Raw genomic sequence first — 72,089 nt, forward strand, 5'->3', positions numbered from 1 at the left:
TTCTAGCTATGAAATAGAATCAAATGAAAGTTCCAAAGGATTTCACAGATTGAAATGTAAGGAAACATGTACGAGGCAAAGAAAAGGATGCAAAGAAATAAATATAGGCAGAAATCTTCCCTTACTGGATGAAAGAGAAAACCATAGTGTCATCATCTAGCACCAACAGGTCACTGAGTTCAACTTCTTTATTTTATAGATGAGGAAAATGAGGTCCAGAGAATTTGAGTCACTTACCCAAAGTCACACAGGCAGTAAAATGAGGGATTTGAACACAGGTTCATGATTTGAAGATTTTGTTGTGTTTTCAGTTGTGTCTGACTCTTCATGATTTCATTTGGTGTTATGTTATCAGAGATTCTGGTGTGGTTTCCTATTTCCTTCTCCAGATCATTTTACAAATGAGGAAACTGGGACAAACAGGGTGAAGTAACTTTCCCAGGGTCAAACAGCTAGTAAGTGTTTGAGGTCAGATTTGAACTTAGGGACTTCTGACCTTAACTAAGGCTGACACTCTATCCATTGCACCACCTAGCTGTCCAAGATAATTCAAGCTCAAAATCTTTCTGCTGGGTGAAATAAGTGAATGCTATGTGCTGGAAAAATGGACAATTCAGAGGAAAATTTTTTCACTGCAGTTCCTCTACCTAAAACCACTGCCTGAACATCCTACTGAGCTACAGGAATTGCTCTTGGATTGATAATAATTAGATAATTGGGAGAAAATTCTGAGATTGCTATTTTAAATGGTTCAGTCATGTCATTTTTACTATGGTGTTTTCTTTTATTCCTTTGGTATAACTACACATCCATGGAAGTCAAAATCACCAGTAACAGGCCAGGAATTCTTTTCATTCTTTATTTGATACCTCTATGTAGAATCATAGAAACCACACATCTGAAGGTTCCCTGTGGTATGTAAGTCAGGGGCTAGGCTCCATTAGAGGCTACAGGTTCTGTTGAGAAGTTAATAAGTGCTATTACTCCAAAGATAATAACAGTTTGAGTAGAGTCACATTCTGATTCATTGTTTCTTCTTCTTAAGCAACATCAAAATATCCTAAAAAAAATAGTGGAAAGCTAGTAAGCTCACTAATAATGGAAGAAAACTAAAGCTGGGTTTCATTCTTTCATATTCCAGCTATTTAATAAGCAAAAAAAGACACCTTGGTAAGACAATGACTGAATAGACAAATGGTTCATGAAAGCTAAGATGTTCTATGAAATAAGTCATACTTGGAACCAAAGCAGAAATTGTGATTACTGACAAAAAAGATTACATCTTATCAAACTGAGGCCATTAAAGTAATTTCAAAGAATTCATTATATTTATGTTTTCTTCAAAATAAAAAATATTACCCCTCCAAAGAATACATGCTGTTCCCTCAATCAATATGTATTTAGCTTGAGAAGGACCGTGATATCATGGGAAGAATGTTAGAGAAAGAGTATCTTCCTTTCTTGGAATCCTGGGTCTGCTACCTTCTACCTAAGTAGCCATGGGTAAAACACTTAAACTCTGCAAGAGGCTTAGTTTCTCCATTTGTAGGATGAGAGGCTTGGACTAGATGATTTCTAAAACCCCTTCTATTTGTAAAACCCTTATGATTCTATGGTCCTACAAAGTTTAAGGGCCTGTAGTGGATGTTATGGAAATGAAAAAAGCTATAACCACAGATTTAGCTGCTAAGGTACTTAAAAGTTGGGGGAGAAAGATATTCTGGATCTTTGACAAGCTCATTTTATGATCTTGACCAAATTTCTTCCCTTCCCTGGGAATCAGGTTCTTCATCTGTAAAATGAGGAGGTTAAGATCATGATGACTACTAAGTTCCCTTCCAGGTCTAACTCTCAAGATTCTATTCTGTTCTCATGATACAAGCATAAATATTTGTGGTGAATATTAGGGAAATAATGATTCACAGAACGTGTTGTGAAGAAGCTTAAAATAAAATTTAAAAAAAAGACCATATGGCTCTGTTACTAACTCACTGAGTAACCTTGAGCAAGTCCTTTCCTTTTTCTTGGTTTCTGTTTACTCACTTGGCAGCTTGGTCACCCAATAGACACTGGGCTTAGAATTAAGAGGACTGGAGTCCAAATAAGACCATCACACTTACTAATATGCAATACCGGGGAAATCATTTAAACTCTTCTGCCTCAGTTCATTCATGTATAAAAATGGGAATAATAATGCTACCTATCTCAGTGTCAGGAGAAGAAAATGAGATAACATTTGCAAAACACTTTGCAAACCTTGAAATGCTATATAAATTCTTACTACATTCACCATCAACAACATAATAATTGTGATGTAAAATGAAGGGGCTAGACTAGATGGCTTCTAAGGATCCTTCCAACTGTAGATCATATGACCCACAAAATGAAGAAAATTAACTGTGATTCAATGTCTCTTGAGAATTACTCTACCCAGTGCGTGTGTGTGTGTGTGTTTATGATTTCTGAAGATTGACCAGAATCTAATATATCATAAGTTTTAGCTATGCTACTCACTTCTCTCTCAGCACATTCTCTGGTTTGCTCCATGCCTATTGCCTCAAACTGATATAAACACATCTTTCTCCTTTTCCACCTCCCTTTTATGTGTTATCTTCTCCAATCACAACACAAGCTTCTTCAGAGGAGGGACTGTCTCCTTTTCTTATTTCTGTATCACTAGTGCTCATATAAACAATCCCTCTTTCATTTTGCCTTCTCACCCCTCCTTTCTTCTTTTCTTCCTATATCTTTACTTTCTTCCTTTCTCCTTTCTTCTCTTGTATTCCTCTCTCTTCCTCCCTCTCTTCCTTCTCATTTCTTTTCTTTTTTCTTCCTTTTATCCTGCTTTCCTTTCTTCCTTTGCACCTACCTTCCTGCCTCTCTCCCTTAAAAATTGAAGCACAGGTCCACTACAGAGACAGGTTACCCTAAAGTATTGTTGGATAGCTCTCAGAACTCTGATCACCCCAAATGGGCCAGAAACTTACTAGTTTGACCAATTCACTTGTTAGTGCTATAGTGGAAGCAAGTCAGGCAATATCCCCAAATGAATATTGAAATGGAATTTGAATGGAATCAACAGTGATGGTGCAAAATTAGAAATGCTGGAAATGCAGGAAAAAAGGACATTTACTGAAGGTTACTCCAAAAAAACAGTGAAATGAAGAAGAGCCCATCAACTTGAAGCAGGAATCTTTGGGAGGACAAACAGTAAAGGCAGAATTATTTAATCATTTCCATCTTCGTTATTGCATGTAATTACAGAAATCATAAAAGTTTCACTAACCTGTTTGTGCATATCTTGATTAAACATGCATTATGGTGGGAAAATACTTAGAGGGAGTGGGAGTTTGGTATTGGTATAAGAAAATTTATTCAACATACATGCCATATACAAACAGACATGCCCATCAATTGGCTGAAATATGGGACCTGTGAAAATACTTTGAAATAAACTGATTCAGGACTTAAAAGCTCCAAATGATTCTAATAATATTTAAAATATTTTATAACATATTTATAAAAAATACTTTATAACAAAGTAAAATTAACATCCATTTTTATCTTAACATATGTCATTGAAATTGATTTCCTTTTTTATTAATCCTTAGTTTCTAGATTATTAATTTGAACATAAATTTTTAACTCAGTAAAAGATTTATTTTACTCTTAGTCAACATTTAGTTTTTAAACTTCTGCTTGGATTAACATTAATGACAGTCTTCTTCTGATTCCATCATGATATGGAGATGATCCTCAATCTCTCAATATTAATTTGATGATGTGTTACTTGAGCAAAAGTTATAGAAAAGCTATAAGGAAGAATCTGACATATCTGATCATGTGATAAGTTCAAAGCAGCTCTTCATAAGAGGTGTTTGTGATTGTTAGGCTTACATAAGCATTAGAACAAACCAAATTACTCAAACTCAGAATATGGTGTTATATTCATTTTTAAGAAAATTATGTAATTTGAAAGCAAAAAGTTTGTTTAATTTTAGGCTCCAGTAAAAAGGATCCAGTGTCCAGGCTTAGAGAGGTGACTGTCTCTTAACACTCTGCCTTAGGACTTGACAAATTCCCTGGCACGTAGTAAGCACTTAAAGCTTTTTGGTTGGTGATTGAATGGGTGTTAGACCATACCTGTAGTACTTTGGTCATTTTGAGGTTACACATTTTAAGGGAAAATTTATAAACTGAAGAAAACTAGATAGCAAAATAAATAAAATTCTTAGTTATTATCTTATATAATGTTAGTCTATATCTGTAAGGAAATGAAGATGTCATGCCCAGAAGAGTAGATTTAAATAGGAACATGACATCAATTATTTCAGGGATACTCACTTGGAAAAATTAAACTTGTTCTACTTGGGTTTGTGTACACAGAACCTAGGACTGACACATGATAGGCTTTTAATAAATGATTGTTGGCTAACTGATTGTAGCCAGAGGATAAATTAGTAGCCACAGGTAGGTTAATGTAAAATAAAACATTCTAACAAGTATTTTTATTCAAAAGTGGAATAGAATACATTGAGTTAATTGATTTCTCTTTTTTGGAACTGCTTAAGTGCAGCCTGGGTGACCAGTTAGGTATTCTGCAACAGGAATGCTTGGACAGGAAGAATTTGACTAGATAGCCTCTGAAGTCCCTGATAATTCTAAGATTCTGTGATTCTGATTCCACATATCTAATGAGTCATTTTTGTATAATAGCATTACTGTATGATAGTCATGGAGGTTATAGCACACACACATGCACACACATACACATACACACAAGCACATGCACATTCACAAGTGCTTTTATTAAAGCCACTTCTGTAAAAATGAATTTCATTTGAATTTTTTTTGAAATGGTTAGAATCCCATAAGTACATTAGAAAGAAACATTTTTTTCCCTTCATTTCATTTAATCTTACTTCATTAAGGATTTCTGTTTTCACATCGCATTTCCCCATAACCTTCCCCTCATCATTACCATTGCACTTGCCTTTGTAACAAAGTATTGAAGCAAAAACAACCAGTTCAGGTATTTCATATGATAGTATATATGAAATTCCATACCCATAATCTCTATTTTTCTGGACTGAGATTGGTCTGTATAATAAATTAAGAATTCATGTGTTTTTTTTTAAATTTACATTATTGCAGTGTTCTCCTATATCTGTTTGCTTTTCTCTCCATTATCCTACAAGTCTTTCCACGGACCCTAAATTCTTAATATTGATTATTTGTTCTGGCACAATAATATTTCAAGACATTCTGTTTACTATTTCCTAATTCCTTAAAAAACATAGCTTTTAGATTTTTGCTATCATAAAAATAGTATTATGAATATTTTGTTAATGATGATCCTTCCTCACCCCAGCTACTTCATTTCAAAACTGAAGAAAGTGACGCCTTGGAAATCCCATGAAATTTTCCCAAAGTAATAGTTCAGTCAAAATCACTACTCACATTTTGATACTTCAGTGTTCTTTCTACTATATTGCAATACCTCTGACTGACATCTATTGATTTAATTTGTAGTGAGTTGCATATTGAAGGCACTCAATAAATTGTTCAATGAATGAATGAATAAATGAATGAATGTCATCCAATTGAAGAATAGTTATAGTTGCTTGACATCTGGACTTTGAATTCACACATAAATTTTCTTTTACTGGTGATGAATATACAGTCTTTGATTTTCAAAACAGTATTTCTAATAAGAAATTAGAGCAGAGGATTCACATTATTTTATAATCATAGGATCAGAATTGCTTTTCCTAAATTCAGTTGCTTTTCATCACTATGATGGACTAGTAAATTTTCCTTTTGATTAAATTTTAATTTTTCTTTCTCAAAACCTGTAGCCAAAGTAATAGACAAAATTATTGAATAAATGAGATATATGAAAAAAGATGACATAGAATAAATTTGAGAACTTTAACTCAAGAAGAGTTGGTTCAGTTCCTGCCTCTATCTAACACATACTAGGGTTTGAGCATGAACAAATTTATTAGATGTTAAATAATTTTCCCAAGGTTATTGCAGGTTTGTTTTTGTCCTTTGTTCTGGAAGAGGACCAAATTGACATCACCGTGATAAAGTGAAGTTTCACCGTGTAGGACTGTGGCTGATCAGCTCAATACAAGCTCGGAATGCTCTACCACAGATTGGGTACAGATAGTTCGTGTGAACATTTGGGGTGGTTAGTCCTACTTTACATTCTACTTTTCCTTTGTGTTGTCTCAATTCTGCTTTGCTGATAGAGCATAGCACCTTTTCTGATGTGGGCATGCCATGCTGAGTGATCCTGTGCCAGGGTCTCCTATGTCTCACAATCAAATCCAAAGTTCTTGAGAGAGAACTTGAGAGTGTCCTTGTATTGCTTCTTCTGAATGTGATCACGTGCCCCATATGAGTTCTCTATAACATAGTCTTTTTGGAAAGCGAACATTTTGCATTTGAACAATGTGGCCAACCCATCAAAATTGCATTCTCTGAAGCATAGTTTGAATGCTTGGTAGTTCAGTTCAAGCAAGGTACCTCAGTGTCTGGTACCTTATCCTGACAGATGATCTTCAGAAACTTCCTAAGACAGTTCAAATGGAATCAATTCAGTTTCTGGGCATGGAACTGTTAGGCTATCCAAGTTCATAGGCATATGACAATGAGGTCAGCACAACAGCCCTGTAGGCCTTCAGTTTGGTATTGGGTCTAATACCTCTTCTCTGCCAAGCTTTTCTTCAAGGATGCCTCCATTGCTATCTCCATAAAGTTAAAGGGAATAGATTATTTGGCAACAATAACAGAGGTTTCTCTCTCTTAATCATTGCTAACAAGATTCTTGTTAGGGTCTGCCTTAATAGGCTGATCCTTCACCTGGAAGATGGTCATATAGCTGAGAGTCAGTGTGGCTTCAGAAAGGGGAGAGGAACAGTTGATATGGTGTTTGCTGCCCAGCAACTCCAGGAGAAATGCCAGGAGCTGAACAGAGGTCTGTACACAACGTTTGTAGATCTGACCAAGGTCTTTGACACTGTTAGTCATGAGGGCTTAAGGAAAATTATATCGAAATTTGGTTGTCCAGAAAAGTTAATCAGCACTGTAAGTCAATTTCATGATGGCATGTTTGCCTAGATTCTGGATAATGGACAAAGCTCTTGTGCCTTCCCAGTCACCAATGGAGTGAAACAGGGCTATATGCCTGCTCCCATGGTTTTTGGCATAGTGTTTTCAACCATGTTGTCAAATGCTTTCAATGAGTATGAAAACGGCATCAAGGTCCACTACCATACTGATGGTAAGTTCTTCAATTTGAAAAGGCTACAAGCCAAGACCAAAGTGTTGGTGCATGATTTTCTCTTTGCAGATGATTGTGCACTCAATGCAGCCTCTGAAGCTGAGAAGCAACAAAGTATGGATCAATTCTCTGCTGCCTATGCGAATTTTGTCCTAATAATTAACACCAAGAAAACACAGGTGCTCCTTCAGCCACCACCACACCATCCATACATGGAACCATCAGTTACAACAAATGGAGAAGTTTTGAATGCTGTGGATAAGTTCACTTACCTTGGTACTGTACTTTCCAGGTATGTACACACTGACAGTGAAGTTGATGCACACATTGCCAGAACTAGCTCAGTGTTTGGGAGGCTCCAAAGAAAAGTTTGGGAGAGAAGAGGTCTTAGACTGACTATTTCAGGCAATGATTATCAGAAGTGGTCCTTGAACCCAGGTAGTGTGACTCTGGAATCAACATTATTATTGTTATTATTATTATTTTAATATTTTCAGAGCCTCAGACAACACTGCAAGACTGTAAGATGAAGATGAATTAGCAATCTGCTTATGCAAAAACATTTTTATACAAGGCTTTTTCCACCTTGACGAAATCACAAATCTGAATCCCTGCAAAACATTTTGAGAAGAGAATGAATAATAATCAAATAGTCTGAATATTATAGTTCATGTGAACTAAAGTTCACTGCTATAGTCTTTGAATGGTTTTTAATCATTCAGTAGCCCTATAAGACACTTAAACATTCCAACTACATGAACCCTGAAATGAAACCTTCTAAAATCCCCCCAAAATACTTCAGGATTCTGAATTTAAACAAGTGAAACTTACATAACAAGTGTCTCAAAAGGACAGAATTATAGATTTGGGTAGCCAAAGAAATTTTCATTTGCAATGAGATTACATATCACATTAGAGAAGAGAGTTAACAGGAGGAGGTTATTACTGTATACTTTATTAGATGCAATCAACTGTACAAGTAAAGGGACAACCTGATGAGAAGTCAGAAGTCTTGAGAAATTACCATCATTGCTTCTGTAACTGGGGTCATGCTTAGCCAGAATCTTGGATTAATGATCTGTCACTTTCTGTAAACACACATTTCAAATCCCCTGAACCCACCAGTATTGCATGAAAATTACATTAAGTAAGGAATGCATTTAATGTTTGTTGATATTACATCTAAAAATATCTAAGGGATGGTTCAAAAAATTAAAACTTTTTTCACTGAAAGTATTGACCTTCTTTTAGGAACATATTCCATGTTAAATTTCTATCATTTATATAGGTATGGAACTATATAATACCAAAAAGAACATAAGGGGAGGAAAATTAAATATTCTCAGCCTTCTAAATCTGTTTAATCCCTCCTGAAAACTTGTGGCCCAAGTTGTCTTTAGTTCAAATTGGGTAGCACATCTTAAGTGGTCTTCTTTTGGGATCAAAGATCAGTTTTGAGCTACTTAATATTTTCATCCAGGCCTTGAGTGTTAAAATGCAACATTTCTCATTAAATTCTTTAATGAATCAGGTAGAATGAGGAACACCTCTGGGAAGATAAAATTTGATGCCAAACCACTGGGCAAGCAGCCATTTGGAAGCAGAGCATAATAAGGCAGGAAAGTATGTTCAGTAATTTGCTTTGGGCAGGAGAAACCAATCACACAGATACAAAATGAGGAATTTCTTAAGCCAACAAAAAAGGAAAAGAGAAAAGTTTCAAAATAGATAATTGATAAATTTTCCTCCAAGTTGGGATTCTGAAAGGACCTCAGAGGAGAGGATATATTGTTCAACCTCAAACTGAACCAGGAATATCTTCTTTAATATTTCCATCTGTGGTCATCCAGCTTCTATTTGTATACTCAGAAGCAGGGGGATCTCATGAGCCATATAATTACATTTTTAGACAATTCAGATTACAGGCTCATGGAACTGAGAGGGATCTTTGGGGATGTGTCATGTAATCCAATGCTTAGCATAGTCATTTGTGGACAGTAAGAACTTGAAAAATTCTAGTTCTCTTATTACCCATTCCCATTCTCTACCTCTCTACTTTTGTTTAAACAAATGGCAAAAAAAAAAAGAAAAAGTCCTAGAGTGGTTATTTAAGTAAGAAGAATAGGATCTGGTATTTGAAACAAACCACAAACATAAGCAACATTTTTATACCCATAAAAAATCTATTTTTTTTAAAATTAGGTGAATTAAAAGTGATTTTTCTTCCCTACTTAACTAGTTCTCTTTTCAGTGCAGGGGGTGGCATGTTTTGGAGAAGGGTCAAGTGATCTGAATTCAGAGTATTCCATCCTCCATTTGCAATGTTCGCATTGGGATCTGTGCTAGGAACACACTTCCTCTACACCTCCAACTTTAAGAATCTAATTTCCTTCAAAGCGAAGCTCAATTCCAAACTTTTAAGTGCAGGAAAAGGGCTTTCTTCTTCTTCTACCCCAAAGCCATTTGCATTCATTTTATGTATACTTATACATGTGCATATTTTCTCTCTACCTCGGCGGTAAATTCCTTGAGGGCAGAAATTTTTTTTGTCTTTGTCTCCCCAGAGTCTAGTAGAAGGGCTGGCACTTAGTAGGTGCTTAATAAATATTTATTGATTGATCCACATGGGCCCAAATCCTTTTCCAAACACATTATTCTAAGCATTCAATTTTTAAGCTCTCCCAGCTTCAGTTTCTTAATATGTAAATTAGAGATAATATTTGCACTAGTCATCTCATCTGGTTGTTATACAATAACGGCCTTACAAACTTTAAAGTTCTAAAGAAATGAGCTGTTGTTGTTTGCCATTGTATAAACAGTCTGTTGTTGACCTGGAAATTTCCAAACATTTTATGGACCAGCATTTTGTAGGTAGGTAACTAAATGAGGCAGATAAAGAATAGGATGAAATCTTCAGTGCATTCAATACAAAACAGAAAAAAAAGAGAATTAGAGGCAATAAATCTGGTTTCAGGCTCTGCTGGCAAATGTTTAACAATTAACTCTTTTCCAAAAAAAGATTTATACATACACACTTTTAAGTTTAATCTACATTATTAACATTTTCTGCATTGCTTTCTTAAGTCTAAACAATCAGCAGAACAATAAATCAAGAATTGATTTATAACATTTGCTGATTTCCAAGGTATAGTCACACTGAAAATTTAACAATAAGCTTCCAGAGACAAACTGGCTTCCAGTACATTTTCGTCTGAGTATGTTAGTGATTCTACCATTTGATAACTATGTGACTAGCTAAGTCATTTCATCATCTTAAGTTTCCTTTTGTCCTATAAAATAGACACAGTGATATTTCTACTGCCTTTTCATCAGTTGTGAGGAGTTTCACAAGATCTCGAATACTATGTGTCAACATTATTGCATATTAGTATGTGTATATTCAAGTATACCTCATTCAGAATTAATTGCATAGCTAAACATATTTCAGTCATTTTCGTAAGTTTAATAGATTTGAGAGCTGGAAGGGATATTAAAAATAATATTTTCCTAGCCTTTCGTTTTATGGAACTGGAAACCAAAACACAGTGTGTTTTTTCATTTCATCCTATCCATTCACATCCTGTGCTCATTTTCTTTATTCATCCTTCAGACATGCCATAATGGTGGACTCTTTGCTTGTCATGAAGATAATTAATGCCCAAGATGGTCAACGGTTAGAATTAGCCACCAACTAGCAGGAATAAATATTTCAGGCTAATGATGTGGCACCAGCCACTATCTCTATCCTTCAACATTCCTACGTGACAGTGTGGAATACAAAAAGTGGAAAAAGGAATCAGTGTGAGGCACATCTCATTTTTGAGAATATCAAAATCCAGTGCATACTTGTCTGAAAGCCCTCTTTCAGCTTGTCATTCTTTATTTAACATGGAAAGTTCCTTATTACCAAAAAACTACACCTGAAAAATCCCACAAAGATAAGGCTACAGGTTTGACAACAAGATCTTCCTCATAGCCCTCAGTTTTCTGAGAATCTCATACTTGAAAATATGATTTGAGGCTGACAGAACACCAATTCTTTCCTAAGAAAAATTGGTTCTTTTGGTAGGGGAGCTTGAAGCTTCTGAAAAGCACTCCTTGAACTCCAAAAGTTATTAGTCTAAGTGGAGGGATTTATATGGTATTTACTTCAGTGGATCCACGTTCTTTTCTATATGAGTTAGTATTGGTCCCATGACTGTGGACTACTACCCAATCATTCCTTATCATCCCTTACATTGTTGTTCGAGTCCTTTCATACATTCCTCTAGAAGTTCTATCCAATGTTCAATAGGCCCTCTTCATTCTTATATCGTCATCAGATGACCTTCTACATGTATGGACATATTTCTCTTACTAATTGTATCAAGGTGAATAAACTACCCATATGGATCAAGAGTTGTTGACATATTATTTATATTTTCAAGGTAATTTTGTTTGATTTTTTTCATTATTTTGGTTCATACACTAGTAATATAAAATTTAGAGCTACAAGAGATATTAGAGAGATTCTAATACCTCATTTTCTAGATGAGGAAGGAAAGATCTAGAGAAGTTATGTGACTTCCCCAATCACAAAGGTCAGAAATGTTAAGAGTAGAGTTTGATCTCAGGTCATCTGTTGACAAATTTAGCGTTTTTCCCTGCATTAGAATGCCTCCCTTTTTTAAATCACTTACCTTCTTTAAGATATCCTAAAAAGTCAATGCTAGAATACATTAAAAACTTGAAATCTTTTGCCTGGATTGTGTGTGTGTGTGTGTGTGTGTGTGTGTGTGTGTGTGTTTATTTGTTCTGTTTCCTATTGTAGTGGATATTATCTTAAATAGCATTCAAATTTTAGTAGATAACACATAGGCTACTGAATGATAGGGGCAGCTAGGTGGAACAGTGAACTGAGTGCTGAGCCTGGTATCATGAAGTCCTGAATTCAAATGTGGCCTCAGACACTTACTAGCTGAATGACCCTGGGCAAGTCACTTAACCTTTTGCCTCAGTTTCCTCATTCTTTTTTGTTGTTGCTTTGAAATTATTTTAACGACAAGGTTTATGGTCACTTTTATGAACATTTCTTTAGCTAAACTCAAAATACTGTTTTCTTTATGGTTCAAACTAAATAACTCTTCCATATGGAAGCTGCTGTGGCCAGCGCAGTCCAGCAGGTCCGGGGCAGTTACAGGGCTCACAGAGCAAGGATGAAAAGACAGGCAGGACACAGCAGTTTGAACAAGCTGAGTTTATTCTAGACATACTGAGCCAATAAATTAGGGGATTGGGGTGCTTAAATAGTAAAAAACTATAAGGGTAACAACTGAGTCATGAAACAGAACAGATTGTGATGAGTAGAAAGGGAGGCCTCAAGGCCTCTTTATCAGATTGTTATCCTTTATAGCAGGGGCCCTGATTCCTGGAACTTCAACACCCAAATTCAGGGACGTGCACCTGAGAACAATGTATCACTTAAACTTCTCAAGTCAGCTACTCTCCCTTGCAGGAGGGGAACTCTTGATAAGGGGCTCTTTCAAACCCCCAAGGTTCTCTACAGGGAGCTGCTTCAGAGCAACCATGGACCACAGCAAGGTTAACTTGTGCTCTCTTTCATATTTACCAGATACAAGAACTTGACACTGACAAAACATATATAAATACAGGGAGTTTAAGGGGAGAGCTAGAAATATACAATAAATGTTGGCTGCCCATGATAGCCAATGAGTATATTTGGGAATCCAGCTTGGGTCTTTCCAGGGAGAAAGATTAGACAAGCCTTGGCAGTATATGGAAGTTGGAAACTCAGTCTTCTAGGAAGTATATCTAGGGTATGGCAGCCCAGCCTCACAGTAAAATCAAAGAAAAAGTACCTGTGAGGGAGAAAGATGGAGAGAGCATCCATTTACTCATTTATAATCATTGCCATCTTCTTATTTAAACTTAAACTAACTCCATAATGGAGGGAAAGATAACAATTCTACTAGCACATGCTACATACCTACCACTCCGGAGAAAGCTAACTGGATATCTAGGACCAGAGGGGACTGGAATAAGAGTGAGAGCAGGGATGTTCCAGAAGTCACAGAATCAGGGATCTTAAGGCACAGGGTAAGGAAGGGATGATGGACTGAGGCTGAAGAAGGATGTGAGAGCTGGGCCTCAAGGAGAAGAGGGCTTGAAGAGTTGGAGAGGATGGTAGAACGGGTACATTATACATCATAATTAAAACTCAGGCAAAACCACCTGCAGAGCCCAGAGTTTTAATCTCTGTAACTCATGTTGTGAGTCATTTCCTTCTCCTACAGAAAGAGAGGCCTGATGATTTTTTTTTTTTTTTTGGACAGGACGGCATTGCTTGATATAATTTTCTTTCCTACTACTGTTCAATGAGAAATTCAACCATTTAAAAACAGGACAAAAGACTCTAAAGCCCAAGCAATCAATGTTATGGAAGGCAAACTCAGCAAGGTGATGGAGACTTATTTTTCACCTAGAATTGCTGGGTTTGACAAGTTGCTAACAAAGTGAACACAAGTAAGATTTTCCTTTGAATCTTTTGGTATGGTATCCCACACTCTCAAGATAATCTCTATAGCTCTTAGGCTTAATCTACATGTGTAAATTGAGAAGTCCTATTGTCAGAAATGGATGGGAAACCAAATTTACTCATCTTTAAAAATTATTTGGAGAAGGAAATTGCAAATATAACAGTAAGAACTCCAACATACACACAAGGGCCTGTTGTATAGGTTCTTTGATCTACTTTTCTAAAAGGAAAGACAACTTTTGAGGGATCAGCAATCTATTTTAATCAAGCACATGTATCATTCACTTAGTTCAGGGGGAAAAGTCATATCCTGAACTTCAGAAAAATACAAACAGGGAAGTAAAGACCAACAGATAAGGTTTCCACCTGTCTGACCATAAGCAATACATACATTACAGATCAACAGAGAGATCCAACTGTCGGACCATTACATACATCCATAGTTATCAGAGAGAGATAAGTCCCAACATCTGGGTTTTCAAAGCCAGGGTGCTCCTTAGTGGCTGCCCAGAGTCTCATCTGGCCAAACAAATACTTCCAAAGAGTAAGCCCCAAAGTAAAACCTCAGAGTATTTATACACTTGTCAAAGCTGGAGGGCATGACCCTCTGTCATGGCATGCCTCAATAGAAATTAACAAAAAGTACTGAGGCTTATTAATGGACAGAGATCTTTAACTCTTCCCCTACTCCACCAACAATGCTACAATTAAACTTACATTAACATTACAGCAAACTACTCCAGTGTCTTTGTCAAGAAAACCTCAAATGGGGTCATGGAGAGTCAGGAATAACTGAAACAAGTGAGTAACCACAAGAGTAACAACTAAATCATAGATTCTGGATATTGTTATCATTGTCATTGAATTGATTGCACTATCTTTCCTTATCAGGAAATTATGCCAATTAGTCTTCTCCAGTCTTCTGACAAATCTTCCACTCTCTCCATAATTATTTGAAGGCTAATGACTATGACTCAGAAGAATTATCTATTGTTATATTCATTATCTTTTAATATATCTTTTCTAGGACTGCTATAATGAATTAATCAAGGAATACTAGATGTTCCTATTATCTCCACCCATCTTGTATTTCAATTTTTTATTAGTCATTTTTGTTCACAAGGCATAATTATTCATCCCACACATCTAGGTGGCACAGCAGTTAGAGTGCTAGACCTTGACATAGGAAAACTTGAGATTAAATCTACCTTCAGACACTAGTTGTATATTCCTCTGCAAGTTACAAACTTTGTCTGCCTCAGTTTTTTTTTTTTCTTATTATTGTGGGGATAATAGCAGCAGTTACCTACCTGGTTTATTGTGAGGATAAAGTGAGATTTTATAAGTTATTATGCAAATCATTACTCAAACCTTAAAGAGCTACATACATATTATAATGAAGCATTATGTTTATATTACTGAAATAATAATTTATATTTATATGACATTTAAAGTATTACAAATTATTTGCCTAACAATAGTTCTTAAAGAAAAGGGCTCATTTTATCCTAAGGTCTCACATGTGACACTGAACTACTTTAACATCCATTGCCCACAGGTCAAGTTTGTTATTTCATTCCTCCCTTGCCCAGGATACTCTGGTATCCCTGAGAAGTTTGAGATGTCTAGATTATATTTATTATTTAATAAATATTTGATATTTTAACCTGTGTTGTATTCATATTTAATCTCCGCCCCACCTCTGCCAGGGTTAATCAATAACTTTAAGAAGGTTTGAGGTGTGTCTATACTCTCTGAAAATGGCTCCAATCTCCATCAAGGATATTTCCTCAATATGGGGACGGGAGCAGCCCTATGCATTCTAATTTTATTTAGCCATTAAGAAGTTAGTTTTTACCAGAAACTATTTATTTCAAAAGACAGAATCATAAATATACAAAGTTACTCCCCTCAAATGTGGGAGACATAACTCTCCCACTCACTTACATCCCCTTTCCCTAAGGAAGGGAAGGGGATTAGGTTCATAGCTTATCTCAGTTCCTGTTGAGCAGAGGTGTCAAACTCAGATAGAAATCTGGGCCACTAAACCATACATAAGGATTCCTATGATGTGCATAGTGACTTGGATGAACACATATTAATATTGTCTATGTTCTATTAAACTTTTATTTATTTTGTTAACTATTTCTCAATTACATTTTAAACTGGTTCAGACTATGCTCAGTGTTCTGTGCTTTTTTGATACCTCTGCTATAAATAAAACACAATATAAACTCCAAGTACAAGACCTTTATCCAGGCTTGAATACTAGGCATCCTGGTTTCTCCTATTTCCTTTGCTGAACTGGTTGGATACAACATCCTGCCTGGGATCCTGGTTCTCAGATCACCATGGCTCAAACTCCTGTATAGAAAGGATCCCTGATGGGCACCTAAAACTGAGGAAAAAAACAAGGAACAGAAACAAGTACCTCCAGTGTAATTTCTTGGAATAGGATTAAAAGAGCAGGCAGGAGAAGAAAGTCCTTCCTCTTTCACTGGTTTGGTTCATGGTACCTCTACAGTAGATGATATCCAGAATCACAATGCTAGTCAGTGCTTCAGACAATTCAAAATCAGATCTTACTTACTCCAAGTCCCATACTTTTACACTATACAACCTAGCTTCACTCCTTAAATTTTTGTACCTATTTTTTCTAGTGATAAGGGTAGTACAGAGCACTAGTCTCTCGTTCCCTCCCTAAATCTTACTTGGGATGAGAAATGGGAATATTTTGATGAATGATGCCTGGTTATCTAAGAACTAAAGTAGACTAGAAAGAGAAAAAAAGGAAAGGAGAGAAATTAACAAATATTTTTTAAGCACCTACTATGTGGCACTGTGTTAAGTGCTGCTAAAAAAAAAAAGATGACATCATAAAAGAATTAAACACAATGCTGTGAGATAAAGGAAAATGGGAACCTTCAGCAAAGAGAATTCATTTTAGTATGCACTTTAATAAGTTTCACAGTTAAGGAATATTTTGCTAAGGAGAATAGTTCCTGTATCACACAAATTCCTGCATCCACAAGTAATAAACATTTTGGGTGAAGGATGAAGGGAGAGTGTGGGGAGTGACTGAATTACATCATCAAACATCTTAGAAGCGAATATAAGGACCCTGTGTAGCTTCCGGGAACTTAAATAGGTTTCTTATGAGATAGTATTAATGTTCCTATGATAAAATTAAGAGAAATGGAACAGTAAATGCAGCTTTGAAAAGCTTTATCTTCTAGATTCGCCTTTGCCCCTGCCCCTGTGTAGAAGGTGATAGACTGGGGCTAGAGGGCTCTAGTTGCTCTTTTAGACTTAGGTTTTCGTACTTTCTTAAATTTCACTTTAAAAAAATATCTATAGGTTTTCTAAAGTATATAGAAACAATCTAGTTGAATGATTCCTTTGAATGACTGGAGAATAACTAGGTTCTATTCCAGACACTTCTTAACTTTGTATGTAACAGGCAATTCTCTTTCCTTCACTGTGCTGTACTTCCTAATCAGTGTAAGAAATGTAATAATATTAATAACCTTAACAAATATAATAGATATAACAATGGTAACCTCACAGGGTTGTTGTTAAGTAAGCAATATGTAAACCTTTAGGTACCACAAATATTAGTTAGAAATTAATGATAATAAATATAAAGTTTTATTATAATGGTTTTATATCATTTATACTACCTTTTATATAGGTTTCTTTTTAAGAATTGTAAAAAACTTTACAAATGTAGCATGAACTTGTCTCGCATGTCCAGATAGATTAATCTGAAGGCTTTCTGAAGAGCCTTTGGGGCAAGTACAGATTTCCTGATATGGAGACCTCAGTGTACCCTATCACGAGGGTAGGTATAGCCTGCTTTGATTCAGTACATATCTTTAAAACTGTTAAGACTGAGACAGTCTCTTTCTGGCTCATTCTATTAGAAGAGACAAGACTCTGAACATCTAGATGGTGCTGTAGATATAGTTCTGGACCTGGAGTCAGAAGGACTTGAATTTAAATCCAGTCTTAAATTCTTACTAGCTCTATGACCTTGAGCAAATCATTCGAACTTTCTTTTCTTTGGTTCCTAATCTGTAAAGTGAAGATATTATTAATAACACCAGTTGTTGTGAGGATCAAATAAGATAATATTTGTAAAGCACTTTACCAACCTTCTTGTTTTTCAGTCATTTCACTCATGTCCAACTCTTTGTCATCCCCCACTTGGAGTTTTCTTGGCAAATATAATGGAGTGGTTTGCCATTTCCTTCTCCAGGTCACTTTCAGATGAGGAAACAGAAGCAAATAAGGTTAAATGACTTGCCCAGGATCACACAGGTAGTAACTGTTTGAGAGTAAATTTGGATTCAAGTCTTTTTGACTCTAGGAAGAACACTTTATCTGTTGTACCACTTAGCTACCAATCTTAAAATCCTATATAAATGTCAGCTGTAATTAATAGTTACTAGTATTCATAGTTATTATTAATATTAATGATACAAATAATTATTATTATCTCCTCCAACACTGGCAAATCATAATTCTGTGATGATCAGTCTCCTTTTGTTCATCCAAAATAGCAACTGACATTTGTATAGTGCTAACTACGTGCTGGACGAAGTGCCAAGTACTTTACAAATACCTCATTTGATCCTCATAACTACCCTCAGAGGTAGGTCCTATTAATATTTTCACTTTACAGATGAGGAAAACAAAAGTTAATTAATTTTTCCAGCGTTACACAACTAGTAAGCATCTAGGGGAATATCTGAACTCAGGTCTCAGGTTCTAGGTGAAGTGCTCTATACAATCTACCAATTAGTTATCTCCATTTATCAGTAGTATGGATCTTGGCTAATTCCTGTCCAAGATGATTGCACTCATCATTTTAGCTCCTGGGCCACCATTAAAAAAGCACGTTATTTATGAAATGCTATATGTTATTAATCAATCACCTACCTAGCATAGTGATTTGTACAAAGCAAGTAACTTAAACTGAAGAGAATTGAATTGAATCATTACTCAATATTAATCATGGTTGTGCCCCTAGCTTTTAGCAGATCATTCACTTTTAATTCACCCTAAACCTTTCCTAGATACGTCTGGATTAATTCAGCTTTGTCCTTTGCACTTGGACCACCAGTTTTGTTTTGTTTTTATGTAAACAAAGAAAATGCTTTTGTTTTTTCAGTAGCACCACAATGGATTTTTAAAGCAAGGAACAGAGCGAAGTTTCTCCTTTCAAATGCAGAATTTACATTAAAATAGGTTTACAAATCATTGTTTCCCCACCTTGATTCTTCGGTAGCCCCATGTGAGAGCCCCCAGAAATTGAGAGGTATGTGAGTTACTAACAGGAAAGCAATCCAGCTGCCCCTTCCTAGTTGTATTCTGATGACTAATGGATTATCCAACTGGCTCAGGGCTGCCCCTAAACACGGGGGGCAGTAACTAAGCTCTCAAGAAAAAGGGAGACTGAGGGTGCCACCAGTCAAGGAGACAAACACTGTGCACGGGGTCCAAAATGACTTGTACACCTTGTTCACTTTGTAGTTTCCGACCATTCTGGACAGGAGTATCCTGGAACATCAGCCTCATCTGATGGTGCCTCATGTCAGTACTCATGTTAATGGTAAACAGGGTAAAAATCATGCCAATGGCAATGGTGATAAAGATGAAATTGAGAGTGGTGACTCGTAGGAGGCAGCAGTCCTGATCTGGGTTGATGTGAACATCTTCATACTGAACCGGAGGCTGTAGCTCTTCCACACACTTACTGTTTTTTTAACTTGAAGGTAAATTCCCACGTTGGTTCTTGTCTATTCCCAATAATCTTTCTGTACCAGAAAAGCAGACATTTGGAATTCTTTAAAGTGCTGGGAATGGTCTCTGGAATGGCAGGGTTCTTGGAGATTCAAGCAGCAAATGGCTCATACATATGGTACAGAGACAGGATCACACATGCCCAGAGACAGCGCAGCTTCTCCATAGACTCTGGCCGCAGGTGGAGGGGCAAGTAGGAGTCCAGTGTGTAGTGCTTTCCATACAATCTGGTCCAAAAGGTGGCAGTGAAAGTGACGGTCCAGGCGTCCTTACAAATCAGGGAAAATTTAAGAAAATGTTTTGAAGGCAGCTTCTGTTTATCCTTTGATCTTTTCTCTAGGTGGAATGAAACCTAAATATTATATGATCAGAGAAACAACAGTAAAATGTTTCCTTGGCAATCTTAATTAATCCTCTGGATGTTTCCCCAACTCTACTCCATCTTTTTTCACCCTAACGGAAAACTTAAGTAGACAGAATGATTATGTCATAGCCTGATACCAGTGGTCTAGATAGTTTTAATAGAAAGGTTCCTTGTCAGTACATTTTTAAATCGAGCTGGATCATAGAATCATGAATCTAGACTTCAGAAGTCTAATTTTGCCAGGTGAAACAAGCTTCAGTGTGATTCAATTTCTTGCCAAAGTCGTTCAGGTAATGTCTAAAATGACATTTGAACCAGATTCAGGGGCTCCAGATAAAATTTCCCTTCCATTTTATAATGCATATTAGTTTGCTGCTAGATATCAAGGAACAGAAACATAGACACTATTCCCTAATATGAACTTAGTAAAGGTAGTATTCACAGCATATAAAGCGATGATGACATACTTATTTACAAAGATTTAAAAAACAAAACTAAAAGGAGTACAAGTAGATGCATACTTCTACTTCTACCCAACCCTTTGATCCTATTCTGTAGCAAAGGGTCAGGTCTATCAAAATGTATCACATTCTTTTCACCTTTCAAGGACCAAGAAATTCCCTCAGATTGGTCCTCTTATCAATAAATGCTGACATGTTCTTTTTCTTGGTTTGAAAGTAGCTAGCTCTCATTTCCTAGAGCATAAACATTAAAACAACACATATGCAAAAAAAACCCCAAAACTTTGCAAAGTTAGATTCTCTTTATAAAACAGATGTATTAAGTATCCTCCTCACTAAAATTCCTTGAAAACTCCAATATTAGATCTAGACGCAATCTAGACACAAATCATATGCATTTAATTTAATATTTCTTTCACAAAACTACCTTTATAAAAAAAGTGATACTTGTTCTTCTATCTTATTAAATTTGCCAAATGATCTCCTTACACCAGAAGAAAACCAAAGAAGATGGTTCATCTTCTTTCAATGACTAAAGAAAAAAAAAATATGGAGTTTCAAAAGAATAAGAAGTGATTAGACCATACACATAGAATTTTAATAACTATTTTTAAAGATTCTCATAAAAGGAAAATGTTTCAGAACTCTACTAGGAAGTTGATATGGAGGCAGATTGAGATTCTTCAGACATTCACACCAACTGACTTAGATAAAGCAAGAAATATTTTTTTTTAAAAACTAAAAATAATCAAAATATGTAAAATTGTCAGAGAATACAACTTTTGAAAGGAATTCAATTCAAATTACCAAGCATTTATTAAGTATCTGTTAACTGTATTGTATTAAATGTGTAAAGACAAAAACAATACAGTCCTTGCCCTCAAGATGCTTACAGTCCTACTGGATAAAATATGTATAAACCTAAGTAAATACAATACACATACACACATAGACATGGAGGAGGTGCACAGTAAGTTGTTAGTGGGGAAGAAAAATGGGGAGTGTTTGACTCAAACTTTATTACACACTCCCAAATAATGATACTGGTAATTATGGATCACTTAAAAATTAAAACAGTAAAACTTGTTTTTGAAAGAGCAGAGAAAATAATGGAAGGCAAGTTATCACTAGTCAAATATGACAAGGGAAGAAAAAACTGAATCTACTAAATCACATAGCTGGTAATGATTTTAAGTTTTATAATTCATAGATTCTCTTAAATAAATTCTGTGACCACTTTCATAAGTAAATAATTCAAGAGTCATCATGAAATGAAATAGTAACAAATGTAATCAAGACAAATATAAATGGTATTTAATTATCAAGGACTTTTTACGATTAAGTAGGTTTAAGTTGATTTTTAAAGAGATCATTCTTTATGCTGAATATTTTAGCTTAACTAATTAAAAATGACAGAAAAACACTATGTAGAATAATTGTCTATATATTATGTTCTCAAAATTATAATGTTGTGAAATGGGATATTTTAAGTCCGCCAAAAAGAGTGAAGAACATTGTTACATAGTATTTTCATAAATTTGTATATAGATATATTGGTAGATAAAGAATTTTGTTTTAGGTCCTACCATGTGGTAAGCCCTGTGCTTGGTGCGAGGGTTACAGTACAAACAAGATAGGCTCTATCCTCAAGGAACTTAAATTCTAATGGAATAAGACAAGTCATAAAGAGAAGGTGGAAGGGGGATGGAAGAAAAGACACACAATAGCATGATAAGGAGGTGGCAGAAAGTGAGGTATAGGCCTGGTTGCTGGAAAAATAAGGTGAAAGCTCTTATGTTAAAGGTTAGGGTGGCTCTATGGATGGACTTATGTAGGAAATCTTCTTGTACTAAATGATGGTGACAAGTATTCCTCCATGTTTGGATGGATCTGTGAGACCATCAATGTGGGTATTTCCTATTACAGTACAGAATACAATCAATTCATGCCTTCTTATCTTCTATGATCCTTATTTGTTTCCATCAAGAAATCTTCCATAGCAACCCTAACCAGTGCAGCGGAGAACTTTTCCTTGGTCTTTCAATATTTTGTGAGCAAGTATGCAGCAATCAATCTGTTCATTTATTAATCTTCCTTTTATGACATGACTGATTTATCTCCTGTTCTTGACTTACATGTCCTTGACAAGCTGGAAAGTATTTGAGTGATGGCAATCAGTATGGTGTAGGCCTTTGAGAAAATGTCTTAAAATGATGATTTCAATGAAATTTTTCTTCTCTGAATAGACTTAGAATTGACATGATCATTCTTTCCAAGTATATGAAGCATTGTCATGTGGAAGAGCGATTAGTGCTATTTTTGCTTCATGTCAGAGGAGAGGGGTAGTAGCAATAGGTGGAAGGCAGATTTAGAGTCAGATTTCAGCTCCATGGAAGGAAAAACATGGGAAAAATTAATAATTAAGTCTGTCCAAAGTTGCAATGGATTGCAATGGGAGATAACTAATTTTTCCTGGGCTAGAGGTCTCAAAATGAAAGATAAGTTGGCAATTGTTGCAAATGTTGTAGGAAAAAAATAAATTCTTGATCTTTCAGAAATTGGGCAAGATGATCCCTTGGCTTTGAATTCTGTTTTACTGTCATTTCATGACATGTCTTTATACCACTTCATATATGCAAACAATTTCTGATCATATGCTTCAGCATACTTAGACAAATTATTGTTTGTAGCTAGTAGTCATCTAGTACCATGACAACAAGAGTTGTGTGGAAAAGATGGAACTTCATAGAATGAAGCATTTTGAAATTTTTGAGGTTACTGAGCATTTGTCCAATAAAATTCAGTTTGCTTTTTGACCCTTTCCAATTCTGGTTCAGTTCGTTGTCCATTTGTCCAACTGTCATTGTTCAAGATGCATGCAATGAAGGATATTCTCTCCATTTATCTCAGTATATTTAGTAGCTAATTCTCCCACTATATTCAATATAAAACATATAGATTGGCTATTTCAGTTCAGCTTATAAAGTAAACAATATCCTGCTCTTATAATATTAATGGATTCAGGGACTATAAGAGAAAACTTGTGATGCAATGGAAAGCTACTGGCTAATTATATGCCTTTCTGCAAAACTTCAAACAACTTATTAACAATAATTCATTCAGTGCACAGTTCAAGGCACTAAACTCATATTTTGGTATATAATACAAAAATAAAACAATCTCAACCCTCAGAAAGCTTATGGTTTAATTCATTTATTTAGCCTTCAATTTCCTCATCTGCAAAATAAGATGATTGGACGAGAAGATCTCGAGTATTTCTTCCATCTTTGATAGCACATGATTCTACAAGCCAAGTAAGGAAATAGGTTTCTAATAATCATCAAAAATATTATTTAGGTCTGGCCATCTAGTAATGAACTCATCTAAATATATGATCATACAGTCCACATATCTCCAACTTCTCCAGATGATTATTATCAGAGACTTTATCAAAGCTCTATTAAAATCTAGGTAAACTATATCCACAATATTATTCTCATCTATTAGTTTAGTAATGTTATCAAAAAGGGAAAGGATCTTTTCTTGATGAAATCATGTTTATTTTTATAATCATTATTTCTCTCTAGATCATCACCCATAACATCTTTAACTATCTCTTGAGGACCATTCCCAGGAACTGAAGTCTTCTCCTCTCCTACAGTTTGTTGATACTTCTCTTCCTGTTTTTGAAAACTTTTCCAAGGTCTGTCAGATATTACTGCTCCCAACTCAAGAATCATATCTGCCAGTTTTTTCAGGATCCAACAATATGGATCATTTGGTCTAAGGGATTTGAATTCATCAAGATTAAGTAGGTGGCCTCTTCATTTATTAATTAGCTTTACCTGCTGGTGCTCTGCCTGAATATAATTTTGATGAATATAATGAATGTAATTATCATGAATATAAATTTTGATTGTTAAAATCTCACAAGATAACCTTGAGATATATGGACTAAATTTCTTTACAGATCATTTCTTTTTTTTTTATTTCAATATAGGGTGTTTAGAAAATTATTATGAATGAAACAATTTTCAACATGAACATGTGGATATGGAAAAGCAACCAAAAATGAGGATTGTATAGAAAACTAAATTCACTAAAAATCAACTTGTTCCTTTCAATAGACACTAAATTCATTGTCCTGCTTGTCTTTGTCTTCTCGTGAACCCCTCCTTGGTCTCCTCTGCATATTCTTAAGATATTTTGTCAACACCTTTTTCTTTCCTCTCTTTTTTTTTTTTTTTTTTTTGCATCACATAATTCTTCCTTCCTTTCCCCCTCTTTCTAACTTTGCTATTCTCCAACATATATAAAAGTCCTCTATCCCAAGTTTCCCAGGTGACTTTGGGGCATTCTGTATAATAAAAGTATAGTTAAGCAAAACAGATTTGTGTTATAATGGTAATGTCTTGAAATGTAGTTTTCAGTTTGTACGTATAGTCCATCACTTCTTCACCAAGATGCAGGAGGTATATTTGTCATTATGTCTTCTGATATCGTGACTTTTCATTGCAATAACCAGAATTCTTAGGTTTTTTTAATATTTATTTTTTTAAATTGTGAAGCATTTTTTCTTCTTCCTGTCTCCCATTACAAAAATAATAAAAATGAAAACCTCATAACAATGACACATTGTTAAACAAAGAAAATTCACATGTAATAATAGCCATTCCCTAATTGGTGGGCATTCCTTTGTTTCCAGTTCTTTGGTATAACAAAAGAGCTGTTTTCAATATTTTTTTCTTTAAAATGTCCTTTTACTTTGTTTTTATCTCTTTGGAATATATGCCTAGTAATTATATAGTTGGGTCAAACTTTATGCACAAATTAACAACTTTAGCAGGTATAGTTCGAAATGGCTTTCTATAATGATTGGATGCACAAATCTACCAGTATTACCTCAGTGTAACTTTCCTCTCACAGCTCTATCAACAATTGTCATTTTCCTTATTTGTTATATTTTCCATTCTAATGAATATGACATGGTACCTTAAAGGTGCTTTGATTTGTCTAATTATCAGTAATTTTGAGTAAATTTAAATTTGGCTCTTGATCACTTGAACTTCTTCCCTTAAGAATTTCCTCTTCAAAACATTTGAACATTTATCTAATTGGGAAACAGCTCTTATTCTGCTATACACATACATGTGTGTATGTATGTACTTATATATATATTTACATATATACATACATCATATATATGTATACACACACACACACACACACACATAGACACACTCACATATAAGTAAGTATATGTGTGAATTGCCCATACATCTTGGATATTAGAACTATACTACAAGAATTCTTTTTGCCAGTTAATTTTATGGTTTCTAATTTTTTATACTATTTTAATTTTTCCCAATTTTATGACGACAATTTTTAGTATTCATTTTTAGAAGATTTTGAATTTCAAATTTTTCTCTCTTTACTTCCCCTTCTCTCTTCCTAAAATGGTAAGCAATTTAATATAGGTTATATATATATATACAATTATGTAAAACATATTTCCATATAAGTCACATTTGTGAAAGAGGAAACAGATCAATGGAAGAAATAGTCATGAAAAAAATAAAGTAAAAAGTGTATATATGTTTCAATATGCATTCAGAGTCTATCAGTTCTTTATCTGGATGTGGATGGAATTTCCAATCATGAGTCCTTTGTAATTTTCTTGAATTGTTGTATTGCTAAAAAGCACTAAATAATTCACAATTGATCATTACACAATATTGTTGATGTTGTATACAATGTTTTCCTAGTTCTGCTTATTTCACTTTGCATCAGTTCATACAAATCTTTCCAGATTTTTCTGAAATCTGCATGCCTATCATTTATTGCTACACAATACTATACCCTTACATTCATATACCATCACTTATTCAGTCATTCCCCAATTGATGGCCATCCCCTCAATTTCCAGTTATTTGCCAACATGAAAAAAGCTGCTATAAATATTTTTTCACATGGAGGTCCTTTTCCATTTTTATAATTTCTTTGAAATATAGACCTAGTAGTGATATTTTTGGATAAAAGGGTATGCACAGCTTTATGACACTTTATGGACATAGTTTCAAATTGTTCTCCAGAATGGTTGGATCACTTCATAACTTCACCAACAGTGTACCAATTTCCCTACATTTTCTCCAACATTTATCATTTTCCTTTTTTGTCACATTAGCTAATCTGATAGGTGGGATGTGGTACCTCAGAGTTGTTTAAATTTTCATTTGTTTCAAATTCCATTTTTCCCCTGAGGTATTATACTCAGTTTTACTGGGTAGGTGATTCTTGGTTTTATTCCTCTCTCCTTTGACCTCTGGAATATCATATTCTAAATCCTTTGATGCCTTAGTGAAGAAGCTGCTAGATCCTGTGTTATCCTAACTGTGCTTACACAACATTTGAATTGTTTCTTTCTGACTGCTTGCAATATTTTCTCCTTGACCTGGGTACTCTGAAATTTAGCTATAATACTTCTATGAGTTTTTATTTTGGGATCTTTTTCAGGAGGTGATCATTATTCTTTCCATTTCTATTTTACCCTCTGATTCTGGAATATCAGGACAGTTTTCCTTGACAATATCTTGAAAGATGGTGAACCATTAATTTTAAATGATCTCTCCTGGATATATTTTCCAGGTTAGTTGTTTTTCCAATGAGATATTTCACATTGTCTTTTTTTTTTAATTCTTTAGACTCTGTTTTATAATTTCTTGATTTCTTATAAAGTCGTTAGCTTACATTTGCTCCATTTTAATTTTGAAGGAGTTATTTTCTTCAATGAGCTTTTGGACTCTTTTTCCATTTGGCCAATTCTGATTTTTAAGGTATTCTTCCCTCATTGGTTTTTGGGCCTCTTTTGTCATTTGGGTTAGTCTATTTTTAAAGGCGCTATTTTCTTCAGAATTTTTTTTGGAGGGAGGGGGTGTTCTCCTTTAGCAAATTGTTAACTTGTTTTTCATGGTTTTCTTACATCATTCTAATTTCTCTTCTCAATTTGCACTCTAATTCTTTTACATGATTTTCAAAATACTTTTCGAGCCTTTCTCTTGCCTGAAACCATTTCATATTTTGCTTGGAGGCTTTGAATGCAGGAACCTTCATCTTGCTGTTCTCTTCAAGTTATATTCTTTGATCTTCCTCTAGTTGTATGCTTGATATTCCTCATCATAAGAAAATACCTTTTCAAAAGGAAAATAAACTTCTATAGTCTTATTTCCCATCTTTCAGTCATTTTTCCAGCCAATTGTTTGACCTCTGAACTCTTTGTTAAGTGCAGGGTGCACTGCCTCAAGTTTCAGGGCCTTTGTGCAGATGCTTTCAGAGACATCTCTAGGAACCTGTAAATTCTCAGGTCCTCCAAAGTGGTACGAAAAAAGGAGAGTCACTTATCCTCTCCTGGCCTGCACTCTGGTCTGTGAACAACCATAATCACTCTTTTCTGCCCTAGATCTATGAGTAGGATTCCCTCTCCTCAGCTGCTACTAATAAAGCAATTTCAGTGCTCTTCCTTGCCCTAGGACCAGAATCCAAGACTGGGACCCAAATCAGCTGTTTGATTCCCACCCCATCTGTAGATCAAGATCTCCATAAGCAGCTGGCCATGGCAGCACTGGCTGCCATGACCCTTGGGCTCAGGCTGGGGTTGGGGCAGGACCACATTCCTTTTCACCCAAGTGACACAGCTTTCCCCCTGACCTTTGAATCTGTCTTTGGTATTTGTGGGTTAAGAAATCTGGAAACCATCACACAGTGATTCAGCACACTGAGGCCTGCTCTGGTCCCATTTGTACTGGTGCAGCCCACGTAGGGTTGTGCTTCATTCTAAGCCTGGTGCAGTAGACTCCTTCTGTCAGCCTTTCAGATTGTCTTAGGCTGGAAATCTGTTTTACTCTGTCATTTCGTGGATTATGCTGCTCTAGAATTTGTTTAGAGTCATTTTTTACAGGTCTTTTGAGAGGTTTGGGTAGAGAGTTCAGGAAGGTTCCTGCTTCAATTCTGCCATTTTGGCTCTGCCCCTTTAAGGACCATTCAGTTTTTTTTTTTTGCTTTTTTTCTTTTTTTTTTAAAGTGTGAAGGAATTTTCAAAGGGTTTTTTTTTTTGATGTTCTATTTTTACTTTTACTTTTAAACATTCAGTTCCATAAAATTTTGAGTTCCAAATTTTTGCCCCATCTTTCCCCTCCCTCTATCCTAGAGCACTGTACATTCTGATTACTCTTTTCCCCAATCTGCCCTCCCTTCTATCACATCCTCCCTTCCCTTATCCCCATCTTTTCTCTTTTCTTGTAGGGCAAGATAGCTTTCTATAGCCCATTACCTGCATTTCTTATTTTTCAGTTGCGTACAAAAAAAATTCTCACCATTCATTCCTAAAACTTTGAGTTCAAACTTCTCTCCATTCCTGCCTTCCTGTCCATCCCCACTGAGAGGGCAAGCAATTCAACATAAGTTATATATATGTGTACTTTTGCTAAAGACTTCCATAACAGTCATGTTGTGGAAGACTAACTATATTTCTCTCCATCCTATCCTGCCCCCATTAATTCTATTCTCTCTTTTGACCTTGTCCCTTCCCAAAAGTGTTTACTTCTAATTACTTGCTCCTCCCTTTGCCCTCCCTTCTATCATCCCCCACCCCATTTATCCCCTTCTCCCCTACTTTCCTGTAGTGTAAGATAGATTTCCATATCAAATTCAGTGTGCATGTCTTTCCCTCCTTAAGCCAAATGTGATAAAAGTAAACTTCATATTTTCCCTCTCACTTCCCCCCTTTTCCCCTCCATTGAAAAACATTTTCTTACCTCTTTTATGACAGATAGTTTGCCCCATTCCATTTTTTCCTTTCTCCTCTCAATATATTCCTCTCTTACCCCTTAATTTTATTTTTTTAGATATCATCCCTTTCTGTTCAACTCACCCTATGCTCTCTGTCTATATAATATGTAAAATCGTTTCTATAGATATAGATATGTTTACAATCCCTCCAACTACTCAAATGCTGAGAAAAGTTTCAAGAGTTACAAATATTATCTTTCCATGTAGGAATATGAACAGTTCAATTTTAGTAAATCCCTTAGGATTTCTCTTTTCTGTTTACTTTTTCATGCTATTCTTGGTTCTTGTGCTTGAAAGTCAAACTTTCTATTCAGTGCTGGTCTTTTTATCAATAATTCTTGAAAGTCCTCTATTTCATTGAATGACCATTTTTTCCCCTGAAGTATTACACTCAGTTTTACTGGGTAGGTAATCCTTGGTTTTAGTTCTAGTTCCTTTGACTTCTGGAATATCATATTCCAAACCCTTTGATCCCTTAATGTAGAAGCTGCTAGATCTTGTGTTATCCTGATTGTATTTCCACAATACTCAAATTGTTTCTTTCTGAGTGCTTGCAATATTTTCTCCTTGACTTGGGAGCTCTGGAATTTGGCTACAATATTCCTAGGAGTTTTTCTTTTTGCATCTCTTTCAGGAGGTGGATTCTTTCAGTATTGATTTTACCCTCTGGTAATAGAATATCAGATCAATTTTCCTTCATAATTTTATGAAAGATGATGTCTAGGCTCTTTTTTTGATCATGACTTTCAGGTAGTGCCATAATTTTTAAATTTTCTCTCTGGATCTATTTTTCAGGTCAGTTTTTTTTTCCAATGAGATATTTCACATTGTCTTCTTTTTATTTCATTGTCTTGGTTTTCTCTGGTAATTTCTTGGCTTCTCATGAAGTCATTAGCTTCCATCTCCTCCATTCTAATTTTTAAAGAACTGTTTTCTTCAATGAGCTTTTGAACCTCCTTTTCCATTTAGCTAATCCTGATTTTTTAAAGCATTTGTCTCCTCATTGGCTTTTTGGACATCTTTTGCCATTTGAGTTAGTCTGTTTTTAAGGGCATTATTTTCTTCAACATTTTTTGGATCTCTTTTAGCAAGCTGTTGACTTGCTTTTTATGATTTACTTGCATTGCTCTTGTTTCTCTTCCCAATTCTTCTTTCACCTCTCTTACAAGATTTTCAAAATCCTTTTTGAGCTCTTCCTTGGCCTGAGACCATTATATATTTAGTTTGGCGATTTTGGATGCAGAAGCCTTCACTTTTAAGCTCTCTTCTAATAGTATGCATTGTTTTTCCTCATCCAAAAAGATGGAAGAAAATACCTGTTTACCAAGAAAGTAACTTTCTATAGTCATATTTTTTCCCTTTTCTGGGCATTTTCCCAGCCAGTTACTTGACTTTTATGTCCTTTGTCAAGAGGCAGGTATACTCTAGGGACCTGTAAGTTCTCAGTTTCTCCAAGGTGGCACAATCAAGGGAGTGAGATTTTTTCCTCTTCTAGCCTGTGCACTGGTCTGAGAGCAGCCAAAAATTTTTCTGCTCAGGTTCTGCAAGTAGGATTCCCTGTTCAGAGCCTCCACCAGCTCCTCCACCAGGTCAGTGCACCTCCTCACCCCAGTATGGCCACTCAGGGCTTAGACCCAGATAAGTTACTCAATTCCCCCAGGGTCTTGAGGCCCAGGGCTCCAAAAATGGATGCTGCATCTGCAGTGACTGCTGCTGTTGGGGCCAGACCACATTCCCTTCTCACCTAGGTGAAAGAGCTTTCTCACTGGCCTTTGAAGCAGTCTTTGGTATTTGTGGGTTGAGCAATCTGGGAACAGCAACTCCTACTGATAATTCCACCCCCTGAGCCTTGATCCAGTCCTGTCCTTGCCATGCCCCATGGCCAAGACTGGGCTGTGCTCTGTGGTCTGCACTCTGCCCTGACCCTGGTGTGACAGGCCTTTCTTGTTGGGCCCTCCAGGCTATTTTGGGCTGGAAATCTCTTTCACTCTGTCATTTTCTGACTTCTGCTGCTCTATAATTTTTTAAAGTCATTTTTTACAGTTATTTTATAAGCTATGGGGAAGAGCTTTTGTATGTCAGTCATTTTACTCCACCGTGTATTGACTTTTGTGATTACCTCTGTCACTTATTTGGTTAAGAAGTCATCTTCTACTCAGAGTTGTAAGAGGTATTTGAAATTCTTTTCCTATACTATGTAATGGTGTGATCTTCAATAGTTAGGTTGAGTGTTTATGTGTTCTTTTAACATTAGTTTATTCTTTCCTTTCTTTCAGATTCTCCTTCACTTTAATATTTGTATTCCAAACTGTTGCTCTCTTTCACGTCTTTCAAAAGACTTACCTCCAAGTGTTTCAAGTTTTTTTTTTTTCTCATTAAGACCACCAATTCTGCCAGGTAACAGAAGTTTATCATTCTAACCTATATTTTCCCAAGAATCTAATTTCATTCTTGAAGTGTTCTGCATTGAACTTTTGCAATTCCACAATCTCTTTAAAATCTGCAACGTTCTATGTTTCCTCAGATATCAGTTTGGTTTTCTATGTTTTACAGTATTTGTTTATGTGGTTGTATAATCTTCTGGATGCTCTATCATTTAGCTTTTCTTCTAATTTTAGTATCTCATTTATTTGCTTGCACTCTGTTTTTAAATGAATTTTCTCCCTTTTGAAGTCTTTGGTGGCTTCAGATTATTTTTCTTATATTATCCTGTCACTTACTTTTACTCTTTCCCCTTTGATTGTTGGGTATACACATTGGCCAGATAACAATGCTGTCTCAATCTCTTCTGAAGTTGGACAATTTGCTTTTCAGTGGTCAAGGTCCCTGAACCAGAGAGTTTCTGAAAAATCAGGAATCACCTCACCTGTATTTCTCTCCATTTACCTTTAGTCTCAGTATAAGGAGAAGAAAAATAAAACAATGCTTAACAACCCAAATTTCTTTATTTTTTATTTTTCTGCCTAAGCTGTATTAATATTTGATGTGAAAAGAAAATTGAGCAACAGGGAAATCTCTGAAGAAAAAGCTTATTGATTGCATTGCATGCCTTTTTAGAAGGTTGAGACAACCGGTGAAGGTATGGAAAGATTTTAGTTTTAACATTCTCCACTGTTTATCTAACAGCCTGTCACTTCTTTGGTCTCCCTTTCTTATCCCATATATTCAGCTGTAAATACTCTATATCCAATACATGCTTCCTATTTCAAGTTTTTTTGCAGGGCAAGTGTAGACTAGAAAAAATATTTATACTTCATCTCATTGAATACACCACACATATATATTTTTAATCCCCTTCCTATTCTTATATGTCCCCAAATCTTACCTCCTCTAAGCAGAAAGTGATCTCTCTTCCCTCAAATTTTCTTATAGTATTTTTTCTTAATCTCCCATCAGTCCTCATCACTATTACTTCTTATTTTGTATTATGATTATTTGTATACATATCATAGTTCTCTAACAGACAATAACAATAATACAATTACTCAGTGTATTTTACCTTGATAAATCACCTCTTTCTCCACAATAACACTGTAAGGTATTTAGTGCCATTACTGTATTATAATACCAATTTTACAGATGAGGAACTTTGGGCAAGTATTCATTGCCAGGTTAATTTGGATTCATAACAATACTCTTTCCATGACTCAAAGCTTCTCTCTAATACTGGAAAGCCCTGGAGAGTAAGAGTTATTTCATTTTTTTCCTCTTTAAATCGTGATTGACAAGAACTCTATTTTGTACAGGATATGTACTTAATTAATGGCAGTTGCTTTGACACAAAATGTAGAAACATGAAGTGAACATGCTAAATCCATCCCAGAAGACAAAAAACTCTTCAGCAAAAGAAACCATTAATTTACTAAACAGCAAGTAGGTAAGGAAAAGTTTTTGAGTCTGAAAAGGTGACGATAGAGTCCATGTTTGACTCATTACATTTCAAGTAAATGTACTAATGTCTTAACATAGTGAACTTTATATTCATAAACCCTTTCTTCTTTTCCCTTTTAAAGTTACCCAGTTTTTTTCTGTATGGGGCCTTGCTTCATATTCTAAAGATAAGAAACCCTTAGGCTAAAATTATTTTCCTTAGTTTAACATAATTTCATCTTTTATAAAAGAAGACTCACTGATAGTATATTAAGTATTCTCATTGAAAGTATATTAAATATTACTGATCATAGATAAGACAGAATCTATAAGAAGAACTTACCATCAGCATGGTAGTTGACCTTGACGCCAAGCTAATCCTCACTGAATGCACTTGACAACATTGCTGAAAACGTAATGCTGAAAAGCATGGGAGGAAGCACACAGCCCTGTTTTACTCCATTGGTGACTGGAAAGGCACAAGATCAACATGGACTATCTGTGCCCAACCTGTGGTAGGGCCTTCCAAGCTCATATTGGTCTGATCAGCCACAACTGGACAAACTGAAATTTCACTTTATCATGGTGATGTCATTTTGGTCCTTTTCAAAGACAAAGGACGACAACCAACCAGTCAACTATAAGAAACATTAAGTATTGAGGTTGTGTCTTTATAAAATTGCTTATTCTGAAAAATATTCTAAAGGAGGGGGGAATTAAAATAGGAGCTCTTTAAAAACTCAATATGGTTTATTTGGTAATAAATTTACATAAATCTAACCATCAACTTGTTGAAGAAAAGCAAGGTGAAAAAAGAACTAGATTTTGAATCAGAAGTACACGTCCTTTTGTCCGGTGAAGGGCGAGCAAAGAAGATGGAAGCCTGGACCATCTTATTTACTTGATTATTTACATATTTCTTCACGAAAGTAATTTGGCCAAAAGTATTTTACTTATTCATAGCTTATCATCTCATATTTCTATAACTCATTACCCTTTATTAAATATTTCCTCATGAAAACCCTGGTTACATAGGCAGTGTGAGTATCATCTCCATTTTACAACTGATGGTTCAAGTGATGAAGCATAGAGAAGTCAAATAGCTTAATTAAGTTCAAGCAGGTAGTAGGTAGGGGAACATGAGTCTGAACCAAATCTGAACCCAGAACCAGCACTATAAATACGCTTGTTCTGACTTAGAGTTTGAGATTCTAAAAATGAACAACTGACTCATTAAGTGGTGTCTGAGGAAGGAATTTGGACTTGCAGATTACAGTTTATAATACAGAGTTTTTATATTCCTGGTGAGATATAGAGTACAATTAAGAGAAACTGATTAGATTGTTTTTTTTCCAGATTTCTTTCAAATTTGATTCCATAAGCCCAAAAATACCACTTCTAGGACATTATTCTAAAGAGATCATAAAAATGGGAAAAGAACCCATGTGTACAAAAATATAGCAGCTCTTTTTGTGGTGACCAAGAACTGGAAATTGAGGCCATGGCCATCAGTTAGGGAATGGCTGAATAAGTTGGAATATTATTATGCAATAAGAAATGATAACATGCAGACTTCATAAAATCCTCGAAATACTTATATGAGCTGATGCTGAGTGAAGTGAGCAGAACCAAGAGAACATCGTTCATAGAAAGAGCCACAATTTGCAATGACTGATTTTGACAAACACAGTTCATCTGAGCAATGCAAGGACCTAAAACAATTCCAAAGGACACATGATGGAAAATGTCATCCACATACAGAGAAGGAACTGTGGAGTTGGAACGCAAAACAATGCAGATTATTTTGTTTTGTTTTGTTTTCTTCTTTTTTCTTTCTCGTAGTTGCTCCATTTTGTTACAGTTCTTTTAAAAAAAAAAACTTTTATTGATTTGCTTTCAGTTTTCTACAGTCACTTCCATAAGTCTTAGATTTTTTCTCCCCTGCATCCCTCTCCTCAAAATGGCATGCAATCTTGTATGATTTCTATACATACATTCTTATTAAGCACATTTTCATTAGTCATGTTGCACAGAGGAATTGAAATGAAAGGGGGAAACTATGAGAAAAAACAAACCAAAAAAATCACAACATAAGAGAAAATAGTCTACAACATTCTGCATTCTAATTCTGTAGATCTTTCTCTTAATGTAGATGGCATTTTGCCTCAAGAGTCCTTTGGAATGCTTCAGGTCCTTGCATTTGTGTAAAGGGCTAAGAAAAATTTCTTACACACTGTGGTTGTTGCTGTATACAATGGTCTCCTGGTTCTGTTCATTTCACTCAGCATCAGTTCATATACATCCTTCCAAGCCTCTCTGAAGTCTTCCTGTTCATCATTTCTCATAGCACAATAGTAGTCCATTACATTCATATACCAAAACTTATTCAATCATTCCCCAGTTGGTGGGCAATCCCTTGATTTCCAATTCATGGCTACCACAGAGAGAGCTGTTATGAATATTTTTGTACATGTGGTACCATTTCCCATTTTTATGATCTCTTTGGGATACAGTTGTAGAAGAGATGTGTATGTTCCTCCTTCATTACCGACAAAGATCATGCCATTGGAGAAATGACCTGACTTGCACTTGACTTTGTTTTGAGTGAGGGAGGGCTGTGCAGGTCACCAGTCTCACTTCTCATCCAGAGCCATCTGAATCCAGTGACCAGATATTCATCAGGATGACTGGAGATGACCCAGGATGAGACAATTGGGGTCAAGTGACTTGTCCAAGGTCACACAGCTAGGGAATGTCAAGTGTCTGAGTTGAGATTTGAACTCAGGTTCTCCTGACTGCTGCACTGGTGCTCTATTCCCTGCACCACCTAGCTGACCCTAGAAGAGATATTGCTGGGTTAAAGGGTATGCACATTTTTGTAACCTTTTGGGCTTATTTCTGAAATTGCTTTCCAAAATGGTTGGAATAGCTCACAGCTCCACCAGCAATGAATTAGTGTTCCAACCCTCCCACATTTTCTCCAGTATTTATTATCTTCCTGTTTTGTCATGTTAGCCAGTCTGATAGGTGTGATGTGGTATTTCAAGAGTTGTTTTGATTTTCATTTCTCTAATTTAGAGCATTGTTTCACATGACTATAGATAGCTTTAATTTCTTTCTCTATAACCTGCCTGTTTGTATCATTTGACCATTTATCACTTGGGGAATGACTTGCATTCTCGTACATTTGACTCAATTCTCTATGTATTTTAGAAATGAGGGCTTTATCATAGACACTATTTGCAAAAAATTCTTTCCCAGCTTTCTGCTTCCCTCCCAATTTCAGTTGCATTGAATTTGTTTTTGCAAAAACTTTTCAATTTAATGCAATCAAAAATATTCATTTTCTGCTTCATAATGTTCTCTATCTCTTGCTGGGTCATAAATTTCTCCATTCTCCATAATGTGACAAATGCACTATTCCTTGCTCCCCTAATTTGTTTATAGCATCAGTCTTTATACCCAGATCATGTATCCATTTGAAGTTTATTGTTGTGTATGGTGTCAGGCATTGGTCTATTCCCAGTCTCCACCTCACTGTTATCCAGTTTTACCAAATTTTTTTGTCAAGCAGTGAATTCGTGTTCTAGAAGCTGAGGTTGTTGGGTTTATCAAACAGTAGACTGCTATATTCATTGAGTACCTAACCTATTCCATTGGTCTACTCCTCTATTTCTTAACCAGTACAAAGTAGTTTTGAGGATTGCTGCTTTATAATACAATTTGCGATCTAGTAAGGCTAGGTCACCTTATCTAGAATTTTTTTCTTTAATTCCCTTGATATTCTGGACCTTTTGTTCTTCCAGATGAATTTAGATTTTATTTTTTGAGCTCTAGAAAATAATTTTCTGTAAGTTTGATTAGCATGGCATTGAATAAGTGAATTAATTTAGATAGAATTGTCATTTTTATTATATTAGCTCAGTCTACTCACAAGCAACTGATGTTTTTCTAATTATTTATGACTTTGTTTCTGTGAAAAGTGTTTTGTAATTGTGTTCATATAGTTCCTGGGTTTTTTTGGCAGGGAGACTCCCAGATATTTTATAGTGTCTACCATAGCTTTAAATGGGATATCCCTTTCTATCTCTTGCTGTTGGGATTTGTTAGTAATATATAAAAATGCAGATGATTTATGTGGATTTATTTTGTAACCTACAGCTCTGCCAAAGCTGTTTATTATTTCAAGTAGTTTTTTTTATTTGATTCTCTAAGATCTCTAAGTATATCATCATATCATGTGCAAAGAGTGATAACTTAGTTTCTTCTTTGTGTATTCTAATTCCTTCAATTTCTTTTTCTTCTCATATTTCTAAAGCTAGCATTTCTAGTACCATATTGAATATGGTACTAGAATGGGGATAATGGACATCCTTGTTTCAACCCTGATCTTATTAGAAATGCATCGGGCTTATCCACAATCCTGATGGTTTTATGTAGATATTGCTTACTATTTTATGGAAGACTTCATTTATTCCTATGCTCTCCTGTGTTTTCAATAGAAATGGGTTGGTGTATTTTGCCAAAAGCATTTTTCTGCATCTATTGAGATGATCATATTGTTTCTGTTAGTTTTGTTGTTGATATGATCAATAAAGCTGATAGTTTTCCTAATACTGAACCAGCCCTGCATTCCGGGTATAAATTCTATCTAATCGTAATGTATTATTCTTGTGATAAGTTGCTGTATTCTTTTTACTAAAATTTTATTTAAAACTTTTATATCTATATTCATTAGAGAAATTGTTGTATAATTTGCTTTCTCTGTTTTGATTCCGCCTGATGTAGGTGGCAGAATCATATTTGTATCATAAAAAATTTGGTAGGACTCCTTCTCCAAATAGTCTATTGGAATAGTAATGGAATTAACCATTCTTCAAATGTTTGATAGAATTCACTTATAAATGCATCTACACCTGGAGATTTTTTCCTAGGGATTTCATTGATGGCTTATTCAATTTCTTTTTCTGAGAAGGGGCTATTTAGGAATTTAATTTCCTCTTCTCTTAATCTGGACAATATATATTTTTAAATATTCATCCATCTCACTTAGATTGTCATATTTATGGGCATACTGTTGGGCAAAGAAATTTCTAATAATTATTTTAATTTCCACCTCATTGGAGGTCAGTTCGCCCATTTCATTTTTGATATTCGTAATTTGGCTTTTCTACTTTCTCATTTTTAACCAAATTGACCAAAGGTTGATCAATTTTGTTGTTTTTTTTATAAAACCAATTGTTAGTTTTATTAATCAGTTCAATAGTTTTCTTAATTTCAATTTTATTAATCTCCCCTTTAGTTTTTATTAGTTTTAATTTGATATTTACTTGAGGATTTTCAATTCATTCTTTTTTAGCTTTTTCAGCTGCATACCCAATTATTATATCAATAGATGCAGAAAAATCTCCTGATGTAGCAAAATCCATTTGTGTTTATAGGACTAAATGTATAAAAATAAATAACTATATTTTATTTCCTTTACATGATATATAGTATCTGTCTAAAACCAAAAGCTAACATTTGTAAAAAAAAAAAAAAAAAAAAAAAAAAAAAAGACAAACTAGAGTCCTATTCAAAAAATCAGGGGCAAAATGATGGTATTATTTTCACCATTACTTTTTGATATAGACTATATATGCTACCTATAGTGACTAGCCATGCAAAAGACTTTAAGAGAATAGCAATTGCAAAGAGAAAACAAAACTATTGCTTTTTGGAGATGATATAATGATTTATTTAAAGGGAAGTAATAATTACAAAATTAATTGAAGCTACTATTTGGGCAAAGTTGCAATGTATTCAGTAAATCTACATAAATATATGAAATATTATAATATATTTGTTGTTCAGTTGTTTTTCAGTTGTGTCTGACTCTTTGTGACTTCTTTTGAATTTTTCTTGGCAAAGCTACCTGAGGGTTTTGCCATTTCCTTTTCCAGTTGCATTGCTCATGTATTTTAATGTATTTCTGCTTAATGAGAAGATCATTACCATCCATTAATTGGACCATGTGACCTGCTTCAGTCACATGGAAGCCTAAGTCACATAAGTTTGTGGTGGGAGGAGCTTGTTGAAAGAGTACAATAGGAAGGAGTAGAGCAGGAAGCATGGAATAGGAAGAAGCAGAGCTAGAGCAGACCTGGGAGGAAGTTCGTTGGACCAGTCAGATCTAGGAGAGAGAGAGGAAGAAGGCAGATGGTTGTGGGTGAGAGAAGGGCATTTTGCTAGAGGTTGTTCATTTGTGGGAAGGCCTGATAATGTGTATAACCAAAATTCTTGATTACTATGATGGATTCCTTTGTTACTATGATGGATTTGGCTTTCTGGTGTTGGGATTTGGCTTTCTAGTGTTTGAATAAATGTTTTTCTTCTGCCTTATATCTCGAGCTTGTTATACATTGTGATTCAGAACTATGCTAGCATATTCATAGTCGTCCTCAGTGCTGTGAATATTACCTTGGTAATACACCAATGCATTTTAAGAGATGAGATAACTCAGTTAAATGCCTTGCCCAGGATCAAACAAACAATAAGTGTCTGAGGCCAAATTTGAACTCAGGTCTTCCTGACTTAGTCCTGGCACTTTATCCACTGAGTTACCTAGATGCTCATTTAAATTATATGATGACATAATAATATATTTTATACAATATAAATTTATAAAATAAATTTACATAAAAGTATTTCTATATTTCTGTAATAACTCCACTTAAAATAATTATAAAAATATAAAATACTTGGGAGTCTACTTAAAAGGATGTATATAGGAATTATATAAATATAACTACAAAATATTCTTTGCACAAATGAAGATTAATCTAAATAATTACAGAAATATCAATTGTCCATATGTGAAACTATGAAAACTCTTTGACCCACTGATATGATTACTAGACCACTACCAAAAAGAGATCAAAGAAAGAAGAAAAGTCCTATAGGTACCAAAATATTTATAACAGTTTTTTGTAGCAAAAGCTGAAAACAAAAAGGTAGCTGATTAATGGGGAAATGTCTGGGAAAACAACAACAATTGTGATATATGAATGTCAGCACCAGAGCTGAGATGATACCTTTGAAGAGAGAAGACATTCTCAAGTTGTCCTTGTCCCTTACCTCCTTCCCCCAAATACATTTATCAACTCTTATAAATTCTATTATTATAAGATCTCTCATATCTCTCCTCTTCTTTCTGCTTATATGGCCTCCATCATACTCCTTTATCACTTCTTTCCTTTAATATTGTAGTAGCCTCCCAGTTAGTCTCCACAACTTGAATCTCTCTCAAGTATGATCCCTCCCTTCTCCAACCCGTCTTTCAGATGACTGCCAAAATGATAGGTTTAAAACACCTATATGAGCCTTCCATTCTTCTTTGCATGTAGTTCTAGTGACTCACTATAGCCACTAATATAGAATGAAAAACATCTTCCATTTTGTAAGAGAAAACCTGAGCACCATAACACAAGTAAAATGATTTACCCAAGTTCATATGGTCAGTTACAGAGCCTGAACTAAAATATTGGCCTACATAGAGCCTTCTTACACTGGAAGATCACATCACTTCTACTGTTCCTTTTTCTGACTGGTCATTTCCTCCCAGAATCTTTATTTTAAAGAAAGTGTCCAAGCACATCTTTATTCTTCTCATGTTCTCACTTTCCACACTACTTTTAAATTCTCTTTTGAGCTTCCTTTCATGTGCTGTCATTACCCCATCAGAATGTAAGCAACTTGAGGTCAGGGATAGCTTTCCTTTGTGTTATTCTTTTTATTTCCAAAATTTAGCATTGTGCTTAACACACATTTAGTAAATTTTTGTTGACTTGGCATTTAAAGTTCTTCATTAGCATATTTTTCTGGGTTTACCATATACTCATTACCCTTCTCTATGCATTCTTTATTTTAGGTGAACCAACTTACTTTCTCTTGAATGGCATTCTGTCTTCCAGAACTGAGCCTTCATACAAAGAATCTTCCATGTCTTAAATGCTCTCCTTATGTCTGTGTCATAGATACTTAACTTCCCTAAAATTTAGCTCAAGTGCCACCTCCATTTTCAAAATTAAAAAAAAAATTTAATTTTATTAAATTTAATATTTATTAAATTTTATTTTTAATTTTTTAAATTTTTTAATATTTCCACCAATAAGCACAGTGCTTGACTCACAAGAAGCTTTTATTAAACAACTGTTGTGTTGAAGACACAAGCATGAATAGCAGCTCTGCCACTTACTATGCAAATTAATTCAATTCAACAAAGACATATGAAGTACCTGTTATGTACAAAGGACTGCCTTTGGCACTAGGGATACAAAGAGACAAACGAAATAGGTCCTTCATATTCATATTCAGCAGAAGAGATACAACATCTACAAAAACAAGTATGATGCAAGGGAAATTGAGAAAGACAAAAGTATAACAACTTAGAAAATCAGGGAAGCAAAGGACATGACACTTGAAGTGAGACATAAAGGAAAACAATAATTGTGAAGGGTGGGAATGGGGAGGAAGTGCTTTTTAGTCTTTGGCAATAGCTTGTTCAAACAACAAAAGTAGAGGGGGCAAATAAGCAGGCAGTAATCCAATTTATTTGGAATATAGAGGTTAAGTATTAGGAGACAAATGAAATGACTGCAAAGGCAGGTGAAAAGTGGATTATAGAACAGCTTTTGTGTCAAGTTTAGGATTCCATAGTTGATTTGTAAACTGGTCTTGTCAGGTCATGCCCAGTTCACCTAACATGGAAGTGCCCTGAGGAGCCTTTGTATCATTTCCAGATCATCTTAACAGAGGCCTCTGCATCCTCTACCATGTCAATGGGAGTAGCCTCTTTTCATTGACTGACTTTATTTTCAAAACTAGCTAGGCCAAGTCAGTCTTTCTTCTCTTTTCCACTATTATCTGCTGCTCTTTTTGACCATTCTCACCTCCTCTGTCCAAAGGGTAAAGATCATGGTGCAATCACAATATGAGCTCTACGAAGTGAACTAGTGAGCGTGAAAGGACTTCCTTTTTTGTCTTTGTTCTAAGAAATCAGACTGGGAGTGTTTGCTTCCATTCTGTGCTGTTTGTTCTCATTTTTAGGTGCATATTGATGATCCTTTGGGCCCAAAACTTACTGAAGAGTAGTAAGTTTTGGAAGAAATATAACGTGTGATAAATCTAGAAAAATGGGCAAGAATCAAATTTTGATGTCCTTGAAATCCAGTTAAAGAAAGGGAAAATATGAAATTACTAAAGGTTCTTGAGCAGTGGAATTACTTAGCATTACTTAGGCTTTAAGAACACCATTTGACAGTTGAATGAAGGATGAATTAGAGATTCAATGCCAGGCATCCAAATAAGAGATAAGTGCAATGGTCCATACTACAGGTGATAGAAGTTTAAACTGGGATAGTGGCCACATGAGTGAAAAAGAGAGAAGATGGATATGAAACATATTGTAGAGATAAATTTGTCAAAATGTGGCAAATGATACATCTAGCTTTAGCTGATATAGGAAAATTTGGGTTTGGGGGAAAACATAAGGAGTTAAATTTGGGGCATGTTCAAGTATAGTAGATGTCTATGGAAAAATCATATGGATATGTCCAATAGGAGAGATTTTAGGGTTACGTATATACTGATGTAGATATATTTGATTCACTTACATAGTGATAATTCAATAAGAGGAGATGAGATCACCAAAATGGAAGGTATAAAGAGAGAAAAAAGGACTAAGGGCATAACCTTGAGCATTACTGTATGACTTAGGCAAGATAGCTATGAATATACTGGCATAGTTCTCAATTGCAAAGTATAAAAGACTCTTCATATAAAAGTCAGAAGAAAAACATTTATTCAGATACCAGAAAACCAAATCCCAACACCAGAAAGTTAAAACTGCCATAGTCACCAAGAAGTCAATATACATTAGCACTGCTGGGGACACCACTGCTCAACGCCCCCCTTTTCCCCACCCTCCCACCCTCCTGCCAGGGCCTTCTCACAAACAAACATTCTCAAGCTTTACTGTGCCTGCTGGATTGTGTCCTCTCTCCTCTGCCCCAACCACTCTCAACAACTTCCTCCCTTTCTGTTCTAACCATTCAGTAAGCTCCTCCCACCTCATGTGACTTAGGCTTCCAGATGATTTAAGCAGGTCATATAGGCCTATTAATGAATGGGAAAGATCTTTCCATTTAAATTGCTATTACAATTACTTATGATTAGAGGAGCAGAAATGGCTGATAATCCAGTAAAGGAAATTGACAGGTAGTAGAAGAAGCAAGAGACAATAGTCCCACATATTCAGAAAAAAAAACAAAAAACAAAAACAAAAGCTTCTCTATTAGGAGAACATGGAAAACTGGTAAAATGACAGAGGAAAGTGAAGGGGAGGAAATAAACATTTATGTTACCCACTCTGTGACAGGCACTGTGCTAAGTGCTTTATAAATATGCTTTCATTTTATTCTCACAACAATCCTGTGAGGTAGGTACTATTAAGATCCCTATTTTATAACTTAGGAAACTGAGGTTGGTAGAGGCTAAGTGACTTGGGCCACTCACCAAAGCAGTAACCTATCCACTGCAATGCCTAATTGCCACAAAGAATCAAGGAAAAAAAAAAAAAACCTGAAAGAAGGTCATTACATATGGTGATTAAGTGATCACTGACAAATTTGGAGAGAGTAGTTTCAGTCTCCTGATGAAACCAAATTAGAATGAATCTTTGTATATGAGTGGAAGAAGCAGACATGAAAGTAAGGCATGATGGTAAAGGCAAAAGAAGTTTTTCTTGTTTTTTTGGGGGGGGTTATTTTTTTTAAAGCATGAGGTGACCTAGGAATCTTAGAAGACAATAAAGTACCAGCTATTAGATATGTTTTCATGAAGATGTATGTGAGTTTGCATGCATGTGTACAAGAGAAAGAGAGAGAGAGGGAGGAAGGAAAGAAAGAAGGAAGGAAGGAAGGAAGGGAGGAAGGAAGAAAGGAAGGAAGGAAGGAAGGAAGGAAGGAAGGAAGGAAGGAAGGAAGGAAGGAAGGAAGGAAGGGAGGAAGGGAGGGAGGGAGGGAGGGAGAGAGACACAAAGAGCTTGAATGGGAGGTTGGTAGAGGAGATGAAAGCACAGAGGATATTGAGAGCATAAAGGGACAGGACTAGTTGAGAAAGATCATTTCTTAATCAGGACTGAAGTAAAAGGAGAGAATAGGGAGAGAGAATAAGGAGTTTTGAGACAAAGTCCTCTATTAGGAAAGAAGCCAGCAGGGAGGAGTGGTATGGGATTGAGGAAACAAAAGGTTTAGAATAGTTGCTGTGGAAAATATAATTCAATCAATTAGAAAAGAATAAAAAGATGTTCATGAAGCAACAAGACCAAATTGAGATCACATAGTATATATTTAAAGTGGACATGGTTGATATGTTTTAGGACTTCCTCCACTGCTATTCAATAGAATGTGAATAGGAGAAGAGAAAGAATATAGCAAGGGTAATTTAGGGTTGTTGTGTGCCAAATTATGAATGGTAACAGGACAAGAGGGCAAGAGAACTGGGAGTTGATTATACTGTAAAATTGAATGAGATAATGCAGTAACTGGAAGTCACAATGAAGATGAGAACAAGCTTGCAGTGGTAGAAATGAAGAAAGATAAGGCAGTTATACTTAGACTGAATTAAGTTTTAATCCCTCGTATTTCGACAACCAATTTAAGTGAACTAAGAAAATTTTCTGAATTGGGGTGGGTAGAGAGGTGAGGGAGAAGAATGAAAACACACAAAGCACATATAACCCTGGGCAGGAATTTCCAAGTCCTGAAGACAAATTTAATCTTTGTCATTTACGCACTGCATGATTTAGGGTAAGTCATTAAATTTCTCTGGGCTTCTTAAGACATTTTGAAAAATGAAGAGAATTATATTTAGATGCTCAATATGTTGTTTCCATCTCTAAGAGTCGACATTTCAATGATAACCTACCGTCTAATAGTGACATATGAGAAAGCATGGTATCTTTGACTGAGTGTAGAACTCAAGAGTCAGAAAGCCCTGAGTTTGTGTTCAAATTCTGCACACAATTGACCATGAGTACCAGAGAAATCACTTAAGTCATCTGTGACCCAGGCCCTTCAGACTATGACTCTACATTGCAGAAATGTTGCTGTTCTGCATTTCTAGGGGGAGTTTCTCCCTTAAGAATTTTCTAAATGAATAAAATTATGGACCAAAAAAATTATTAATAATAATGGACTGTTCCCTCACTTGTAATAAGAGTACATTAGATAACTTCATGTTTCTTTCAACTCTAAATCTACAATCCTATGGGTTTCTGTAATGTTTTAAGATTAGAAATTGCTTTGCATGCATCATATTTACATATATTGGTCTATGTATTGTATGATTTTGGAACTGTTTACTATCATGTCCTGAGAACCTCTTCATCCTACAAGATCACACCACCCCTGGTATTTATATCTCATCAGTAACTTCTGCTCCTGGGACTTCTTTCACTAAAGAGTGGAATAGACAGTTCCTCTCAGAATCTCTGTTTAAGGAGGGCACCCAGGCCACAAGTTTTTTTGTTTGTTTGTTTTTAATTTATGACTTCAGTCCTTTGAATTTCTCCATCATGTGTGCATGTGAGCTGTTTTTCTTTGCCTTTCTCTACCTACCTTTCAGCCTTCTTCTGTGTGTTGTCTTACTATATTTTAAGCTTCTTGAGGCCAAAGGCTCTCTATCCTCTTTGTTTCATTAGTGCTTAGCACAGTGCCTGGTATATAGTAGGAATTTAATGAATGTTTACTGACTGATTGACTGACTTTATACTCATATAGATAAATGTAAAGTCTTGGATTTTGGTACAAAATAATTCATAAGTCTTTGTAGTTGGCAACAAAATCTAACAGACTTGGGATGCATTCAAGGGGAAATAGATGAGGAAGTGACACCATCACTCTAATGTGCCCTTTGTCTACCTTATCTGGAGTACTTTGTTCAGTTGTGGACATAATGAATGATTTATGTCAGTGCTAGAGATAAAACAACCAGAGGAAACCAGCAGAGTGAAGTGCTCTGAGTTCTTGACCTGTGGGAATCAACTGAAGGAACAAGATATGTTTATTCTGGAGAAGAGAAGATTCAGTGGGATATCATAGCTGTTTTCAACTATTTCAAGGTTTGGTTTGATCCCAGAGGGCAGAACTAGGAGCAATGGGTATTGAGACTAGTTTGTGTTTCGTAGCAGGAAAGAAATCAATCTTTCTAACAATTAGGGATGTTCAGCAATGGAATGGGCTGTCTCAGGAGATGGTGGGTTCTGTCTCTTTAATAGTCTTTAAGCAGGGGTTACACAATCACTTGTTGCATATATCATAGTGGAGATTTCTTTTGCATATGGGTTTAACTGGATAGCCAACTCTCAAATTCGTTGATTGTGTGATAAGATCTAAACTTCCTAACAACCTTGTGGGCTATATACTAAAGTTATTACTGGGTCCTTTAATAAATGAGGAAGCTGAGGATGAAAGTTTAAATAAGTAACTGAAGTTACCACTAGTGAGAGAGAAAGGTGAGATTAAAACAATAGGCCTTCCTGATTCCAGATTCTTCATTAAACTCATTATCCAAAAGAGGCTACACTAAGAATGTAAGTTAATCATCCAAAGTGTGACCACTTAATAGCATATAAACTTTTAATGATGTAGCTAAAATTCTGTTCATCATATCAATAAAAGGGAAGGAAACAATCCCTCCCCTTCACTGAAGAGGCTGCTGGAGTGTTTGCTGCTGCTCAGTCAGAGGGATAATTTAGGTAGGGTAATTTGAATCGTTAAAAATAAGAAGCACAATTTTTCCCATCAATCACAGACTTAATGGAATGCCGGCACAGCACAGCTGGCACTGACTTAATTTCATGCCCGTCAATAGCTGAGTAGCAACATAGGTTAGAATAAGCAGTAAGTCAAAAGGCTGCAAAAGGAGCGTTAATAAATTGAGACCCAGAATATTATTGAATCCCCAATGAAACTAGAAAAACGGCATTCACTTTATTTTTAAAAACTCAGTATAGCATAGGTTATATTCTTCTTCATTCCTTCCTTTTTTCTTTTTTTAAAGCAAATTTTAGGGAGGCTGTGATCCCTTATAACCATTTCAGCTAAAAAGAAAGAGAGTATATGAAAACATCAAAAGACATTAAAATAGGTAAATTTTAAAAATAAAACTCATGTTCCCCTGTCTATATATTTTGCCTAAAGACTGAATCTGTCAAAATTAATAAAGAAAATATGCTCTTTATAAGGTTATAGTAACATTTTCATACCCCTGGGCTATGTTTATAATAGTAGGATAATACAATTTGACACAAAGGAGATTACAGAAGATTTCTAGTCAAACCCCTTCATCTTATGGATAAGAAAACTGAGACCAAAATAGGCTAAATGACTCATCAAAGGTTATACAGTTTGTAAGTGATCATTGCAGAATTTAAACCTAATCCTTTGCCTGTAATTCCACTTCTCTTTCAAAAGTCTATATGATGGTTTTTTGCTGGTAACTTATTTTGTTTAACATTATTATTTTATTATTCATTGGCAGATTAGATAGTATTAAAACCTGCTCAATGTTCTTTGAGATCATGATCACAGAGAACAATTTGTTACTAGTAGTTTAAGGTCAAAATCTACTCCAAAAGAATGTATCACTTAAACACTGACCTTAAAACAAGAATCCTCACAGAATTGTCCATAATCTGGCCTATCATATAATTTAACACTTGAAGTAACCTAAAATACCATTTATTCTCATTCTATCTTTTTATAAACAAAGAAACTGAGGCAGAGCAATATGAAACTTCTTGCCCAAAACCATACAGATTACAAGTAGAACTGGGAATTGAAGTAAGTTTATCCAACTTCGATTCTTTGTATGAAGTAAGTGATTTAGTTGACAGCATGTAATTTATCACACAGGTCCTTTGATGTTGCCTCAAAGTAGCATGAAACAGATGCCATAGATTCTTGAAGACGTTACCAGCAGAGCACAAGGTCTTACAAAAGATTTTACTCTGGAAGACTTCAAGTTTGAACTTAATGTCTGATGACACACCCAGCTCAGTAGAGAGATAAAGATCTCCAGGTATGAGTAATGGGACTTCAGAAACTGTCAAGGCCATTTTCTAAGAAAGCTGTGAGTATAAGGAGGGGAGCATGGAAAGAAGAATCTGAAATAGACTTAAGGTTGTCATTAGAGCTTTCACATGTGCGCTGCCAACTCCTTACTGCTACCCTTCCTGATTCTAAAAGGAACAAATGACAGAGGCTGTTGACTTAAAATCAGAGGGTAAGAGTGATATTATGCATGATTGGGCTCTTCCCAAAATGCTGGTTCTAGGAGAGAGTTTCCACATAGAAGGGGAAGACCTCAAAGCAGACATTTCTTCAGCATGGCAAGGTGACAGTTAATAAGAAGATATCCAGGGGCAGCTAGATGGTACAGTGGATAGAACACTGGCCCTGGAGTCAGGCAGAACTGAGGTCAAATCTGTCCTCAGACACTTACTAGCTGTTTGATCCTGGGCAAATCACTTAACCCCAATTACCTCTAAAGAAAAAAATAAATAAGAAGATATCCAGAAAGGGTCCAAGTGTGAGATGGGGAACTTGATGTTAAGATAGGTTTAGTGACCAGTCAGTCACTTTACAGTTAGTAACCAGCTGTGGTGGGAAATAAACTTAATTCTTCCTGCTTCCAGATCTAGCTCTCTTTATACTTTACAACATTTACATGTCCTGTCTTTGAAGGTTTGTTGGGAGAAAATCATGTAAATGACTTTATAGCCATGAATATAATGAGCTGTTGGGCATACTTTAAGAATAACTTGTTAAAAATGTCATCTCGTTGGATTTGTGATTGGGCTTAGAGTACAATGAACATATTAGCACTTACCATCTTATCTCCTTCATCTTTCCTTTCTTGGTTCTGTGAGTGTGTGACTGAAATGCCATTCACAGTTATCCTTGGAAAGAGTGTATGAGTGAGAATTTAAATTTTATTTTAAACCACTGAACTAACTCAATCCCAGCATAGACATGTACACTCAGAAATGCTTTGGTTCATTTGAAAGCCCTAGAACAATGGGAAAAAACAGTAAAAGATAAATTAAAATTCAATAAATAGCAATTCCACAGAAAGGGGACCAACCATGCCCATAGAGCAAAAGTTCCCACCTTGATTTCAGGAAGGCTGGGTCCAGAAGGACTCTCTACCACCAAAACACAGATTAGTACTGACATTAGCCCTCAACAGTATCTCTGAACTTCCCCAAGCAAAGATAGTTTCCTCTGATCATTACAATGCTCTAAGAAGAGCTGCCAGACCTTATTAAATTTCTCTTTACTCTAACTATGAGACTTATGAAAAAATTAGCACACTTTTCAGAGAGTCAGATGGCATTCAAAGCCAATTCTTAGAAAAAGTCATCCTTTCCCTACTTAAAGTAAATAGCAATATTACTTTTCACAAAGATCTGAAGATGACCATTAACTTACATGTGGCATCTGAGTAACCTCTATTAGGGCTAGTTGTATGGAACTGCCTTGGGCAATACATGTCTCCATCACCTTTTGAGGGTACTTTGCTACACATTTAAGTTTACTTGAGTTTGTTATGAGGTTGGACCTACTGACTTTGGAAATTTATGATGTAGGGGTGTGCTGGACTCAGTTCAGACAGACTGTTAAATTTTCAGTGTATTCATATCTTGGAAATTAGCAAATTCTACAAATCAGGACTTAATTTATTATTTTGCTGATTATCTAGATTTAAGATAATGAAGGAAAACTAATAATAATACAATTTAAACATAAAAGTTGAGGCAGCTGGTGGCTCAGTAGGTAGAACCCTGGCCCTTGTAAAAGAAAGACCTGAGTTTTAACCTAGTCTTATTTGCCTCCTGGCTATGTTAACCTGGATGAATCACTTAAGGCTTGATTGCGTGACAAAAGCAGCCACTGGAGAAGGAAATGGCAAATCACTATGATATCTTTGCCAAGAAAACCCCACAGAAAGTTATGATACATGGGGTCACAAAGGGTCAGACAGTACTAAACAACCTCAAACCTCAAAATGTGCTGTGCCTCTTTAGAGAGCCAGCTATTAAACATTGACTAGCATATCACAACTACGAGTAAGACTCTTTCAAAAGTTTTATATTATTTAATTTATTCTGTCTGTAAAATCTGCATTCAGAAAAAAAAAATGGCTAACCTAAAAGGATTCAATATTTACTCTGTATGTGTGTGTGTGTGTGTATGGATACGTATATACATGTATATGTGCATGCATGTATGTATATACACATATATGTATATGTGTATGCATACATATGTGCATAATGTATTGTTCATTGATTTATTATGACCCAACAGTTGGGGGAGTGGTGATTGTTCCTGAAGAGGAGACATGAGGTTTTCTGTCCATCCTTGTTTCTATCAATGGATTCATAAACCCCTACTTCTCTGTGATAGGTGTATCTACAAATAGCCCAGGTCTGATCTCCACCCAAGTTTATGGGCTAAGGAAAGGTAACTATTAATGGGGCTCCTGTTAAATTGAGGATGATAATTTGGAAACTCAATGGAAGCAAGCAGGTCATAGTGTTTAAATCACACTTTAGTGACTGATTATGGTTGTTGTCCTCCATCCTCGAAGAAGACCAAACTGATATCATCATGATAAGGTAAAATTTCAGTGTGACCAGCTGTGGCTGATCAGACCAATACAAGCTCAGAATGCTCTACCACAGGTTGGGCACAGAGAGTCTGAGTGAATATTTGGGGTGGATATCACAAATTTGAGCACTCCATGTTTACTTTGTGATGTCTGATTCTGTTTTGTTCAAAGAGTACAGTACCCTTTCTGCTGTGGGCATGCCACGCTGAGCAGTCCTGAGCCAGTGTCTCCCAAGTGGCACAGTCAAATCCAAAGTTCTTGAGAGAGACCTTGAGAGTGTCCTTGTATCCCTTCTTCTGGCCACCATGCTATCACCTGCCCCATGTGAGTTCTCCATAAAATAGTCTTTTTTTGGCAAGCGTACATTTTGCATTTGAACAATGTGGCCAACCCTTTGGAGTTGCACTTTTTAAAGCATAGTTTGAATACTTGGCAGTTTAGCTCAAGCAAGGACTTCAGTGTGGTACTGTGTCCTGCCAGGTGATTCTCAGAATCTTCCTAAGACAGTTCCAATGGAAGCATCTCAGTTTCCTGGCATGGTGCTGATAGATTGCCAATGTTTCAAAAGCATATAACAATGAAGACAGCACAACAGCTCTGCAGACCTTCAGTTCGATAGTCAGTCTAATACTTCTTCTCTCCTAAACTTTCCTTTGGAGTCTCCCAAACGCTGAGCTACCTCTGGCAATGCATGCATCAACCTCATTGTCAACGTGTACATCTTTGAAAAGTATGCTACCAAGGTAAGTGAACTTATCCACAGCATTCAAAACTTCTCCATTTGTTGTAACTTATGGTTCCACATACATATGGTCTGGTAGCGTAAGCTCAGAGTGCAGTGCAGCCCAGCATAGGCACAGAGCAGAGCACTGTGTTAAAGACAGGACTGGAGTAGGCTTCAAAGTCCATGCCATTGGCAGCAGTTGTGAGTCCCAGATTCCTCAACTCACAAACACCAGACAACTTCAAAGGTCAGTGAGAAGGGTGACAATTGGGTGAGAAGGGAACACAGAGTAGCAGTCTAGCCCCAGACCCAGGCAGCAGCAGGTTCCATTGTTGAAGTCCTGGTCTAAAACTCCTGGGGGAATTAAGCAGCTGATGTGAATCTCAGCCCTGAGTAGGGGCCCTTGAGTAAGGAGCAGTGCTGCTGGAGTGGTGGAGTTGGTGGAGGGTCTGGAGAGAGAATCCTGCTCATAGACTAGAGTGCAGACCAGGAGACTAATAAACTCCTCTCCCTTGATTGTGCCACCTTGGAAGAACTGAGAACATACATATCCTCAGAATATAACCTCCCCTTGACAAAGAACTCAAAAGTCAAGTAACTGGCTGGGAAAATGCCCCCAAAAGGGAAAAAGAATAAGACAATGGAAGGTTACTTTTTTGTTGAGCAAGCATTTTCTTCCATCCTTTCAGATGAGGAGGAACAATTAAGGTCTTCAAAGGAAGACATAAAAGTCAAGGCTTCTACAAGCAAAATCTAGAAAATAAATAAACAATGGTCTCAGACCACAGAAGAGTTCAAAAAGGAGTTTGAAAATTGAGTAAGAGAGGTGAAGGAAAAATTGGGAAGAGAAATGAGAGAGATGCAAGAAAATCATGAAAAGCAAGTTAATAGCTTGCTAAAAGAGACCCCAAAAAAGGCTGAAGAAATTATCACTTTTAAAAATAGACTAACTCAAATGGCTAAAGAGGCCCAAAAAGCCAATGAGGAGAAGAATACTTTAAAGAGCAGACTTACCCAAATGGAAAAGGAGGTTCAAAATCTCACTGAAGAAAATAGTTCTTTAAAAATTAGAATGGAGCAGAAGGAAGCTAATGATTTTATGAGAAACTAAGAAATTGCAAAACAAAACTAAAAGGATGAAAAAATAGAAGACAGTGTGAAATATTTCATTGGAAAAACAACTAACCTGAAAAATAGATCCAGGAGAGACAGTTTAAAAATTACCACTACCTGAAAGCTATGATCAAAAAAAGAGCCTAGACATCATGTTTCATGAAATTATTAAGGAAAACTGCTCTCATATTCTGGAACCAGAGGATAAAATAAATATTGAAAGAATCCACTGATCACCTCCTGAAGGATATATGAAAAGAAAAACTCCTAGGAATATTGTAGCCAAATTTCATAGTTCCCAGGCCAAAGAGAAAATATTGCAAGCAGTCAGAAAGGAACAACTTGAGTATTGTGGAAATACAATAAGGATAAAACAGCATCTGACAGCTTCTACATTAAAGGAGTTGGAATATGATATTCCAGAAGTCAAAGGAACTAGGACTAAAACCAAGAATCACCTACCCAGCAAAACTGAGTATAATACTTCAAGTGAAAACATGGTCATTCAATGAAATAGAGGACTTTCAAGCATTCTTGATGAAAAGATCAGAGCTGAATAGAAAATTTGACTTTCAAACACAGGAATCAAGGAATGAAAGGGAAAGAGAAATTATAAGGAACTTAACTAAAGCTTAACTGTTTACATTCCTACATGGAAAGACAATATTTGTAACTCTTGAAACTTTTCTCAGTATTTGGGTAGTTGGAGGGATTACACTCATACACACACACACACACACACACACACACAGAGGGCAAAGGGTAAGTTGAATAGGAAGGCATGATATCTAAATAAATAAAATTAAGGGGTAAGAGAGGAATATATTGGGAGGAAAAGGGAAAAATTAAAAGGGGCAAGATATCTCTCATGAAAAAGGTAAGAATAAGCTTTCTCAGTGGAGGAGAAAGAGGAAGGTGAGAGGGAAAAAGTGAAGCTTACTCTCATCACATTTGGCCTAAGGAAAGAAAAACGTGCACACTCAATTTTCTATGAAAATTTATCTTACACTACAGGAAAGTAGGGGAGAAAGGGATAAGTGGGGTGTGGGGGGATGATAGAAGGGAGAGCAAATGAGAGGGGGGTAATTAGAATTATATACTCTTGGAGAAAGATAAGGTCAAAAGAGAGAATAGAATAAATGGAGCAGGATAGGATGGAGGGAAATATAGTTAGTCTTTCACAACATGTCTATTATGGAAGTCTTTAGTAAAACTACACATATATAGCCTATATTGAATTGCTTGCATTTTCATTGGGAATGGGTGGCGAGGGAGGAAGGAAGAGAAGTTTGAACTCAAAATTTTAGGAACCAATGTTGAGAATTGTTTTTTCATGTAACTGGGAGATGAGAAATGCAGGTAATGGGGTATAGGAATCTATCTTGACCTACAAGGAAAGAGGGAAGATGGGGAAAAGGGAAGGGAGGGTTGTGATAGAAGGGAGGGTAGATTGGGAAAAGGGGTAATCAGAATGCATGGCATTTTGGGGTGGATGAGGGGAGAGATCGGGAGAAAATTTGGAACTCAAAATTTTGTGGAAATGAATGTTGAACACTAAAAATAGATTGATAAATTGGGGAAAAAACTCCATTTGTTGTAACTGATGGTTCCATATAAGGATGGGATAGTGGTGACTGATGGAGCACCTGTGTTTTCTTGGCGTTAATTATCAGGTGAATATTAGTGTAGGCAGCAGAGAATTGATCCATACTTTATTGCATCTCAACTTTAGAGGCTACATTGAGTGCACAATCATCTGCAAACAGAAAATCATGCACCAACACTCCCTCCACTTTAGTCTTGGCTTGTAGACTCTTCAAATGGAAGAACTTACCATCAGTGTGGTAGTGGATCTTGATGTCATGTTCATCTTCATTGAAAGCACTTGACAACATGACTGAAAACATCATGCTAAAAATCATGGAAGCAAGCACACAGCCCTATTTCATTCCATTCGTGACTGGGAAGGCACAAGAGCATTGTCCATTTTCCAGAAACTAGGCAAATATGCCATTATGAAATTGACATACAATATTGATGAACTTCTCTAGGCAACCAAATTTTGACATAATTTTCCATAAGCTCTCACGACTAACAGAATCAAAGGCCTTGGTCAGATCTACAGACATCTTTCTGCTCCTGACATTTCTCCTGGAATTATAGGGTAGTAAACATCATATCAACTGTTCCTTGGCCCTTCTGAAGACTCTCTGGCTCTCAGGTATATGACCATCTTCCCCATGAAATTTCAGACTCTAGCAAGAATTTTGCCAGCAGTGACTAAAAGAGAGATCCCCCTGTGATTGTCACAGGATAATCTATTCCCTTTACCTTTACAGAGATGGACAATGGACGCATCCTTGAATTCCTGGGGGATAACCTCCTCTTGCCATATAACCTGGAAAATTTCAGTCAACTTTTGTATGAACAATAATCCCCCTACTTTGTAAATCTCAGCTGGAATAGAATCATCACCAGGTGCTTTGCCACATGAAATAAGTCTAACGGCCATCAAAATCTCTTCTTCAGTTGGAGGTTCAGCTAAGGAGGGAGGGAGGACCAGTACCTTTGGTGTGATGGCTGCTGAGCTCTTTTCTGGGCTCTTTACATCTTTCATGTCCACTGTTGCACCTAACTCTCACACTTTAGTAAGGCACCAAAAAGTAGAGAAACACCTGGTCTAGTAAGGGGAGTACAGAGATAGACATCATGGAGGGAATGAGGATGGGGAGAGATGGAAGTAGGCAGTGTGAGGAAGAGAAGGGGAGAAGGAAAGGGACCCAGAGAGTCACTGATATAATTGTTTACGTGAGCTGGGAGCCCGTGGGCAGCTTGTACCCAGAGCAAGTGAAAGATTGTTTGAGAGGCAAGAGTTTGGGGTCTCATTTCTATGGGATTTTGGTGGTAAGGGATGGATTAACTCTTATGCATAGCACTTTAGGCATTCATTAACAAATCAACATCATCTTGAAGTTATCAATGCTACATTAAGGTTAGTTAATTTGCAAAATGGTTTGCTGATTTCTGTTGGTTTACAGATTGAGGTTAGTTAGTAGGATCCAGGACCCATTACACTAAGGCTTAGTTGACTTCCCATAATTTAGCACATAGTCTCAAAATGTGGCCGCAGTTAATTTATGAAGCAGTTGCAAGTGACTCCTATGCTCCCCTATTTGAGGAGATAGTTTGCAAGTAACTACTATGCTTCCTTGATTTGTCCAACAGTTTGTAAGTGACTTTTATGTTCCCCTGTTGTATTCTTATTTCTTATTAATATCTTATACAAACTACATATACACACATATTCTATACTTGTTTGAGGTGGAGAGTTATAAGGGAGAGAGACCAGAATAAGAAAAATTTTAAAGCACATTGTTATATAATTCCATTATTTCTAGGTCTTTTCAGATCTTCTTCTATTGTCCTATGTCCTCTAGTTCAACATGTCCAAATTAAAACTTAACATCTCCAATTAATTGATTCTTCTTTTTGACTTTTCTTTGCTACTAATCTTCAATGGTTCTTGATAACTTGTAAGAGAAAAAAATCTAACAAAATCCCTCTATTTTTCATTGAAGAAAATGCCATCTTTTATCTAGTGCCATCTTATTCAGTCTCTTCCATCATTCTCCAATAAGAAAACATTCCCTCTAATCAGGCTAGTCTGCTCACTGTTATTCACCACACTTGGTCCTTTCCCCCTTTTCATGTTCTTTTGATTGGCATAGTTAACACTTCCTTTCTTCTTAGCTAGAGTATACCCATTTTTAAATTTTTAAGTCAAGTCCCTTTTCCACCATAATGCTTTTTCCAACCACCTAAACCCATTGCAATTTCTCCCTGTTGTGAACTGCTGGAGAAATCATTGCTTCATTCCTCATTTGGACAATTAGCCCAAAGAAGCTGTGAACTTTTTTTCACCTTCTCTGTCTCTTCACCTAAACTCATTATTTATCTCATGCAGATTAGGGATTGTTTTCCCTCTGTTTTGCCTCACTGTTGGCTTACTCTGTCTTCACACTAGATAACAGTCAATTCTGCCCCCCATTAAATTTTATATATCAACTTCCTTCATAAACTCGAGCATCATAATATGTCAAAGGTAATGTCTGAACAATCAACTGTTCATTTTATCACCTACTTCTGTAGCAGTGAGAATTGTAAAAGTTGAATATATTTCTTTGTCTCCTACTTTCCTGACAGACTATAATCAGAAATAATCAATTTCATCAAACGGGGTGAGCATTTGACAATGAGTAGATATTGAAATATGTCATATTGTATTATACTATATACTATATTATGCTATATATACTATGCATATGTGTATGTATATATACTATATTATATACTGTAATTTTATTTTTGACTGGACCTGTGATTACTTTGGAATAGGGAATTCTTGGTAGGGGAAACTCCTCATCTATACATGCAGATGGGCATTTGTTTCTCAACTTAGAGTCGTAGAGTTTCCTATGGCACCAAGAAGTTAAGTAACTTGATCACAGTCACATAGTGAGCATGTGTCAGAGGTAGGTATAGAATTCAGATCTTTCTGATGCTGAGGTTATGTCTCTATCCAGTATTCTGCATTGCTCTCTATGCTGTGTGATATGTACTATATTAACTCACGATTTATGCGCACTTCTTTATATAAAGCATGGAATTTCTTTATTAAGACTAGGGTGCGTAGCATAAAACATTAATAACCTATATTTTTTGCCATTGATCTTTAAAATCTATTATTTTTTGTTTTATATTTTAATTTATCCATTTTTAAAATTTTTATGTCATTTTAATTTTCTAATGCATCCCATGAAAATATAAAATTTTTAAAAGGGGGGGGGAAGCATTGGAACAAAACGAATGCCTATCAGATAAATCTGACATTTAATGCAGCATTCCCCACCTGTAGTCTCTCACCTCTGCAAATAAAGGAGGGAGTCATTTTGAAATACCTCTTCTTTGGGGAGAAGCGTGCTCATTATCATTCCACAGCATTTTATTTAAATTTATGTAGTTGTTGTACTTTCAATTTACATTGTTGAAACATTGTGCATATTGTCTTACAGGTTCTGCTTCATCCACAGTTCATGAGTCTTTCCATGTGGCTTTGCATTTTTCATATCCATTGTATCTCACAATAAAAATATATTCTACTTTATTCATGTGTGAAGATATGCCAGTGCATTCCCCAATTAATAGTCATTTATTTTGTTTCCAGTTTCAGCTATTATTTTTTAAAAGTACTCTCATAAATATTTTAGTATATATAAAACCTTTAGAAGAAATCATTGATTTCCTTGGGATACATGCTGCACAATGGAATCACTGAGTCAAGAAGTATGGATATTTTTGCAGCTTTATTTTTTCAGCACAATACTAGTTGCTTTCCTTTATTTTTGGATCAATTCAGTATTTTAACATGCCCACCCTTCTATCACTCCTTGTTATCTGTTCCAGTTTCCTGTATGTGAGATGAAACCTCTGGGCTGGCTTCATATGCATTTCTCTTATTATCAGCTATTTTATATGGTTAATTTCTAAGATTTTGCTTGTGATTTTGTCCATTTAACTATTACACAACAGTTTTAACTTATATATTTGTTAGCTCCATATGAATTTTTGATGGCATACCGTTATCAATAAAAATTGATGTGAGAATTTTTCTTCCATTTGACCACTTCCCTTCTTGTCTTAGTTGCATTTATTTAAGCAACCTTTGTTTTCAACGATCGTTATAAAAAATTCAGTTCTCAGACTTTAGCACACTGTGAGTATAAAAATTACTTAATAACATATCCAATAGTTAAAACCCTGTTTCTAGTACAAATCATGACAATTATGTTACATATAAAATTATCCCTATGTAATGGGAGTTAAAAATCTCGTTCTCCCATTGATGGTCCTCAGGTGGGGCTGTTGAGTGACGCTTGATTGGGGGAGGCTTGTTTTGTATAGGGTCCCATACCTTTTACAGATTGCTGAGGGACACTGGGTCAGGAGGGAGCTATGACTTCTGGTTCTGAAAAGAGTACATACACTCTGAGGGGAAGTTTTGCTTTGGGCTTAGTTTTGGAAGAAGTCTTATGTACCGATGAGACTCTGGGCAGCTGTGTTAAAAAGACTCCCTCCACCCCTGGCTTTGAAAACCCAGATGTTGGTGCTTCTCTCTCATAAAGATGTATGTATTACCTGTGGTCAGACAATTGCAAGCCTTGTCTATTGGTCCTGTTTATATTTTCTCTGTTGGTATATGTAATTAAAGCAAGATTGTTTGCCCCTCTTAAAGTTGCTTTCCTTTTAGAAAAACAGATCTAAGAACCTGTGCAGCAGGCCCTCCTGGATGGCAGGGTGTTTGCTAATATACCCTATAATCACATACACTCAAACATCATGCCTGTTATGCTACCTATAAGGATGTAAATATGAGAAGGATTTAAATGGTAGAAAGTGTGTGAAATCATTATACAATAACATGGCAGGTGAGGGAGCATCCAGGTAATGGAGTATGGTGGTATAGTGGGTAGAATGTTGGGCCTGGAGTCAGGAAGACCTGAATTAGAATCCAGCATCAGACACTTGCTGTGTGACCCTGGAAAACTTGCTTAACTCTGTCTGCCTTAGTTTCTTCATTGATAAAATGAGCTAGAAAATAAATGGCATACTACTCCAGTATCTTCCAAGAAAACCCCAAATGGGGTCATGAAGAGTTGAACCTGAAGGAAATAAATCAAAACCAACAACAAATATGCATAATGCCCTTCTATGTTCATCAGATCATGGGATTTATCAGAGACATAAAATCATAAATTCTCATTTATTATTGGATATTCCATTCTATGTGAGACCTTGTTTTTATAGATTGCTTTATAATTTATCAAATCATCTATATATTTGCTCACATTTGAGCATTATAATAATGACCAATGACATGTTACTTTTTTACTGTTATAGAACCTGTCAAGGGACATAAAAGCAATTTGCCAAAGTTCACATCAACAAGAAATAATGACACTGGAATAAGAATTAAGATCTGTTAGCACTAAGTGAAATGTTCTTTCCATTAGGAGGCATGTATTTATAAATGACCTGACCCTACAGTACTGGAGGGTCAAAGAGATATGTATTTATACTACTTTTTTCATTATATATGTACTGTACTATCATTTTTATAAGACTCATACCTATGATTTAATTTTATCACTATTAATAAACCTTGAAGGGTAGGTAGCACAGGTATTAGTATCTGCCTTTTACATTGAGAACTTATGAAATTCACAATCTTATCAATGAGGCACTGTTTCCTCTCAAGTATATTACAATCCTTATATCTTGATAAACTGTTCATCTGAGTTGTAATGCCTGAAAAACTCATTGCTTTATGAACTACTTGGTGATGAGTTTCTCTAAGCTCAGCTAGGTTAGTTCTTAGACAACAATAATGTAATCTGTTACTGGTTCATACTAAAGCATTTTGAGTTTTATAGGGTCTGTAAGAGGTTGTGCTCATCTGGAATAGCCCCTCAAGAGCCCAGGATCACCTCTATTCCCTGGGAAGGCATCAGCATAGAGGCTTAAGAGGATACTGACCTTACAGAGAAGAAAAATCAGATACTGAGAGACTCAATGAATTACAAAACTCCAAATAGCTAGTTTGGAGCAAAGTCCAGATCACCTGGCTCTTAGTTTAGTATCCTTTCCACATGACTAGACTCTGATGTCTTTAGCTTTCTTGGAAAAGTGTTGGAAATCAGGGAAAAGCTCAGATTTTCTGACCTCTATGAAATGTACAGTATAACAGAAAATACATCATCCTCTTTAGTCAAGCCTAAGTTTGAACAGAGGGCAAAATTAGACTTGAAGTGAGAAATGAAAAAAAAGTTTGTACCTTCCATAAATAGGAAAAAGCACACAGACATATAAGATTAATAAGACAGTTATGCTCAACAACTCTTGTCATATTCTCATCACTCTCAGTTTAATTATGGTACTGATTAAAATAGTTACTTTTTGTTTTACAATTTGAAATGTTCGTTTTATAATGAAACTTAGCCCTTCTAATTTATCTTTTGAAAGCAAGAAAGGCAAAGAGGATTAAAAAAAGAAAAACAAACTAGCCAATGAATCAAGAAAACGAGTTCAAGTTCCATCTTTGATAGATACTGTTATCTTGGACAATTTTTAAAAACTTTTTCAGTGCTCCAGACAAATCACTCAGATGGTAAGTTTCAGAGAATATGTTCAGGAGCATTGAGGAAGGAAGTTAATTGCATGCAGTTTTCTACATCAGTGAAATAAGTCAAATTAAAAACAAATATACATACACAGACACAAAAAGAAACTCATTATAACCCTCCTCATGTGACTTGTTTTGTCATTGGAAAAAAAGACATAAGTTCTTTAAAACTTGACAACGTGGCAAATGGGATACAAAATCATGTGAGTTCATTGCTGATGATGTTAATGATAACCAGAATTTATATTGTACTCTACCTTTACTAAGAAAATTTCCTTTTATTTTCATGAAAATTCTGTGGCATTTCTATTCCCATTTTATAAATGAAGAAACTGGGGGTACTTGCCTACAGTCATATAATTGACATGTTAATGGAGAGACTGGATTCTTGGGCTTCTATTGCCAAATCAAGTGTGTTCTTAGTTTCTCTTCCTACAGCAACCTGAGTGACTAAAGAATATTTTATTAGGGTGAATTCAACTGTATCTGTCAGTGTTTGTTAGTAAAGGAAGATGACATTTATGTTTTTCCTTTAGCCAAAGCAAACTTCTTAAACAAATTATCTAGTCAATTTCAGGGGGATCATTTCACTTAGTAGCAAGACGCTGTTCTGGCAGGAGCATCAGTATTTAAATTATGCTTGAAAACAGAGACAAAAAACAAAACAGAAAGTAAAAAACTACATATTTATCCTTCATAGCAATATAGTAGAGATGGGTTCAAAAGCTGAATCTTACATTTATCAGCTGGATAAGCATGACTAAATCATACAACCAAAGTATATAAGCAGTGCAAGAGCCTTAGGGGCCATGTAGGTTAACCTGTATCACTACAAGAATTCGTTTTCAAAATGTCAGACAAATGTTCTTCCAGACTTTGCACAAAGCTCTCCCATGAGGGGAGCCAATCTCCTGCCAAGGGAGGCCCTTGCACTGTTGTATAGCTCCAGTTATTTCCAATGATTGCTTCCTTTATAACTAAATTTTACCTCCTGGCAGCTTCCAACCACTTCCAACACCTATGACCAAGCAGAATAAGTACTAATCTCTCTTTCACATGACAATCCTTCAACTACTTGAGAGTCATCATTTCTCCCTTAAATACTACCTTTTACAGGCTTAAGAACCACAGCTCTTTTAATCATTTCTCATATAGAATGAATGTGTGGCCCTTCACCATCTTCAACCTCCCATAGAAGGCCACCATCTTCTCAATAGGCTTTCTAAAATATGGAACATGATGCAGTCAGAAGAGAAAATTACCACTATCATTGCCCCAGTTCTAAACATCATTCCTTAGTTTGAATTCTTTTGGCTACCATGCTTTACTATTATCTCATATGTACTGAAATCCAAGAAAAAGTCTAGAACTTTTTTTTTCCAAATTATAAACTATCTAAGGTCTTATCCATTTTTTTTTTTTTTACTTCTCATTCTACATTTTTTAAACAAGTATAAATGTTAAGGATAAGGAATTGAACCATGAACTCCTAAGTATAGTGAAATTCTAGGTGAGAAAAGTCTCTCTAACAATGCAAGAAGGCACTTTCTCTACAATTTATCAGCTTTACAGAGTTGCCTAAAGCACTGAAATGTTGAAGTTGGTTTTTTGCTTAGGGTCATGGGGAGGGGTCAATATGCATCACAGGTATCTTTCTAGCTTCAAGGCTACTTATAAATTCATTTTTTCATACTGCCTGGAAAAATAAGAGAAAGGGGCTGTACTTGTGATTTCACTGATATAGGAAGGAAATCACCTGTACCAATTCAGGTGAGTACCATATCTGCCACTTACAATCACAGTTATACCCATAGTTGCATGTGGCAACAAGAGGTTAATTGACTTGCCTAAAGTCACATAAGCACTCTGTGTCAGACATGTGACTTGAACCCATGTCCTTTTGGGTGAGAAGTCAGCTCTCGTGCATTTTGCATTCTGCCTCTAATAAAAGCTAACATTTATATTACTATTAAATTCATCCTATTAAATCAGCATTGTCAAGATCTTTGAGATTATTACTAGCATATTTGAAAAGTATAGAATATAATCCTTTATCAAAATCAGTTATTAAAATGTTAAATAGCCTAGAACAAAGCACTGTGTGCTATTACTCCTCCAGAGACCTCCTTCCAGGTTGAAAAATGATTATTTGATGATTATTCCCTGGGTGTGATTATCCTGTCTTTTGCAAATCCTCATAGTCATACTATTTTCTCATCCATATTTCTACATCTGGTACACAAGACTTTTTAAAGAAATGCCTTGCTAAAAATCTACATAATCTTTAGCTCTAGCATTGCTATTACTTATTAGTGCAACATACCTGTCAAAAAGAGATATAATGCTAGTCTGTCATAATTTGTTTTTCATGAAAACACACTCTGGCTTTGAAATCATTACTTCCTTTTTAAAGATTTTTGTCATCTTGGAGAGTATTCTGGGAAGATGGTGGAGTACATTGGAAAATTCCAAGTTCTCAAGATTTTCCCTGCACAAAAGAGATTAAAAAGCACCTTAGGGCAAACAAAACAAAGGTAAAAATAAATAAGAACAGGGGTCTTCCTAAGACAATTTGAGAAGATCCAAAGAAAAATCCCAGGATAAGGTTTGGTCCCAGTGAATAGTAAACAGCTCCAGACTAGGATCAGCTTTAACAACAAGGGGCAAGTGCTGGGGTGAGCTGCTTTGAGAGGCTGCCTCAGCCCCAGCCACTGGAACATTTACTTCTGGGACAGTGAGAGGAGGTGGGCCAGATCAAGGGAACCTCAGCTGACAAATAATTTCAGACCCAACTGTGCAGTGAAGAGTGATAAGAAACAAACACATGCCTGGCGAGTGCAGAAGCAGTGAGACAGAAAGCCCCTGGCTTCAGGCACTTATAGGAGGTGGGTGGTTTGGTTTCAGGCTAGCGGAGAGAACTAAAGAGCTGGGAAGAGGCACCATCCCCCATACACCAGTGCTAGAGGTGATTACAAAAATTAAGCTATTACCACAAGATTTTTATAATCTCTTTAAAAATATATTCTAAATGGCTTTATGTGCATTATAAAAGGAATACAAATTGGGGGTGAAATGAGGGGGAGTAGGAAAACTCAATAAAGTGGTAGAAATCTGATCCATACCTGTGCAGTCATATATGTAAGACTGTATTATGCTTATTTCCGTATGTTTCCATATGTCATATGTTTTTATATGTTTCCATATGTCATATGTTTCTCTGAAGGTGGATAGTATCTTCCTTCATAAGTCCAAGTCTTTCCATTTTTTTTCTAAATCTACTAGCTCATCATTTCCTAAACCACAATAATATTCTGACCTGATCAAATTCTGAGAGATTGTCTATGAAAGATTTTCCCCAAATTTTCTGTGATCCCTCTACTCTTGGCAACATAGGTTTTATTTATAGAGGAAAATTTTAATTTAAATTAATCAAAATTATCCATTTTACACTTCAATACAGCTTTTACCTTGTAATACGGTTTAAGGTCTGACACTATTGAATCTAGTACCTTCATATCTTTTTTCCCTGGTGTCTTTGAAGTTCCTGACCCTCTGTTCTTCCAAATGAACCCTGTTATTATTTTTTTTCTGATTGAGGAAGACTTTTTTTTTTTAGTAATTTAATTGGGATGGCATTGTATAAGTAGATCACTTGGGTAAGATGATCACTGTTTTATTATATTAACATTTCCTACCCAGGCACAATTAATATTACTCAAACTGTTTAGACCTAATTTTGTTTGTATAAAAGATGGAATGTGTTTATATTCATACAGTTCTTGTGTCTTTTTTTGGCAGATATACTCATATTATTTTTATACTCTCAAGTTATTTTCTGTCTGTCTGTGTTTGTCTTTGTTTTCAAGGAAGACTATGACACCAGAGAAATGATCACATGACTTTCACTTGACTTTGTTTTCAGTGAGGGAGGGCTATGCAAGGTCACCAACCTCACTTTCTCCTCCTGAGCCATCTAGGTCCAGTGACCAGATATTCATCGATGCATCAGTATGACTGGAGATGACCCAGGATGCAATGGGAGACCTTGACATTTTTAGGCTGGCCTTTCAAGGTACTCATATAGAAGGAAGTAATGCCCATAAAAGGATGTAAATAGTTTGCCCATATTAAGTAACAAGTTTTCTTTTTTCTTTCCTCTTCCTGTTTATCTTTTTATGCCTCTCTTGAGTCTTGTATTTTATATGGTCAAAAACTATTGATTAATATGGTTAACATACAGTATAGTTTCTCTATTTTTCTCTTTTGAGTAAAAGTATTTCAGGTTTAACTTTGTCTGAGATCATGATTACTATCCCTGATATTTTACATAATAAATTCTACTACTGACCTTTATTTTATGTTTGTGTATATCTCTGATTTGTAAAGCATTGCCTGAGTATCATATTGTTGAATTTATTTTTAATCTGCTATCAATTTCCCTTTTATGGGTAAATTCATCCCCCTCACATTCCAAACTATAATTACTTGTATATTTTCCACCTTTCTGTTTTTCTCACTATCCTTCTCATCCTACTTCTATCCCTCCTCACTCCTCTACTTTACTTCTACTCACAACCTTTCCCTCCTATTACTTAATTTAACCCCTCCAAGAATCCCCCCATTATCTTTTCCCTACCTCTTAACCCCTTACCCTCTTACTTCTTTGTGAATTTAGAAGACTTTTATACATACATAAATCTATATGCATGTGTATGTATATATATATACACATGCATGTACATATACATACATGTGCATACTCATAAACATATATATACTTGTATATATACACACACACACACATTATATATATATATTTCCCTTTTAAGCCCATTCCTGATGAGATTAAGTTTCCAGAGCTACTAATCCTCCTTCCCCATCTAATTCCTCTGGACCAGTTCTTCCTCTCTCACCTCATTTGTATAAGTTAATTACTCCTTTGACCTTTATCTATATCTTTTTACTTTTTAGAATTACATCATGCTCAGCTCTACCCTCATTCTTTCTTTAGAACTATCCAATTACTAATAACAATCTTAGCCTTATGGTTTACATTTTCACACGTAAAAAGTAAATAATTTGTCCTTATTGAATCCCTTGTAATTAGTCTTTGATATTTACCTTATATTTCTGTTGAATCTGGCATGTCAAGTTTTCTATTAAGTTTTGCTATTTTTATAACAAAATGTTCAAAATCTGTCAATTCATTGAGTATCCTTTCTTTTCAATTCAGAATTATATTTGACTTTGTAGGATATGATATTTTCAGTCAAAACTCCAGTTCTTTTGCTCCTAGATATATACTTTTCCAAGACCTGTGGTCTTTTAAGTGTAACCACTGCTAGGTCTTGTGTAATTCTAACTGTGGCTCTGCCATGTTTCAATTTTTTTTTTTCTCATTGCTCATAATATTTTTTTTCCCTCAACCTGGGGGCTTTGGAATTTATTTTCCCCTGAGGATTTCTTTCAGATGGTGAATGGTGCATTTTTTTTTCTGTTTCTTCTTTCTTTTCTTATTCTAACACTTCAGGACAGTTTTCTTTAATTATTTCTTTTATTATCATGCCAAGATTCTTTTTTTTTAATTGTAGATTTCAGGTAATCTAGTTATTCTAATGTTTTCTCTTCTTTATTTGCTCTCCCCATCACTAGTTTTTTTAATAAGATTTTTCACATTCTCATCTATTTTAGTTATTTCCATTTTGTTTTATTATTTCTTGTTCTCTTATAACTTTATTGTCTTTCCCTTACCCAATTCTAATTTTTAAAGATCATTTTTTTCACAATTCTAATTTTCAAAGATCATTTTTTTCCCTTAAGATTCTGGTTCTCCTTTTCCAGTTCACTGACTTTCTTTTCATAATCTTGTTTTTCTTGGATTGTTCATACTTTGAAAAAGAAATTCTCAATATCGATTTTCTTGATTTTTGAAGGTTTTGTTTTTAGTCCTTCTATGAATTCTTTTTGGACAGGTGATCATTTGACATTACTATTTGGAACAGGAGAGGCTTTTATTTTTGCTTCCTTTGAAAATGATCCCTAGTCTTCTTTATTCCCAGAGTAACTGTCTGTAGTTGTGTTCTTTCTCCTTTGTCTGCACAGTTTTTTGTTTTTTTTTTTTTTTCAGCTTGTTATTGTAATCACCTTTAATCCCAAACCATGGGACATGGTTAATCTGGCTTCAGGTCCTTCTTACTGTTGCTTTTTGAGCTTTGTCCTGGGCCCTTTCTCCCTCCAAGCTACAGCTAAGGCCCCACTATGCTGGAAATGCTCTTGCTTCCTGAGAAACCCTCCAGTGGCTATAACCTTCAGTGCTCCCCTCCAGCCTGGAGTCAAGATCAAGAAGTCAGCTTTCCTGTAATTGTCTATAGCCAGCAGCATCTCCACCTCATTGCTTCTGCCTTCACCAGATGCAGGCTGGTTTCCTTCTCACTCAGGATGCATCTCAACAGCATAGCTGGGCTTGGTCTCCCTTGTCAGCAGAGACTACCTCAACCTCCCCCACTCAGACTCCCCACACTATCTGGGAGGTGAGAATTCCTGTGGTTGAGGTTGAGGCTACTTCCAACCAAGTTCCCTCTTGGGCTTGCTGCTTGTTATTTTGGGGCAACTAGCCTGGAGGTGTTTATACTTAATTTAGACTGAACCTCTATCCTAGGATCTTTCTTCATATTTTCTCTGATTGTCTCAGGAGGACCACTGTTCTGCTCCAACTCTTTATTTTTGCTGCTCTACATTCACCTTGAGATGCTATTTTGTCTTGTTTGTGAAAGAAATATGAAAAGTTTGTAATTTTCTGACCTACACTGCTACCTTCCCAGAATGTTCTGTTTATCTTTTTTTTTTTTTTAATGTATACATGGATGATGAAGCAGAAAACAGCTTTGTGACTACTGAGTAAAGATATAATGGTAAGACAGGGAAAATGTAGGGGAAAAATTATAGCTGCCCATTGTCTTCTTGGGGCTAGAGTCCTCAGGATTATCTTTGAAGTTTTTGCCTGCTTACATATGCTTTTTAGACACAGGAGAGACAGACAGCATGGAGAGAGAGAGAGAGAGAGAGAGAGAGAGAGAGAGAGAGAGAGAGAGAGAGAGAGAGAGAGAGAGAGAGAGAGAGAGAGATCACTGGGAGAAGAGAGAATTCATAATCCTCATTGTATTTTGCCTGTATCTCATAGTCATTCTAAGTCAAAGTGAAATAAAACCTTCAGTTTTTAAGAGTAAAGTTCAAGAAATAGCTCTTCATTTGACAGACTACACAGAATACTACAAGTTCTGTTTGAGACTTCATAAGCTCAGTACATTTTAAAATGTGTTTGCTATCAAAATTTATTTATTATCTTTTGTAACAGTGACAAGCATAAATATGTGACTGTGTATGGTATGAAAAAATTGGAGGGGGAAAGATCAAGAATGCATGTGAGGCAAGGAGAAGGTCCACTCCTTCATCAAAGACCAAAATGAAGGAGAGATAAGTGGAGAGAATATAGTGAATAATGTAAGACAGGAGGTAGAGAAAATGGAGGGAATGGTTTGGGGCAAAGTATGAAATTAGGGTGGCCATAGGAAGCATGAAGCAACATGGATTATTTGGAATAACCAAATATAATAGCAAATCAATTAAGGAGCGATGGAATGATTGTTGTACTAAAGTAATATCCTAGTTGATATTTGTTGTTGTTGTTGAGTTGCTTTCAGTCGTATCTGACTTTTTGTGACCCCATTTGGAGTTTTCTTGCCAAAGATATTAGAGTATTTTGCCATTTCCTTCTCCAGCTCATTTTATAGTTCAGGAAACTGAGGCAAAGGGTTGTGACTTGTCCATCGTCACTTAGCTTTGTCTTGGGCCAAATTTGAAATCAGGAAGATGAAATTCCAGAAGACTAATGAGGAGGCATGCCAGCCACTTCTTGAAAGGTAATGGATTTAGAGGTTCAGAAAAAGACATATTTTGGACATGGTTTTTACAGGAATTTATTTTACTTGACAATTCATATTTCTTATAAAGAAATTGGGGAGGAGGAAGATTGAAAGGAGACAATTTTTTAATTAAATAATTTAAAAGACAGAAGGAAGAAATAAAGATCATAGGATAAAGATTAAAGAGATACAACAAAACATGGAGAAGTGAAAAGGAGTAATAAACAATTATGATCAGACAAAAAACAACTAGTATTCAGGAATATGGAAAATGTATGTGCAGGCAGGATCAAGGTTACTATCATCTTTGTGTGTAACTGAAGTGAGTACAGAAGAAAGTCATAGGAAATGTCAAAATTGAGGGGTACTTAAAGGAGCAGTACAGCCAGTTCTGGAATGTGTGATGAGGACAGCATCATCAGCAGGAGGGATCCATGTCTTAATGCGTGCTAGAAATGGTGAGAAAGGAAGTGTATTAAAATGAAAAACAAGTCTGTCACTTATGGACTGGGCATTCCAGAAGGTTAAAAAATTAAGGAACTCTGGAGTCAGATGTTGTAGAAGATGGCGACGGTGGTGGTGGTGCATGGGATTATGGAAAGGCCCATACAGGATGGAGAATGGAGTTTGTACTATGACATCCAAAGATTTGGAATCATGGGAAGAGAAGGAATATAAAAGAAGTATGCTTTTTCTAGTGAGGAGTGAGTCTAAGAAGTGATTAAAGAGAGGCCCCTGAGGGAGGAATGTTATTAGCATGCTCAGGGTCCCCCCTCTAATCTAACCATCTGGCAGGTGGTGATGTATCTTCTGAGGTCCCACCTCATATGATATAGACATAAAGGAGGGATGGAGATATGGTTAGTCTGTAATGTCAGGGCTACTCTGAGGAAGATCTGTAATAGAAATAGAGAAGATTTTGCTCATGAATGGGAATTTGGGCTTCACAGTTGAAAGTAATAAAGGCTCCAGGTGTGTTTGGGACCTTTCTGGGGTAGACTACCAGGATTCGAACCTTAGAAAACCTGAGGGCAGGGCCAAGGACAGAGCCAGGCAGGCAGATGACAGGGCCTTGTCAAAGAAGAAAAAAATAAAACTTTTCCTGAACATTTGATTCATTCCTAGACCCAAGATCAAATGAACCTTTGTTAATACTGTAATATCTTTTGATTCTCATTTCTGTTTTAAAGCATGACTAGAAACTAAAATGCCAAGGTCACAAGAGACTTTTCTCACTCAGTGATTAGCATGTATTTTCATACCTATGAGCTTGAGAGATGTACATGTGAGCATATTTTAGAATGTACGTTTGGCACAACCTACAGCCCAAAATAATAGCAGTGTTTTGAAATTTGACCCAGACTTAATAAATTATACTTTCTTCCCTTTATCTACCCCACAACAAAAAAGTGAGACTGTTACTTAATTCAGTTCTCTGACCAAATCTTAGATTTTGATGACAGCTTTCAGCTCTGAATAGAGAGTGTTTGGGAAGGAATACAAAGAGCTGAGAGTAGGTTCTCTATTTCAAGGGGTTTCTAAATGAATCAATGTAAGAGAAATATATCTTTGAAATACAAGTCTAGAAACAACATTGAACAACCAGTACTGAACCAAGGCAAAAACCTATTTACTGAGTGAATCAGATTATTCATCAATCTTTAAAAATCTTGACTCTCTTATTGAATCCTGCTCTCCCATCAACAAACAACACTATGTGCATTTTAAAAATAAGGGCAACTAAGGGGTTCAGTGGTTAGTTTGTAGACAAGAAAATAAAGTTTGAATACTGCTTTGTATCATCACTTGCTATGTGATCTTGAACAATGTCACTAAATCTTTCTCAGCCCCACTTTCTCTATCTGTAGAATGGGGTTAATAGTACCATGCTCATTAGGTTGCTATAAGAATCAAATAATATGTGTGTAATTAATTTTGCAAACCACAAAATATTATATAAATGTTAGCTACAATTACTAGGATTAGCTATGCATTTCCATTTATCCAGTAATCCACTACTGGGATGAAAAACTATGTAATTGAACTCTTTTTTACCTTGAGAGCACAGAAATTTCAGGAATTCAGAAATTTCAGAAGTTCAAATTTCAGTTTAAAACATGAGTGAATTCCTTATCAAACCACTCTGCCACCTTAATCAAGACAGCTCCAAATGGTGTCAAGAAGACTTAGACATTACTGAAAACAACTCATCATCATCAACAAGAATTACATATATAACATTCCATATTTCTGCTCTGTATCATGCAGTAGGTATGCCCCATGACTGGAATGTTCTCCCTCCTTCACTCTGAATCCTGCAGTCCTCAAATCACTTCAGGGCTCAACTCAAGTACCGACTCCTTCAGTGAGAATGAAGCTCTTCCTCATTTCTCTAGTTCTTCAGTGTCCAGCCCTTAAATAGCATTGTATTTATCTTAGATATATCATACCTTTACTTAGCTGTGAACCTGTTCTGTCCATGCAATAGAAGGTAAACTCTAGGAATAAGTATTATCTCACTTTTGTATTCTTATCCTTACAACTTAGAACAGCACATGTGCTAATTGATAAATTGTTTGATAGAGTAATTTACCCATAGTCTCACAAGTAGTAAATAATAAAACTAGGATTGGGATTGGGCACAGTTTTATTTTCTTAACATTGAAGCCTTGTGGATCATGTTTTCTTTTAAAAAGTCATAAACTAAATAACAAAATGAGAAGTGATTTGCCAAGGATTACATAAGTTGTAAGCAGGAAAGCTGAGATTTGTACCTAGATTTGGCCTCTATCTAGTGATGTGGATTTGAGTTCATTGATGCTTCCCCATTCTATGTGCCACCTGTCTATGATCTTACAAAATTCTTCAAAAAGGGATAGAGTGTAACTGGAACCTTCCTCGGATTTTCCTGATATTTTTGAACAGCAACAGAATGAGTGAATCTTTTTTCCCTCATTCTCTGCACAATAAGAGCCCATCTTTTATAATATTCCTTCCTTTATTTCTTCATATATTCTTTCCTTCTTACCTCTTTTCTTTTCTTAGTTTCTTTCTCTTTCCCTCTTTCCTTACTCCCTTCCTTTATCTCTTCATTCCTACCTTCTTCCCTTTCTCTCTTTTCTTCCTCCTTTCTTCCTTTCTTTTTTCCACCTATCTGTTCTTTTCTTTTCTTTGAATCTTCTAGTTCATCCAGGCTACAAGTA

General features: G+C 35.8%; 1 pseudogene; it reads right to left on the reverse strand.

Moving 5' to 3' along the window:
* Positions 1–19,180: 19,180 nt before the first annotated feature.
* On the reverse strand, positions 19,181–55,342 carry LOC140518987 (transmembrane protein 183A-like; annotated as a pseudogene).
* Positions 55,343–72,089: the final 16,747 nt, after the last annotated feature.

Source organism: Notamacropus eugenii, chromosome 1 (assembly GCF_028372415.1).
Source record: "Notamacropus eugenii isolate mMacEug1 chromosome 1, mMacEug1.pri_v2, whole genome shotgun sequence".
Classification (NCBI taxonomy): domain Eukaryota; kingdom Metazoa; phylum Chordata; class Mammalia; order Diprotodontia; family Macropodidae; genus Notamacropus; species Notamacropus eugenii.